The sequence below is a fragment of the Pyrgilauda ruficollis genome, unplaced genomic scaffold (genome assembly GCF_017590135.1).
Source record: "Pyrgilauda ruficollis isolate IOZ18807 unplaced genomic scaffold, ASM1759013v1 scaffold247, whole genome shotgun sequence".
NCBI classification, from domain to species: domain Eukaryota; kingdom Metazoa; phylum Chordata; class Aves; order Passeriformes; family Passeridae; genus Pyrgilauda; species Pyrgilauda ruficollis.
The window spans coordinates 541,746-608,765 of NW_024523789.1; the positions used below are offsets into that span (position 1 = coordinate 541,746).

At 63.0% G+C, this 67,020-nt stretch overlaps 4 protein-coding genes across 11 annotated transcripts in view; all 4 read left to right on the forward strand.

Moving 5' to 3' along the window:
• The first annotated feature begins 12,288 nt into the window (after positions 1-12,288).
• Positions 12,289-45,263, forward strand: PLEKHA6 (pleckstrin homology domain containing A6). 8 transcript variants are annotated; one of them, XM_041470492.1, is made up of 26 exons: positions 12,289-12,333; positions 22,657-22,737; positions 22,989-23,103; positions 23,202-23,306; positions 23,387-23,459; positions 23,779-23,879; positions 26,060-26,235; positions 28,265-28,762; positions 29,638-30,127; positions 30,784-30,870; positions 33,759-33,839; positions 35,300-35,368; positions 35,643-35,723; positions 36,401-36,550; positions 36,813-36,908; positions 37,704-37,815; positions 37,916-38,055; positions 38,601-38,747; positions 40,076-40,202; positions 40,300-40,388; positions 40,820-40,999; positions 41,095-41,259; positions 41,401-41,534; positions 41,789-41,931; positions 42,808-42,929; positions 43,201-45,263. In XM_041470492.1, exons 3-25 carry the CDS (start codon positions 23,002-23,004, stop codon positions 42,918-42,920), a joined length of 3,459 nt encoding a protein of 1,152 aa, XP_041326426.1. In that variant the 5' UTR covers positions 12,289-12,333; positions 22,657-22,737; positions 22,989-23,001; the 3' UTR covers positions 42,921-42,929; positions 43,201-45,263. The 8 variants fall into 8 exon arrangements, with proteins under 8 accessions (XP_041326426.1, XP_041326419.1, XP_041326421.1 ...); XM_041470485.1 differs by lacking the exon at positions 12,289-12,333 and adding an exon at positions 15,176-15,349; XM_041470487.1 differs by lacking the exon at positions 12,289-12,333 and adding an exon at positions 15,176-15,349 and having other exon boundaries at positions 26,120-26,235.
• A 1,822-nt stretch (positions 45,264-47,085) lies between these two features.
• Positions 47,086-48,875, forward strand: GOLT1A (golgi transport 1A). Its single transcript, XM_041470516.1, has 5 exons — positions 47,086-47,110; positions 47,590-47,681; positions 47,758-47,936; positions 48,626-48,689; positions 48,837-48,875. Exons 1-5 carry the CDS (start codon positions 47,086-47,088, stop codon positions 48,873-48,875), a joined length of 399 nt encoding a protein of 132 aa, XP_041326450.1.
• A 4,639-nt stretch (positions 48,876-53,514) lies between these two features.
• On the forward strand, positions 53,515-59,049 carry REN (renin). Its single transcript, XM_041470527.1, has 9 exons — positions 53,515-53,615; positions 54,053-54,209; positions 54,309-54,432; positions 54,675-54,793; positions 55,610-55,618; positions 56,417-56,523; positions 57,668-57,812; positions 57,888-57,986; positions 58,888-59,049. The coding sequence occupies exons 1-9, from the start codon at positions 53,515-53,517 to the stop codon at positions 59,047-59,049; spliced, it is 1,023 nt and encodes a 340-aa protein (XP_041326461.1).
• Positions 59,050-62,183: 3,134 nt separating this feature from the next.
• Positions 62,184-67,020, forward strand: part of ETNK2 (ethanolamine kinase 2) — a 13,286-nt gene continuing 8,449 nt past the window's right edge. Inside the window, exons 1-2 of the mRNA XM_041470528.1 lie at positions 62,184-62,213; positions 62,285-62,677. Of these exons, the coding sequence (XP_041326462.1) occupies positions 62,184-62,213; positions 62,285-62,677 (423 nt within the window). The remainder of the gene's footprint in view (positions 62,214-62,284; positions 62,678-67,020) is intronic.

Genomic DNA, 67,020 nt, shown 5'->3' on the forward strand with positions numbered 1-67,020 from the left:
TCCTGCCTTGAATCCCTCTGTGATCCCTCCATGAATCCCACCATGAATCCCATCATGATCCCTCCATGAATCCCATTCTGAATCCCTGCGTGAATCCCGCTCTGCATCCCCAGCACCGAGCTCGTCCCGGGGTGCCCAGCCCTGCACACGCCGGGCTCGGTGTGCACGTGTGGCTGCTCCAGATCCTTCCTCTGGGTCCTGCTGGTATCTCCTCATGGGAAAGGAGATCTCCTGCAGCTCCTGTCCCACTCAGACCTGCACCTGTCCCTCTTGTCCCCGGGACACGCTTCCCAAGCCAGCTCCTTCCCTCCTGGTCTGGCAGAGCCGTGGCTGGGGGACACCTGGGCCTGTCACCCACCCCAAGCCACCCCCGTGGGGACGCAGAGCCAGGATTAGGATCCCAGAGAGAGAGTGGCTGAGGAATTACAGTTCCTGAGCTAAAAAATCCCATGGGAAGCACAAAATCCAGCCTTTATGGACATCGGTGTTTGTGGGGAGCCCCCAGCCCACAATGGAGACCCCCTGGCACCCATCCTGCTGGCCACCAGGGACATCCCACAGGGACAGGGGCTGTGGCGAGGGGTCCCCAGGTGCCCAGAGGTGCCCCCGGCAGAGGCAGTGACAGGGTGACAACGGCTGGCACGGGGCTGGCGCTGCAAGCCGCGTTTTCCTGCCGAGTTCCCATAGAAACAGGCGGGAGCAGCCGCGGGGCTGGCGAGGACGAGGCAGAGGAGGGACGGGCGGGAGGGTGAGGGACACGGCTGGCACTGCCTGGGTGAGGCCACAGTGCCAGGCAGGAGGGTGAGGGACACGGCTGGCACTGCCTGGGTGACGCCACAGTGCCAACACCTCGAGGGCACCGCTGACCAGTGGCTGCTCTCCGCCGTGGGGAAGGGACAAGTGACAACAGCGTGGCCCTGGCAGTGTGTCACCGTGACACGGCTGAGTGTGTGAGTCGTGGTGCCCACACCCCCCACGCCGCTGCCAGGCCTGGCCTCGGGCACAAAACCCACCCCAGATGGGCACTGAGGGGTTTTTAATCCCCCCGAGGCCTCCTGAGCCAGGCAGGCAGGGCCGGGCTTGTTTTCTGCTCCATCTGAAATCCCCGGGCTGGGATTTCTCCCAGAGCTGGGCTGGAAGGGGCCACGCGGCTCCGGCTCCGTCGCTGCTCCTCTCTCTCTCTCTCTCCCAGGATTTGGTAGTAGCATCCCCCACTCCTGTTTTCCTCGGAAAACACGCTCATCCGCAGGAGCAGCGCCTCGAGGAGCGCGCTCCCTCCTCTCCAGCCTCCTTCCTCCGCAGCGTTCGCGGCTCTCCGCCCACCCAGGGAAGTCCTGCCCCGCCGGCAGCCCCTTCCCACTGCCCCGCGGGGAGGGATAATCCAAAACATCCCTGCTTCTCCTGGCACGGCTGAGGAGCGCAGGGCACGGGCAGATGGAAACCTGCGGGCAGAGGGAGGGAGGGGGCACGTGTGGACCCCCCCTTCCACCCTGCCTGCTCCTTCCACCATCCCAAGCTGGAAAATCCCTCGGGATTGGGATGTTCTGTGCGGGCAGTGCTGCTTTTCCGCGTGGATTTGGTTTGATTCTGGTTTTTACCCCTCGGTAGCAGCACAGGGAGCTCTTCCAGGGCCTGTCCAGAGCTCGTGCAGAGCTCCAGAGCCAGGATGGAGCAGGGAAAAGGCTCTGGAGCAGCGGCTGTGGGGCTGGATGGTGACAGTGAGGCTGGATGGTGGCAAGGAGTGACACTGGATGGTGACAGGAACAAGGCTGGATGGTGGCAAGGAGTGACACTGGATGGTGGCAGGAATGAGGCTGGATGGTGGCAGGGAATGAGGCTGGATGGTGACAGTGACACTGGATGGTGGCAGGAATGAGGCTGGATGGTGGCAGGGAATGAGGCTGGATGGTGACAGTGAGGCTGGATGGTGGCAAGGAGTGACACTGGATGGTGACAGGAACAAGGCTGGATGGTGGCAGTGGCAGCGGCCGGTTGTGCCCTTAATCTGCGAATTCACTAAAGCTCTTTAATAATGATTCAAAGTCACCAAGTTCTCAATTAAGGGATGAGGCAGCTCTTGATCCGCGTTTCTGGGTCAGCCGGAGAAAGGCCATTTAAGACCTTTGATGTTTCCAGGGAATAAACACCTGGCTGTGCAGGAGGACGGGCAGGAGCCGCAGCCCCGAGTCCAAGCCCGGCTGCTCCTGACTCATGGGCTCCTTTTGGGAGAAAGTGGAGCTGCTGGAGCGGGTCCAGAGGTCACGGAGGTGCTCCGAGGCCTGGAGCATCTCTGCTTGGAGCCAGGCTGGGAGAGGAGAAGCTCCAGGGAGAGCTCAGAGCCCCTCCCAGGGCCTGAAGGGGCTCCAGGAGAGCTGGAGAAGGATTTGGGACAAGGGTGGAGGGACAGGACACAGGGAACGGCTCCCACTGCCAGAGGGCGGGGTGGATGGGATTTTGGGAAGGAATTCCTGCCTGTGAGGATGAGGAGGCCCTGGGATGGATTTCCCAGAGAAGCTGTGGCTGTCCCGTCCCTGGAAATGTCCAAGGCCGGGTTTATGGGGTTGGGAGCCGCCGGGGACAGGGGAAGGTGTCCCTGTTCCCTGCCCAGCTCTCCCGGAGGCACTGCGGGGCTCTGGAGTTCAGCGGGACCCTCTGGACTCACGGGTGGTCCCCACCCCGCCAGGGCCCCCGGCTCTCCAGGGCTCTTCAAACCCTCTGTTTACCTCAACAGCAGCCGCCTGCACGGGTGTTAATTGCAGGAGCCGGCAAGGCACTAATTAGGGGATAATGAGACGCCTTTGTGTGTGTTTGGCAGCCCGGCGACAGACGCCCTGCTCCGAACACCCGGGGGCCGGGGATGGGCCGGGGCGCTGGGGAAGGGCCGAGCCCGTGATCCTGAGCTGTGTCCGTGATCCCTCCGTGCCGTGATCCCCCCACACCGTGTCCCAGGATCGTATCCCTGATCCTGGATCGTGTCCGTGATCCCCCCACACTGTTTCCACAATCCCCCCACGCCGTGTCCGTGACCCTGGATCGTGTCCGTGATCCTGGGTGGTGCCCGTGATCCCCTCCCCACGTTGTTTCCATAATTCCCACGCCGTGTCCGTGATCCTGGGCCGTGTCCCTGATTCCCTCTCTCCGTGACCCCTGTCCGTGTCCGTGACCCCCCACACCGTGTCCCTACTCCCCTCTCTCCGTGACCCCTCTCCGTGTCCGTGACCCCCCTCTCCGTGTCCCCCCCGCCCCTCTCCCGGCTCTGTCCAAACCCCAGCCCCGCTCCCACCCGCGGTGGCCCCGCAGCTGCTCCCGAGCATCCCTTTGTTCTCGGAGCGGGAGGCAGGACCCGCTGGGGCCATCCCGGTGCCCTCCGCCAGCCCGGGGACCGTCCCTCCCCTCCTCGGCACCTCCCCATTCCTGGGGGGCTGGAGCCGGGGGGGCTGGGGCTTGTCCTGGCGAACACCCCGCATCTTCCCGGTGAACACCCCGCGTCCTCCCGGTGAGCACCCCGCATCTTCCCGGTGAACACAAACCCCGCATCCTCCCGGTGAAAACCCCGCATCCTCCCGGTGAACACCCCGCGTCCTCCCGGTGAGCACCCCGCATCTTCCCGGTGAACACCCCAAGTCCTCCCGGTGAAAACCCCAAGTCCTCCCGGTGAACACCCCGCATCCTCCCGGTGAACACCCCACATCCTCCCGGTGAACACCCCGCGTTCTCCCGGTGAACACCCCACATCTTCCCGCCGCTTCCCGCATCCTCCCGCTGCTCCTGCCCCCGCGTTCCCGCCGCTCCCGCCGCTGCCGTTCCTCCCCTCCCGCCGCAGCCACCGGCAGCCGCCGTTCTCCCCCTCCGAGCTTTCCTTACGTAACACCGGCAGCGGCTCCGGCAGCTCCTCCGAGGCCTGGGCGCCGCATCCAGGTGGAAAAAGCCGGGATGTGGCTGCTGGATTTCTCCAGGGTGGGGTGGGAGATCCCTCTCCATGGACAGGGGGGGTGGGAGAAGCGCTGGGAGGGGTTTGGAGGTCCTGGAGCTTTTGGAGAGACCCCCCAGGAGGATTTGAAGAGACCCCCAGGAGGGTTTTGAAGGTCTAGGAGGATTTTTAGGAACCCCCAGGAGGGTTTTGGACATGCAGGAGCTTTTGGAGGGACCCCCAGAAGAGTTTTGGAGGTCCAAAACGTTTTGGAGAGACCCCCTAGGAGGGATTTTAAGCTCCAGGAACATTTGGAGAGACCCCCAGGAGGATTTTGGAGGTCTAGGAGGATTTTTAGGAACTCCCAGGAGGGTTTTGGAGGTCCAGGAGGGCTTGGGGAATCCTCCAGGACTGTTTGAAGAGACCCCCAGGAGGGATTTTGAGATCCAGGAGCATTTGGAGGGACACCCCAGGAGGTTTTTGGAGGTCCAAGAGGGTTTGGAGAGACCCCCACGAGGGACTTTGAGATCCAGAAGCATTTAAAGGGACCACCAGAAAGGTTTTGAAAGTCCAGGAGTATTTTTAGGAACCCCCAGGAGGGATTTTGGAGGTCCAGGAGGGTTTGGAGAGACCCTCAGGAGGGATTTTGAGATCCAGGAGTATTTTAGAGACCCCCAGGAGGGATTTTGAGATCCAGGAGTATTTTAGAGACCCCCAGGAGGGATTTTGAGATCCAAGAGTATTTTTAGGAACCCCCAGGAGGGATTTTGGAGGTACAGGAGGGTTTGGAGGGACCCCCAGGAGGGATTTTGAGATCCAGGAGTATTTTTAGGAACCCCCAGGAGGGATTTTGGAGGTCCAGGACCCTTGGTGGTGGGTGCTGAGCTGGGGGATGAGATGCTGACGATCCATGGGGACAGGGCTGGGGACAGCCAGGACCGAGCAGCCCCCACGGGCTCGGGTGGCTCTGTGGGGCTGTCCCGGAGCCCCGGGGATGCCGTGCCGTGCCTGGGGCTCCGGTGGAACAGCCGGGACCGGTCCGGCAGCCCCGGCCGCCTCCCCGCCCTGCCCGGCCGGTCCCGCGGGGCCGAGCCCGGAGCTCCCGGAGCTCCCGAACGCGGAGCTGCCGCACGCCCGGGGGGGCTGCGGGCCACGGGGGAGGCTGGGGAGGGGCTGTGCCCATGGCAGAGCCCTGGCACAACATCCCAGCCTGGCAGGGAACGGCTGGAAAATTCCATCCCACTGGCACTGCCCCCCCGCAGCCTCGTACCCACCTCCCGGGCGGGGCACTGGGGCGGGGGTGGAGGGACCCCCAGGAGGATTTTGGGTGTTCAGGACTGTTCAGAGGGACCCCCAGGAGGATTTTGGATGTCCAGGAGGGTTTGGAGATACTCCCAGGAGGATTTTGGAGGTCCAGAAGGATTTAGAGGACCCACAGGGGGGTTTTGGAGGTCTTGGAGGGACCCTCAGAAGAGTTGTGGAAGTTCAGGACTTTAGATGTTAGGAAGTTTAGATGGATCCCCAGGAGGATTTTGGAGGTCTAGAAGTGTTTGGAGAGACTCCCAGGACTGTTTAGAAGGACCCCCAGGAGAGTTTTGGAGGTCCAGAGGATTTAGAGGGACCCAAGGAGAGTTTTGGAGGAACCCTCAGAAGCATTTTGGAAGTTCAGGACTGTTTAGACGGATCCTCAGGAGGACTTAGGATGTCCAGGAGGGTCTGGAGAGACCCCCAGGAAGGTTTTGGAGGTCTCGGAAAAATATCCAGGAGGATTTTGAGGTCCAAGAGGGTTTGTAGGGACCTCCAGGAGGATTTTGGATGTCCAAGAGGGTTCGGAGTGAGCCCTCCCGGCGGGCTGTCCCCTGCCCGGTGTCCTGCTGGCTGTGGCCAGGCACACCCAGATAAGCGGGATCCCGCAGGAATGTCACTTACGGGGCCAAAGTTCACCTGCCCTGGGCAGCCACGGCCCCTGGGACCGGGGATGGCCGCGAGCGGGGCTGCGGGGACAGGGTCACCCCATCCCGGGTGCCACCAAGCGCTGGCGCTGGTGGCAGGAGGGGCAGAGGGGCAGCACAAAGCCCATTCCCGATCCCATGGGATCATCCCGGTGCGATGGGAGGGGGCGCGCGGGTTTGGGGCGCTCTGGGGGCTGTGGGATGCCTCAGGGGCGAGGCTGGGAGCAGAACGCGAGCCCTTCACCAGGGAAACTGAGGCACGGAGCCGCGCAGCGTGCCGTGTCCCACCCCCGCTCCAGAGGGGTTTTTTGGGAGGGGTGGGATGCGCACCCGCGGGCACCCAGCAGCCCCATTTCCCATTTCCCGATCGGCTTTGGGTGTTGCCATCCCGTAATTAGCGGTAATTGCTCTCTAATGAGGCAGCAATCCTGCGGCGGGCCCGCGCTCCAAGGCGCTTCCCCCGCCCCGGGCCGTGCCCCCGGCGGGCGCTGGGCCGGGGTCGCGGGGCTCCCGGGGACATTTTGGGACATCCGGAGAGAGGGCTCGCTCCCCGGTGGCGCTGGGGACGGCGGGCGGTGGCGTGTCCCCGCGGTGCCCGTGCCAGGCTGGCAGCGCGCCCCGGCTGGCACCGCCCGCGACCTCCGGGGCGCTCTGGGCGCTTCCTCCGCCTCGCCCCCGCTTGTCCCCGCTGGCGGTGCCACCCCTGGGGCTGGGCCACCCCTCTGGCGGTGCCACCCCGCTGTGGCAGTGTCACCCCGCTGTGGCAAGGTCACCGTGCTGTGGCAGCGTCACCCCGCTGGCGGTGTCACCCCGCTGTGGCAGGGTCACCCCACTGGTGGTGCCACCCCTTTGGCGGTGCCACCTCGCTGTGGTAGGGTCACCTCATTGTGGCAGCATCACCCTGCTGACAGTGTCACCCCGCTGTAGCAGTGTGACCTCGCTGACGGTGCCACCCCACTGTGGCCCTGTCACCTCGCTGGTGGTGCCACCCCACTGTGGCAGTGCCACCCCACTGTGGCAGGGTCACCCTGCTGGTGGTGTCACCCCACTGTGGCCCTGTCACCCCTCTGGCAATGCCACCCCTTTCCCTGACCCACCCTGCCCCAGAGGAAAAGCCACCCCACGCCAGCCCGGTGTCCCCGCCATGCCACCAAGCGTGTCCCCCCTCCTGTCCCTTCGTGCCGCCCTCCAGCGGTGCCGGCTGTTGGAGCCTGGCACGGATGCCAGGGAGGGGTGCCACCCGCGGGGGGCACTTTGGGGTTTTTTCCCCTTAATTCTCCGATTTAACGCCAGGCTGGCCCCGCCGGGGGGGGCGTCCCCAGGCGCAGGCACATCCCGGGAATGGCACCGAGGGTCCCACCGGGGCTTGGCGCAGCTTTGGGGTGACCCCTGGAGCCGCTCCCTCCCCGGGCTGTGTTTCCCTCCTCTTTTCCCTCGGGGGATGCTCAGCCCGCCGTGCCCCCGAGGAGCAGGGGAGGGTGCTCCCAGCGAGGAGGAGGAGGATGAAGGCTCAGGTGCGTGCCAGCCCAGGTGAGGTCGGCGTGCGGGTTTGTTTTCCTCGGCTCTCCTTTCAGCTCGGCTGAGCAGCGATGATTTGCAATTCCAGTTTTCGCGGCGGCACCTAATGCGGCCGGGCTGGGTGTGCCCCCCCGGCGCTGTCAGGGGAGCCCTGACACGTTATTTGCTCCGCTTTGTGATTTATTTGTTATTTTGGTTGCGTGGTTGTTTTTTTTTTTTTATTATTATTTTTAATTCAGTTTTTCCCCTTTCCCCTGAACCAACGCTTTGCCTGATTGGGAAACAACGACCACAGGGGAGCGGGGTGGGAGTTTGAAAGCTCGTCCAAGCGAGAGGTTGATGGGGGAGATGTTTGGGGGGTGCTGGACCCCTCAGCCTTGGGGCTCAGGGCTGGAGGAAGGGCTGCTGATAGCGCCGAGGCTGCCGGGCCTTATCTCATCCCCGGCTTATCAGCAGACAAGCCTGAGCTGCAGATAAGCGGGACCTTGGGTTCAGGCTCGGGTTGCTGGAGCAGGGGAGGGGGGGATGCTCCGTGTCCCGCTGCTGGGGCAGGGTGGGTGGCAGGGAGGTGTTGGGGGGCTGAACACCCCGTTTGGGAGTGGGAGATCCCCCCAAAAGCTCGGTGTGGGGTTGGGGTCACAGAGCAGCCCCTGGGCGAGTGGAGGCTGCGCCTTTCCGTGAGTGGATGGGGCAGGAATTGGGGCTGGGAACGGCCTGGGGGGTTGGCTCTGCTCCTTCTTCTCTTGAAGGGAAAGAAACTGAAGAGAAATATTCATATTTGGGGCCAATTTGATGATTGTGCATTCAAAACACCCATGCAAAGGCTCCCAATTTCTCCTCCATCTCCCCCAAATCTCTCTCTGTGCTGGCAGGAGCCCCAGCCCGTGCTGGAGGTTCTCTGCTCCATCCCCAGGGATTTTTGGGCATGCTGGAAGGGGATTTTGGGTGCTGCCAGGCCTTGTGGGAGCTGCTGAGGGGGGATTTTTATACCAGCGGTACGGTGGGCGCCATCCCCAGGAGCCAAAACCCTCGGGGTGGCCCTGGGGAGAAAATCCTCACCCCACTCCACCCAAATTTGCTTTTCCAAAACACCTTTGGGGGATGCTGAGGCTCAGGGCGCTGCGCCCCCCTGCACTGGGGAGTGTCCCCACGCCCCGTGCGTGTCCCTGGGGACTCTGGGGACAGCTGGTGGCCCTGTCAGGCCATCCGGGGGTGGATCCAGGAGCTCCAGCTCTTCCTGCCGGGCTCGGGCAGGGCGCTGGGAGCCGGGCGAGCAGCAGGTGGCGGCTGCTCGTAAACAGGCTGGGATTGTCCCCAGGGCCGCTTGAGCAACCGGGGCGGGGAGCTGGCTCCCAGCTCCGCGCGGCTCCCCGCACCCCCCCGGAGAATTCCAGCCTGGATCCAGCTCTGGGAGCGCAGGGAATACGAGCAGCCCCTTCCCAAACTCAGAGCTGAGGTGTCCCCACAGATGTGCCACCGGGAGGCTTCACCCGCGGCTGGCAGAGCTCCCGGGATTCCCTTTTTGGATAATTCCCAGGATGATCCCGGTGGCTCTGAGCAGGACACCCTGCCCGGCCCAGCCTCGCCCGTGGTATGTGACCGTCCCAGTCTGGGGCTGAGCCTGAAAAATTGGGAAAAACAGGGCAGGGTTTTGTCCTCCGGAGGGTTTTGTCCCTCTGCAGGAAGGGCGGGAATTCCTCACACACGAGGAAGTCCCGCGCTGGCACAAGGAAGTCTGCGGTGGCACGGTGTGGCCACGTCCTGGCCACCACCCACCGTGTCCCCAGCGAGCCGAGCGTCCCCCCAGGGTGGCACCGGCCACGCTGTGCCCTCGTCACGCCCGTGGTGTCACCGCTGGGGCAGGGGACATTTCCCACGGCGGCCACAGGTGCCCCAGCGCCGCGCTCAGCCCCTCCCACCCGCACTTTTAAGGCTAAACCCGCGTTATTCGCTTCTCCCGCACGTTTTATTCCCCCATTCCCAGGAGGGCGCTGCCCACCCGGTGCCCACCGGGGGTCCCGTCCCCTTCCCAAACCCAAATCCCGCTCGCAGCGCCCGCGGAGCCCGAGCGCACCTGAAGCACCACCCCGAGCAGCGAGAGGCTCCACCTTGGGCTGGCACCAGCTCGGGGGAGGGCAGGGCTGGCGACAAGGGGCTCGGGCAGCGTGGCTGTCGCTGTCGCTGTCGCTGGGAGCAATCCTAGTGGCAGCGCGGCCGGGGGTGTGCGCGGTGTTTATATAGCAAGGAGCCGAGCCGCGGGTTTGGGTTTCAGCCCTCGCTTATCAGCCGGGCTGTTCCTGCCGCGCTCGGAGCTGGCGGCTCCCGGAGGCCACCGAGGCTTCTCCCGTCCCTTCCCCGCCAGCCCGGGGCTCCGGGGCTCTGCCCTGCCGCGCCTGGAGCAGGTAACCGAGGCGGCTGCGGGTGCTCCGTGCTCGCTGCCCGGCTTTGCGGGGGTTAAAAACGGGATGGGGGCGATGGAGGGATGGAGGGGGAGCCGAGGATGGGGTTTGGAGCAGCCCGTGGGGAGGGGACGCGGCCCCGATGTCACACGGGGAGAGTGGGACATGCAGGCTCCCAGGGGGCACGGCGGGCACGGGCCTGGCCGTGCCGTGCCGTGCCGTGCCAGGGGTTAATTCCGTGCCGGAGCTGCGGGAAGGTGTGGCAGCAGGATAAGGCTGGCACGGCCGGGAGCGGGGCAGGGGCAGCCGGTGCCTGCACAGGGCTCTGCTTCCAGCGGGACTGGCGGGATCCTGCCCGGCTTTGGGGAGAGCCTGCCCGGCTTTGGGGGCTCCTGGGGGATCCTGCCCGGCTTTGGGGGGATCCTGCCCAGTTTTGGGGGGATCCTGCATCCTGCCCGGCTTTGGGGGGGATCCTGCCTGGCTTTGAGGGATCCTATGGGATTCTGCCTGGCTTTGAGGGATCCTACCCGGCTTTGGGGGGATTCTGTCCGATTTTGGGGGGATCCTGCCCTGTTGGAAGGGGATCCTGCTTGTCTGGGATGGATTCTGTCTGATTTTAGGGGATCCTGCCCAGCTTTGGGGGGGGGGGGGGGGGGGATGCTGTCGGGCTGGGAGGGAATCCTGCCCGGCTTTGGGGGGTCTCTCCCTGTGCCATGGGCCGGGCTTGAAGCCTGGGGGAGCAGCCCTGGGGGAGCTGGCTGGGATTCTGGTGGAGATTCCAGCTAAAATCGCCTGGAAATTCTGCTTCAAATTCCCTGGGAGAGACCCTGCTGTGACTCCTGCTTTGTTCTCTTTAAAGGGATGTTTTAAGAAAGGCTCTTTTAAATTGACCCTTCCCTGTGGGCCCTGTCAGGCTTCCCAGAGTTTTCATGGAGCCTGGAAAAGCCCTTTGCTCCCCAAATCCCAGTGCCAGGTGCCCCAGCCCCTGTTTGGCAGCACCGTGTGGGTGTGCTGGGATTCCCTGGCTTGATGTGGGATGTGGGCTGGCTGTGGTGGATCATTCCTGGCCTGCTGTGGGATTTGGAATGGCTGTGGTGGGATTTCCCTGTCCTGCTGTGGGCTGTGGGATTTGGGATGTGGAATTTGGGATGTCTGTGGTGGGATTTCCCTGTCCTGCTGTGGGATTTGGACTGGCTGTGGTTGATCATTCCTGCCCTGCTGTGGGATTTTCCTGTCCTGCTGTAGGATTTGGGATGTGGAATTTGGGATTTCTGTGGTGGGATTTCCCTGCCCTGCTGTGAGATTTGGGATTTGGGCTGGCTGTGGTGGATCATTCCTGCCCTGCTGTGGGCTGTGGGCTGGCTGTGGTGTCCATGCCATGGCTCCCAGCCATCCCTGGGATGCCCGGGAGCTGGGAATGAGCTCTCCAGCACTGCCGGGGGCGGGTTTGGAGCTGAGCTCAGTCCCGGCTCCATCCTGCTCCATCCTTCCCCGGGCTCGCCCCGTCCTGCTGGGACAGGAAAAGGCGAGGGGGGGAAGGCACCGGGGCAGGCTGAGGGCACGGATGGATCTGCCTGCTTCCCCAAGGAGTGAGCTTTGGGATCACATTCCCTCTGTTCCCGGGGGCTCCTGGGCTGGGGGACACCAGTCGCATGGAACAGCATCCCTGAGCCAAACCCACGGGAAACGGGAGCCACGGGCACCTGGGGAGTGATCCCCCCTGGATCCACCCCTGGATCCACCTGAGATCCACCTGGATCCACCTGTGATCCACCTGTGATCCCTGCTCTGGATCCACCCCTGGATCCACCTGTGATCCCCCAGCTCCCTCCTTTCCCATGCTTTTATCCCGGTTGTGCCCTCCGGGAATGCAGGACGGCCTCGGGTTCTTCCCAGGGCTGGGCAAACCCATCCCAACTCCTCGGGGCAGCCCCTCAGTCCCAGCCCGTGAGGACCCTTGGAGGGATCCTGAAGGACCCTTGGAGGGATCCTGTGACATTTTTGGAGGGATTCAGTGTTCAGTGAGCATCCCAAGAGGGAATCCCGTGGGCATTCCAAGAGGGGATCCTGTGACACCCTTGGAGAAATCCTGTGGCAGTTTTGGGAGAGATCCTGTGATTATTCCAAGGTGGGGATCCTGTGACATTTTCGGAGAGACCCAGTGAGCATTCCAAGGGGGAATCCTCTCCATCGCCAGGGGCTCATCCCGAGCTGCTCCCCCGCCTCCGAAGGCCCCTCCGAGGGCTGTCCCCAGGCGGGGCTGGCCCGGCTCCAGCCCGGCTCAGCCATCCCGTCCTTCCAGCTCCGCTCCCCGGCCGCTCCTCCCCGCGGGGCGGAGGAAGGGCCGGGGCCGCGCTTATTTGTGTGGGAGAAGGAAGGGGGAACCGGCACGGATGGGATTTCTGGGAAGCGGCGCTCTGCCGCTGGAACTGTCCCGATTTCCGACTGGAAGCATCCCACGGTGACCGAACTTCACTCGCCCGCCCGTGGCGCTGCGGAGGTGGCGCTGGGAGGGGGACAAGCGACACGGCCTGGGCTGTTTGGTGACACAGAGGTGTGTCCCTGTCCCCGCGCCGCCTGGGAGGCTCCCAGGGTTTGGTTTTTGGCTCTGTTTTTCCCCCAGCAGATTCCTGGCTTTTCCCCCGCAGCTGCTCCCCGGGGCTTGGGGCGCTAATGAGGACGCGGTTGGGAAGCTGGGAATGAGCTGTGATTCACCGGGAAGCCGTTCCCGGGCACACCAGGGTGTGGTGGGCTGGAGGTGACACTAAATCAGCGCTGTCACATCCGAGGACAGCGAGGGAAAGGCTGCGGTTCCCCCCGGGGACGTCCCAAGGGAATTTCCAGAGGAAATCCTGGCAAAGGCTGCAAATCCTGAGCCTGACCCTGGGATTTGGGGAGCCCCGAGTGTGTTTTTTTAGACCATTTTTCTTAGGACAAACCCGATTTGAGGGACTTTTGGTTCTTTTGTACACGGAGGTTGGTGAGGTTGGCACGTGCCCGGTTTTTGGAGCGGCTGGAGCTGCCGTGCCATCCACGTGTGCCAGCCTTGGCTCCACAGTGGCTCTTCCCAGGCACTCAGGAATGCTTTCGGCCGCTCCACACATTTCCTGGCACCCACGCCGCGATCCCAGGCCGTTCCCAGGGCCGTGGGATGTGCCCCAGATGGGTTTGGGGCCGGAGAGCCACCGTGGCCAGCCCGGAGCCACCCGGAGCCGGCGCTACCCCGTCCTTGGGAGCCGTTTGGTGCAAAGCCCTTGCACAACCGGCACGGTTGTGTCACCGCCGGTGACAGGCTGTTCCCAGGCCCGCCAAGGTGTGGGATCAGATCTAAAAAAGGAGAATTTCCCCATTCACACCCAGCCCGACGCAAGGGACGTGTGGCACCGCACCAGCAAAACAACCGGGACGCTCGGCGAGGTGACAAGTTTGCTGTGTCACCGGAACACTCCCGGCCTTGGGACCGTGCCTGGGATCCATAAATCTCCTGGCAGGGCCTGGATGGTGCCGCTGGCACCTTCCCAGCCTCCCGCTCCGGCAGGTGTGGGGCTCCGGGTGCCGGCTATGCCAGGAATGTGCCGAATGTGTCGGGGCTTGACTGCAGGAGGTCGGGGCGCGGGGTTGGGATGAATCAGCGGAGCCTGGCAGCGCTGCAGCTCCCGGCCTGGGGCAGAGCCAGCGCTGCCCAAACCCCCGATCCAGAGGCTCCAAACAGCGCCGGGAAATGGGATCCCGTGGTGGCAGCTTCCACGTCGCCGCTGTCTCGTGACCCTGAGGTGCCGCGTTTGTGGCTTTGTTGTTTTTTTTTTTCTGAGCGCGGGAGATCCTGGAGTGGAAAATTGGGGGATTTATCCAAAAAGCATCAAGAGGCTCCACAGGGAGTGGCACAGACTGATGGAGCCAAGGGGGGGCTCACCCTGAGCCCCATCCCGGTGGACCGGAGAGGGAATTGCAGCTGCTGGATTTGCAGAGCCTCAGGAATCACTGCTGCGAGCAGGGGGATGCTTCACTTCACCCCCTGCACCCCCTGAGCGCTCGCAATTTGGGGTGTTCATAAGAAGATTGTGGCTTTATATCCTGGGTGGGTGTGGGGAGTGGGAATTCCCAAAGCTGTTCCCGTTCCACGGCTTCTCATGGACTCGGGGAGCCAAACCGAGCCCCACATCTGCAGGGCCTTATCAGCTGCCGCGCCTGCCTCGCTGCCCCGGGCGCTTTTGTGGCTGTTTGGTGGGATTTGACCGTGATTGAAAGCAGCCCTTGGCCGCCCCGGCTGCAGCCCGGGGGTGGTGCCGTGCAGATGTTTGTCCAAGGCTGTTTGTGATCATTCCAGCCCCGACGCCCCCGGCGCTGCAGCTGCGGCTGGACAAGGGCGAAATTCCCGCGGTGGTCCGGCCGGGAAGGCGGTGCCGGTGCTGTGAGTGCTCCAGGGACGGGGGACAGGGGTGAGGGACAGGGTGGAGACCCTCTGTGTGCTGGTGGGGACAAGCTGAGGGGACCTGGCGTGGGATGCTCCTGGGAGCTGGCGGCAGAAGCGCAGGGTCCCCAGGTGCCACCGCGCCGCGGGGCTGTGCAGGGACACGGCGGGGAACCGGCAGCCCGAGGTTAATCATTCAACCCCTCGGCAGGTTGGGTAACGCAGCCAACGGCGCGGCGGGGGCGGGGGGAGGTGACAGGGACATCTGTCCACCCGCTCCGCAGGGCTCCGGCACGGGGACAGCGCTGTTCTCCTCCTCCTCCTCCTCCTCCAGCCCCTCTCCGTGGGGATGCAGGTGCTGATCCCGGTGGTCCCGTGGGGACCGCAGCGTGCGGGGGGCGGGGGGGGACAGGGACGCTGTGACAGCGCCGTGTGGCGGCTGAGCGGGAGCCGAGCTGGCCCCCGGCACGGCTGAGGGAGCCAAGAGCCGCAGCTGGGTTGTAAACACGCCGGGGTAAAGTTACAGCCATTGATGATCCTTGGAAAAGCTGCGGGGAAAGGGAGAGGGAGCTCCGAGAGCCCCGAGCTGCGGTCCCGGCGTGCGGGGAGCCGTCCTGGGGTGCGGGGAGCAGCCCCGAGCTGCGGTCCCGGCTTGCGGGGAGCAGCCCCTGCCCCTCGGGATCAGCCCCTGCCCCCCGGACCAGCCTGAGCGTGGGGACAGCGGCGGCTCCAGCAGCTCCCTCCGGGTTGTGGCAATTGGGGCAGCTCGGGGACACGCGCGGCTCCCAGCGCTCCTGTCCCGGGGACAGGGACAAGGGAGGGGGACACGCAGCCAGGACGCCGCAGGAGCGCACGCGGGTCCGTGCGGGTGCGGAGCCCCTTGGAAACACTTTTTCCTGCCGGGCCAGTTGTCCTGCGGTGCCTTTGCCGTGTCACGGTGCCATTGAAGGCGCTTCCAGCGGGAGCAGGGGGTGGCTCCCGGCGCTCCGCCCGGAGCCGAGGGGGTTAAAGCTGGCGGCAGCTGCGGCGGCTGTTAATGATTGATACCAATGACGGTCTCCATGGGCTTGGAAGGGAAATCATCCGCCCCGGCCGGCTGCGGGAGAGCCACCGGCACGGCGGGTGGCGCGGCAGGCGGAGGGGACGCGCGGTGGCACCGGTGAGTGTGAGCGCGTGTGTCTGTGTGTGTGCAGCCGTGTCACAGAGCCTGGCCTGTCACACGGACCCCGGCCGTGTCACACGGACCCCCGTCGTGTTACACGGAGCCTGGCCGTGTCACGCAGACCCTGGATGTGTCACACGGGGCCTGGTTGTGTCACACAGACCCCCGTCGTGTCACACGGAGCCGGGCCACGGCACCCGTGGGCCATTGTCTGCGGCCAGCGGCACGGCGAGCAGCGGGTGGCCCGAGGGTGGTGACAAGCAGAGCTGGCAGGAGCAGCGCGCCAGGCACGGCCCCGTCACACCTGGCTGTGATTGTGGAGCCCACGGCTCGGGAAGGTGCTGGGGATTTGTCCCTGCAGGATTTTCCCAGCGCCGCTGCCGCAATCCCCTGAGCTGACCCGGCCGGGGAGGGGTCGGGGCCCAGCTCGTTTGATGGCGGGGATTGTTCGGGACAGGAATTCCCGGCAGTGGAAGCGGCTTGCTAAAGAGCTCAGGGAGAGTTTGAACCCTCCAGGTGGCGGCTTGGAGGTTGTGGTGGAAATGGTGGCACTGGGTGGGGATGGTGACTCCTGGTAGGAATGGTGGCACTGGGTGGGAATGATGGCACTGGGTGGGGATGGTGACTCCTGCTGGGAATGGTGGCACTGGGGGGGGGAAATGGTGGCACTGGGTGGGAATGGTGGCTCCATGTGGGAATGGTGGCTCTGCAATCCCAGTGATCCCATGCCCAAGGAACTGGGACTCTGTCCCCACCAGAGGACAATGGAGTGACATCAGAGCTGCCAGGGCACGGGCTGTCACCCTCTCCGCCCTGATCCAGGGCTGTCACCCTCCCCAGATGTCCCCCATGTGCTCAGGACGCTGCTCCAAACCCCCGGCAGCAGCGGCGGCGCTTTTTGGCCGGCAGCCCCGTGGGCCGTGCCTGGGCTGGAGCCGGGGTTTCCAGGGAGATAAAACACAAACTCCCGGTGCTTTTTTTGTGCTTTTTGTGCTTCTCCCCGACCCCAGCTGGCGCGGCAGCAGGGGACTCGCCCTCCCCGCCGCCGCCGGCCGCGCTGGCTGCCAGCAGCCGCTTTGTTCTCTGGAAATCCCCGGCCTTCCCCCCTCCGTCCCCCGGGAGCTTCCCCCCCTGTCCCTCCCCGCGCCCCCCAACCCCGGGATGTCCCCGAGTGACGCTGCTGATGTCGCACACGGCCCGCGGGTGTGCGGGAGCTGCCGGCCGCCCTTCCCGAGGACTTTGCCCGGCTTGGCGAGGCTGGCACCGCAGCCCGGCCGCTTCCCAGGGCACCCAGCTCGGCCTCGGCCTCCGCTTCCCTCCCTGCGCCGCTCCCGCGGGAGCCACGGCACGAGGGGGAGCCGGTGGCCAGCGTGGCCTGCAGGAGAGGGTGGCCCTGGGATGGTTTTTGTGGCCTGGGTGGCTCTGGGATGGTGTTGGGTCTAGGTGGCCCTGGTTTCTGGGGTCTGGGTAGCCCTGGGATGGTTTTTGGGGTCTAGGTAGCCCTGGGATGGTTTTCAAGGTCTAGGTAGCCCTGGTTTCTGGGTCTGGGTGGCCATGGGATGGTTTTTGGGGTCTGGGTGGCCATAGGATGGTTTTTGGAGTCTAGGTAGCCCTGGTTTCTGGGTCTGGGTGGCCATGGGATGGTTTTTGTGGCCTGGGTGGCCATGGGATGGTTTTGGAGACCTGGGAGGTCCTGGGCTGGAGTGACCTGGGATGGTGTTTGGGTCTAGGTAGCCCTGGGCTGGTTTCTGGTGTCTGGGAGGTCCTGGGCTGGCATTTGGGGTCTGGGTGGCCATGGGATGGTGTTTGAGGTCCAAGGGTTCCTGGGATGGTGTTTGGGGTCTGGGGGTTCCCAGCCCCCGTGCCCAGGTGACCCCACTCAAAGCCTGGAGGTGCTTTGGAAGTGGCTCCGAGGGCAGCCAGGGCAGGAGGTGACACTGGGGACATCGCTGCGGGCACAGCCCTGGAGGGGCCACGGCTGCTGCTGTCACCTTTCCTGCCCTCTCCCAGGGCTGCCGTGGCATTCCTACAACTCCAGCAGGCCGAGGTCTCGCTGGCCAGGGCAGGAGCTGGGATGAGCCCGTGTGGAGATGGAAAATTTAATTCCATTTATTTTTTCAATCCCTGTGGTCCCTGCAGGATGGACCCAGCGTGCAGAGAATCCCTGGGTTTTTGTGCCTTATAATCAGTTTTTCTCCCTGTTTTTTGTGTCTTATAATCTGGTTTTTCCCTGATTTTTTTGCCCTCTGGGGTTTTTTGTGCCTTACAATCCATTTTTTCCCACCCTGGGCTCCTCTGCAAAGCGGGGCTCAGCACTTTGTCCCTGCTGCCCCAAGGGTGGATTGTCCCTCATGGGGACCGTGGGGGACAGGGTGACCCTGAGTGGCCTCCCCTGGGTGCTGAGCACTGCAGTTCCTGGGGAGAACAGAAGGGGATTTCTGAGGGATGAGAGGTGAAGAAAAGGTTGGAAAAACACGGGAAGGGAAGGGAAGGGAAGGGAAGGGAAGGGAAGGGAAGGGAACTTTGGGTGAAGGGGTTTTATGGCCACTGAGGGGGAATTTTGGCTGCCTTCACCCCCCTGTCCTGTCCCACCCCTATCCCAGTGTGGGGACCCCTCCATCCCTGCCCTCCCCAAGCCAGGGGTGGCACTCACAGTGTGACAGTGGCTCTGGGGGTCTTTGGGGACAGGAGGTGGCACCCACAGTGTGACAGTGGCTCTGGGGGTCTTTGGGGACAGGAGGTGGCACCCACAGTGTGACAGTGGCTCTGGGGGTCTTTGGGAACCTGCCCTGGCTTGTGGATTGAAGAGCTGGAAATCCACAGCCCCGCTGGGCTGAGGGAGGGGACAGGGGGACAGGGAATTGTCACTCTGCTCCCAGCAGACTCCAGCTCTGGGGACAAACAGCAGCGTTGGAAGTTTTATTCCTCAGTTATGGCATTCATCCCCTGCTCCTGCTCCGTGTCCTTCTGGGAAAGCTCCAGGAGGTTCCAGGGATTCCTCTGATGCTCATCCCGAGGGGAAGCAGCGACGTTTCCCCCTCAGCTGCCCCGGGAGGTCGGGGGGAGCTGTTGGCACCCCCAGAGCGTGCCCACGGCTCGGGCACGGATCATGGACCAGCCATGGCTGTGCCGTGTCCCTGCCCACCCCCAGGCACCGCTGACTGTGACAGAGCCCAGCTGGTGCCAGGACCGTGGTGCCAGCTCCAGGCTGGCAAACCCGGCCTGAACCCGGCTCAAAGCCCCCGAGCCTGGCACAGCCCCTGTGACACCGAGCTGGGGTGGCAGAGGGTGACACCCCAACATGGAGCCCTCCCTGCTCCTGCCACACTGTCCCCAGACTGCTGTCCCCAAAAGTGTCCCCACAGCCTCCCCTGGCACGTCCCATCCCGCCGTGGTGGCAGCGCCACCGGGTGAGCCCTGGCAGTGTCACCAAGGAGGGTGGCACGGCCCGCAGCCGTTGGGGGACCTTGTCCCCGGATCCTTGGCTGGTGACGATGGAGGAGCGGGTGAGCCACTGAGATGGGGACATGGGGACATGGGGACGGGGGGGACAGGCACTGGTTCGTACACCGGCATGAGGCAGTGCTGCCCGTGGGCAGTGTGGTGCCCGGTGCCTTAAAAAGGTGAATTTGGTGGGTTTGGCTTTGGCTTGGTTTGGATTTGTTTTGGATTGGATTTGGTTCAGTTTGGGCTCGGTTTGGGTTCGGTTCAGTTTGGATTTGGTTCAGTCTGAATTTGGTTCGGTTTGGGTTCAGTTTGGGTTTGGTTTAATTTGGGTTCAGATTAGTTTGGATTTGGTTTGGTTCAGATTTGGTTTGAGTTTAGATTTGGTTCCGTTTGGATTTGGTTCAGTTTGTATTTGTTTAGGTTTGGATTTGGTTCCGTTTGGATCTGGTTTGCGTCTGGATTTTATTCAGTTTGGATTTGGTTCAGCTTGGATTTGGTTCAGTTTGGATTTAGTTTAGTTTGGATTTAGCTCAGTCTGGATTTGGTTTGGTTTGTGTTTAGCTCAGTTTGTGTTTAGCTCAGTTTGTGTTTCATTTATTTTGTGTTTAGTTCAGTTTGGATTCAGTTCCGTGGCTGCCGCAGCGTTGGCACATTCTGGGATGGGCTGGGACCACTGGTGCCACCCCTGGGCTGGTCCCTGGCACTGAGCTCACCCCAGAGGGGCACAATTCGCAATTTTGGGAGGAAGACGCGGTGCTGGGCAGTGTCCCACGGTGCTCCCGGGATTTTCGGGAGCAGGGCCGTGGCGGGAGGGAGCCCAGCCGCCTCCCCGTGCTGCGCTTCCTTCTTTGGAGCTTTCCTGGCCGTGCCAGCCCTTCCCTCCCTCCCTCCTGCCCAAGGATTCTCCTGCCCGCCCTCAGGGCTTTGCATTCTCTTCCCAAAGTCCAGGCGGAGCGTGGCTCACCCCAAATCCCGCTCCTGCCCGTTCCCAAGGGCTCCCCGGGGTTTTTTTGGGGGTGCTGATACCCTGCGGGGTCTGTGCCCCCCCCCCCCCCCCCCCGTTTGGTGCTTGTCCCCATCCTGGTCCCCGAGATTTCCTCCCGGTGTCCCCTGGGGAAGGAACAGCCGCGAGGAGGAGGGTGACACAGCCGGGGATGCTTTGGGGACACCCGAGGATGCTTTGGGGACACACGAGGATGCTTTGGGGACACAAGCAGGGGGAAGGGACGCAGCCACTGAATCCAGGGCAGCGACAGAGCTCGGCTCAGCGCGGCTGCTTCCCTCGCTGTGACACCCGCCCTTCCCGCTGCCCTGCCGGGCTGGGGGGACCCGGGAGCCCCTCACCAGCCCTTCTGAGCCCCCCTGAACCCCCCCGAGCTGCCCGTGTCGCCCTTCCCCTGCCACCAGCAGCTCCCCGGCTCCGCACCTGGGCTGGGGGAGGCGGCTGTGCCGCGCTGCCCTTCGCCTCTCCTCTGCGGGGACGCGAGCGGGAGCTGTTTGTCCCCGCTGTCGCCTTCCCCGCCGGCTGCCGCACACCGGGGCTGCCCAACCCCGCCGCTACCGGAGCCCACCGGAGCCCCCCGGAGCCCCCCGAGCTCCGCCACCGCCGCCAGCGGCACCGCCAATGCCACCGGCGCGGGGCGCGGGGGACTGGCACGGCTGGCAGAGCACGGGCACAGCCCTCGCCCACCGCCCGCGTCCCCCGGCCCCGCGGGGCCGCCCCGGTGGCCCCGCCGTGCCCCGGCAGCGCGGTGGTGGCAGCGGGCACCGGAGCGGTGCCATGCCGGGAGCCGGGAGCGGGCGCTGAGCCGCGCGGGCCCCCGGGACCATGCTGAAGTTCCGGGCGGACCGGAGGGTGAGGTAGGAGCCCGCAGGGGTCTGGGGGGACCCGCGGGGAGCCGGCGGGGCGGGACCCCCGGGCCGGGCAGTGGATCCGGGCAGTGGCTGCTGCATTGCAGTGCTGGGAGGCGATGGGCACTGGCGAGGCTCCGGAGCGGGGTCAGCCCCGGCAGCGGCTGCCGGGCGCTGCTTTCCGCAGCTTTCGGCTCCCCCCGGGGGCTGGGGGCGCGGGCAGGTTTGGGGTGGGGGGAGGCAGCGCGGTGGGTGCCAGGAGGAGCCGAGGGGGCTGCGAAATGGAGGTGTCCTGCCCGCAGGGAGAGTTCAGGGACCTGCAGGGATGGGGGGGGGGGACGACACCCAGCGTGGGGTTCAGGGAGGTGGGCAGGGATGGGGGCACCCCCGGCGTGGGGTCCAGACGGGCTGGTGGGTGCTGGCAGCGCCCACTTCCCACGCCTGGCGCTTTCGGGGTGCTGCTCTCCCAGCACTGCACCCTCCCCGCGCGGCAGCGTCACTGCGGGGACGGCACCTGCCCCAATTCCCGGGATTTGAACACCCCCGGAGGCAAAAACCGCTCCGGGAGCAGCTCCAGCCTTGTGGCAGAGCCGCCCCGGCTGTGCTGGAGCGCGGGCCGGGCACTGAGGGCGGCTCTGGTCAGACCACGCCGGCACTGGGGGGGTCTGGACAGTGAACCCCTCGAATTGTGGGGTGCACGCTCGTCCCCCGGGTTTTTAAGGTGCCCCCGAGCACTGCTGGAGCCTGGCAGGGGGCGGCAGCTCGGCAGGAGCAGCACTTTTTGGGGTGAATAGCTCCAGAGCCTGGCATGGCATGGCATGGTCTTGGCAGCGGCGTTTTTTTGCTCAAACTTCCCCCATTTTGCTGACTGGCAGGAGGAGTTGGTGGCATGCTGGGGCTGCTGGCACCGGGGTGACTCCGTGTCCCAGTGCCTGGCGGGTTTGGGAAGGAGGGGATGGGATCCGGTGTGAAATTCCTGGCATGGAGCTCTGAACCTCGCCCTTTCCCCCTGGGCACCCCAGGAAGCGGCGTGGGAGGGGGGTCTGGGGTGTCTGGCAGTGCCACCTCCTGGGATGGGGCAGGGACGTGGCACAAGGTGCCAGCTGAGCCTGGGACAGCCCTGGGACAGACTGGTGTCTGGGGTCTGAGAGGTCCTGAAGTGGTGTTTGGGGTCTGAGGGGTCCTGGGGTGGTTTTTTGGGGTCTGAAGAATACTGGGGTGGTGTTTGGGGTCTGAGAGGTCCTGGGGTGGTGTTTGGGGTCTGAGGGATTCTGGGGTGGTGTTTGGGGCCCAGCCCCCGTGCCCCAGCCCCTGTGCCCAGGTGACCCCACTCAAAGCTTCGAGGTGCTCTGGAAATGGCTCCGTGAGCAGCCAGGGGAGGAGGTGACATTGGGGACATTGCTGCGGGCACAGCCCTGGATGGGCCATGGCTGCTGCTGCTGCTGCAGCGCCTTGTGAGTGTGGCCAGTGGTGACAGCCGGGGTGTGACAGCAGCAGGGGGGGCGGCTCTGCCACCACAGCCCTGATTTTGGCACTTGAATGAAAACCATGAATGCCCAGGGAAGGGCTGGAGTGGCCGAGGGAGCTGGGAAGGGGCTCAGCCTGGAGAAAAGGAGGCTCAGGGGGGACCCTCTGGCTCTCCCTGGCAGGAGGGGCAGCCAGGGGGGCTCGGGCTCCGCTCGCCACGCCTGGGGGTGTCCCATGCAGTGGATGTGGCACTTGGGGACATGTTTGGTGCTGGGTTAACAGCTGGGCTCGGTGATCTTGGAGGCCTTTCCAAACTAAACGATTCCATGATGCCGTGAAGGATCCCAAGTCTGGGATTAGCAGCGTGCTCGGGGCAGGGCAGGGATGCCAGCCCTGGTGCCAACCCCGGTGTTGGCGTGGAACCAACAGAGCAGCAAACGTGATGCCAAAGGGACTCCGTGGGTGACACAGGGACAATGTGAGGGACTTTGTGGGGGACATGGGGACTCCTAACACCCACCCCATGGCTGTCCCCACAGCCACAATGAAAGGCGGAACACCTTCCTGCACCCAGTGACGGGACAGGTCCCCGAGGACACCTCAAGGCTTGACTTGCCAAAGTAGGTCTGCTCCCAATCCCTTTGGGCTGGGGGAGCCGGGGAGGGCTGGGAACACTGAGGGAGCCAGGGTGGGCTGGGAACACTGGGGGAGCTGGGCTGGGCTGGGCTGGGGGAGCCAGGGAGGGCTGGGAACACTGGGGGAGCTGGGCTGGGCTGGGCTGGGGGAGCCAGGGAGGGCTGGGAAGGCTGTGGGATGACCCCAGCGGGCTGCAGGAGCACAGACCCGCTGATTCCCCTCTCCCGTGTCACAGACACAGCTCGGACATGTCCAGCAAGGCGGGCAGCAAGCGGCCGGCCACCGTCCCCAGCGAGCCCCCCAACCACGCCATGGTGGCCGAGGTGCCCCCGGAGCGCCCCGGAGGCCGGGTGAGTGCCCGGGGCGGTGTGGCACGGCTGTCACCAGCCCGGACAGGGACTCAGAGAGCCCAGCCCGGGCACTGAGCATCTCCTCTCGCTCCGCGCAGGCTCCGCGCTCATCCCGCAAGGGCATCGCCTTCGGGAAGCGCTCCAACTCCATGAAGAGGAACCCCAACGCCGCCGTCACCAAGAGCGGGTGGCTCTACAAGCAGGTACCCCCCCCGTGCCACCCCTCCCGGCCCCGCAGAGCCCCGGGAGCCCCCGGCACGCTCTGAGCGCCCCTCTCCCGCAGGCCAGCTCTGGGGTGAAGCAGTGGAACAAGCGCTGGTTCGTGCTGGTGGATCGCTGCCTCTTCTACTACAAAGGTACGGCCACCCCCGGAGCCCGTGGCCACCTCCAGCGTGCCCCGGGGCCACCGGCACAAAGTCCCCGGCGCTTTCGGCGCTCCGCCCTGTTTTTCGCGGTGTTTGCCGCGCCCAGGGGTTAATCCCGAGGTTTCCCCGCCTCCCTGGCAGCTCCCGGGCTCGCATCAATAATTGAGGAGGTTGTTTGTGAGCCTGGCACAGCTGCGGGAGCAGCAACAGGCAGGGAGCCGATCCCACAGGTGGGACGGAGCCGGGGCGTGGCGGGGGGCTGTTCCGGGGGTCCCTCCGTGGGTGTAACCCCAGGATTCACCCCCCCCAGACGAGAAGGAGGAGAACATCCTGGGCAGCATCCCCCTGCTCAGCTTCCGCGTGGCCGCCGTGCAGCCCTCGGACAACATCAGCAGGAAGCACACGTTCAAGGTCAGTGTCCCTGCCGGGGCTCGCAGGGGACAGCGTGGCACTGGCGTGGCACTGGGGTGGCACTGGTGATGCTGGCAGGGTCCCCACTGCTCTTGTGGCTTTCTTGGTGACGGGGCATGGAGCGCGCTGCGGTGACCGCCGTGGGTTGGACCTGCGACACAGCAGTGTCCCCAAGGTCCCCACCCCCTCTGCAGGGCCCTGCTGGGTGCTGCCGCCCCTCTCCCTGCCCTGCTTTCCCCTCTCCACGGCCGCTGTCCCCAGCGGAGCCGGGCTCGGAGCTGTCCCCAGTTCCAGCCCCGTTTGAGCCGCTTGCCTGGCAAGTGTCACCGGCCAGGGGGAGCTGCCACCAGCGCCCGCTGTGCGGCTGGAGAGGGGAGCAGGGAGAGGTGATGGCGGCTGCTGCTCCCCCACGTCCGTCCCTGGCAGGCTCTGAGCTTCCCTGGCGCTTTTTGGCACCGCTGGGCACCTTTGGCATCGCCGGGCACCGTCCCCAGCCCAGCTGCTCGCGGTCAGGGGTCACTGTGACACTGCCTTGTTGGCCCCAGTGTGCCCTCCCCGTGTCCAGAGCCGGGGCCGGGCTCCCCACAGGGCACTCCCGAGTTTTCCCAGTCTAAGGGAGGGATTTGTGGAGCTGCCCCACCTTAAACCTGAATTTAGGCTCAGCTGGGCGGGGTTTAGAGGGGAGGGATGGCATGGGGTCTGCCCTGTGCCCGTGCCCACACTGGTGTCACCTTCTGTGACCTGGGAGTGTCCAGGGAAGGGTCTGGAGAATCCTGAGGGAGCTGGGAAGGGTTTGGAGAGTCCTGAGGGAGCTGGGAAGGGGCTCAGCCTGGAGCAAAGGAGGCTCAGGGGGAATTTGTGGCTCTGCACAACTCCCTGCCAGGAGGGGACAGCCGGGGGGGATTTGGGATCTTGTCCCAGGGAACAGGGACAGGAGGAGAGGGAACGGCCTCAGGCTGGGCTGGGGAGGCTCAGGTTGGACATCAGCAGGAATTCCTCCTGGAAAGGGCTGGAAGGGGCTGCCCAGGGGGGTTTGGAGTGCCCATCCCTGGAGGTGGCACTGAGTGCTCAGGGTGGGGATTGGGCAGAGCCTGAACTCGATGATCCCACAGGGATTTTCCAGCCTCAGTAAATCCATGATTCTCTGAAATCCCTGTTCCCTGACACTGATGAGGGAAACCCTCTCAAAGCTGCTGCCCACACCCCGAGCTCTGCAGCTTCTGGGTTTGGGAGAACAATTTTGTCCAGGGAAGGGCAGAGGGGTTCCCACCCCACACCCACTGACCCCGTGTCTGTGTTTCCTCCTCCTCCTCCTCCTCCCTCGGCGGGCGAGGATGCCAGGACAGGAGGGGTTTCTTGGTGCCACCACCACGCCAGCACTCAGCCAGCACCACCTAGGTAGTGTTCCACCTTCTCGTGTTCCTGGTGCATGCAGAGGCTGGGGGACCCCCGGGCTCGCTCTGCTCCCCGCTCCCGCTAATCCCAGGGATGGATCCTTCCATTTCCCCTCTTCCTCTGCCTGCAGAGCTTCCAGAAGTGCATGGGGGGGCTCAGGAGGTGACCCCAGCTGGGCACAGTGGCTGCATGCTCTGGGTAGGATGGAAACTCAAGGGAGGGGTTTAATCAAACCTAATTTTTCTGTTTTAGTTAATTTTTTTTTTTTTTAAGAGATTGAACCATTGAAATTCTTTCAGGAGGAGAACTCTGCTTCCTCCCTTCTCTTCCTCCTCTCTTTCCCCCATCCCTTTCCACAGGGGGAAGGTGGAAGCTTCAAAAAAGCTCTCAAATAAAGGCTCCTTCCAGCACGTTCTGGGCGGAGAACAGGCACCAACGTCTTGGATCAAAACTGAACCTTTTCTTCCCAAAATATTTCCTGGGCCGAGAAACCACCTTCCCCCTCCCCCTGCATGGACGATGCTGCTCTGGTGCTGCCGCTCTTGCCGGGCCCCTTTGCCACCCCAATACTGGGCTGCTGCTCCTCTCAGGGTGGGGGCTGGACCCAAAAATCCCCTGGGAGTGACTCCAAGGGGGATAAAACCCTGCCTGCAGAGCTTTCCCCCCGCACACGGAGGGGAAGGAGCGCTGCTGGCAGCCCCAGGGGCAGCGGGATGCAGTGCCAGGCTGGAAGCGGAGCGCTCACCCCCTGTCTGTGTCTCCCTCCCCGTTCTGTGCCCCCACAGGTGACGGTGTGCTGGGTGGAGGAGCTGCCGGCGGGTAACGGGCAGTCCCTGTCTCCCCAGGCCGAGCACGCCGGCATCCGCACCTACTTCTTCAGCGCCGAGAACACGGAGGAGCAGGAGTCCTGGATCCAGGCCATGGGCGAGGCCGCCCGCGTGCAGATCCCGCCGAGCCAGAGGTGAGCGCCACAGCCCGGCCCGGCCCTCCTGGGGACACGGCGCTGTCCTTGCCCAGCGCCACAGCCCGGCCCGGCCCTCCTGGGGACACGGCGCTGTCCTTGCCCAGCGCCACAGCCCGGCCCGGCCCTCCTGGGGACACGGCGCTGTCCTTGCCCAGCGCCACAGCCCGGCCCGGCCCTCCTGGGGACACGGCGCTGTCCTTGCCCAGCGCCACAGCCCGGCCCGGCCCTCCTGGGGACACGGCGCTGTCCTTGCCCAGCGCCACAGCCCGGCCCGGCCCTCCTGGGGACACGGCGCTGTCCTTGCCCAGCGCCACAGCCCGGCCCGGCCCTCCTGGGGACACGGCGCTGTCCTTGCCCAGCGCCACAGCCCGGCCCGGCCCTCCTGGGGACACGGCGCTGTCCTTGCCCAGCGCCACAGCCCGGCCCGGCCCTCCTGGGGACACGGCGCTGTCCTTGCCCAGCGCCACAGCCCGGCCCGGCCCTCCTGGGGACACGGCGCTGTCCTTGCCCAGCGCCACAGCCCGGCCCGGCCCTCCTGGGGACACGGCGCTGTCCTTGCCCAGCGCCACAGCCCGGCCCGGCCCTCCTGGGGACACGGCGCTGTCCTTGCCCAGCGCCACAGCCCGGCCCGGCCCTCCTGGGGACACGGCGCTGTCCTTGCCCAGCGCCACAGCCCGGCCCGGCCCTCCTGGGGACACGGCGCTGTCCTTGCCCAGCGCCACAGCCCGGCCCGGCCCTCCTGGGGACACGGCGCTGTCCTTGCCCAGCGCCACAGCCCGGCCCGGCCCTCCTGGGGACACGGCGCTGTCCTTGCCCAGCGCCACAGCCCGGCCCGGCCCTCCTGGGGACACGGCGCTGTCCTTGCCCAGCGCCACAGCCCGGCCCGGCCCTCCTGGGGACACGGCGCTGTCCTTGCCCAGCGCCACAGCCCGGCCCGGCCCTCCTGGGGACACGGCGCTGTCCTTGCCCAGCGCCACAGCCCGGCCCGGCCCTCCTGGGGACACGGCGCTGTCCTTGCCCAGCGCCACAGCCCGGCCCGGCCCTCCTGGGGACACGGCGCTGTCCTTGCCCAGCGCCACAGCCCGGCCCGGCCCTCCTGGGGACACGGCGCTGTCCTTGCCCAGCGCCACAGCCCGGCCCGGCCCTCCTGGGGACACGGCGCTGTCCTTGCCCAGCGCCACAGCCCGGCCCGGCCCTCCTGGGGACACGGCGCTGTCCTTGCCCAGCGCCACAGCCCGGCCCGGCCCTCCTGGGGACACGGCGCTGTCCTTGCCCAGCGCCACAGCCCGGCCCGGCCCTCCTGGGGACACGGCGCTGTCCTTGCCCAGCGCCACAGCCCGGCCCGGCCCTCCTGGGGACACGGCGCTGTCCTTGCCCAGCGCCACAGCCCGGCCCGGCCCTCCTGGGGACACACTGCTGTCCTTGCCCAGTGTCACTGCCCTGCCCTGCTGGGGACACGGTGCTGTCCTTGCCCAGTGCCACCACACTGCCCAGCCCTCCTGGGGATACACTGCTGTCCTTGCCCAGTGCCACCGTAATGCCCGACCCTCCTGGGGACACGGGGCTGTCCTTGCCCAGTGTCACTGCCCAGCCCTACTGGGGACACGGGGCTGTCCTTGCCCAGTGCCACCACCCAGCCCTCCTGGGGACACACTGCTGTCCTTGCCCAGTGCCACCACACTGCCCGACCCTCCTGGGGACACGATGCCCTCCATGCCTGGGGACATTTTGGGGTGTAAGAAACACTCTGGAGAAGGGAGCTGGGGGAGTGGTGACCCCACAAGGCTCAGGGGGGGACAAGACATCACCAGCCACTCCTCAACCCAGGTCAGTGCCCACCACACTGCCTGGCCCTCCTGGGGACGTGGTGCCCTCCATGCCTGGGGACATTTTGGGATGTAAGAAACACTCTTGAGAAGAGAGCTAGAGAAACGGTTCAGGCTCGGGGAGGGACAGGGCATTGCCAGCCACCCCCGGGGCACTGCCAGGCCTTGCTGACCCCCCTGTGGTGTCTCGGCACCCCCAGGCACGAGAAGCCAGACTCGGAGAACATCCCCCCCAGCAAACACCACCACCACCACCACTGCAACGCCGCCCACCGCGAGCACCCCAAGGCCGAGCCCGACGCCAAGACCCGCGGGGAGGGCGACGGCCGCGGCTCGGAGAAGATGGAGCGGAAGCCGTCGGAGCGGGCGGACGGCAAGAAGGAGCCTCTGGCCAAAGCCAACGGCCTCGGCGGGCAGGAGCCGCCCTCAGAGCCGGGCAGTCCCTACCCCGAGGGGCCGCGGGCGCCGGCGAGCGCCGAGCGGCCGGCACAGCCCAACGGGTGGCCGTACCCCTCGCCCAGCCGGCCCAGCAGCACCGCCTTCCCCCCGGCGGGTGACGGCGAGAGCGGGGCCCAGCGCCGGGGCGTCACCCCCAGGTCCCACCCCGAGAAGGTGGCCCAGCGCAAGAGCTCCATGACGCAGCTGCAGCAGTGGGTGAACTCGCGCCGCGCCACCGCGGCCCCCGAGGAGCTGCGCAGGTGAGGGTGCGCCGGGATGTTCCTTTGCTCCGGGGTTGGCCCCTCTGGGAATGTTCTGCCCCGTCTTTTCTGCTTTGTGGCCTCCTGGGGGTCAGAAATCTCGTTTTTCTCTCATTTTTTCTTTGTCTTGTGCCAGCTCAGAGCTGGGTGTGGGACATCCCAAAAAGGGATGGGTTGTAGAGGGGCATCCCTGAGAGGAGGGAGGCCAGGATGGGGAAGCCACCACAGGATCCTTTGGAGGAGGGATACAAGGGCAGGAAGCCACCAGGAGACCTCTGGGATGAGGGGTGCCAGGACAGAAAACCACCTCAGTGTCCCTGCAGGAAGGATATGAGGAGAGGAGGGCACCATGAGACCCCAGAGAGGAGGAATTCCATGAGGGGAAGCTCCTGTGGCATCCCTAGGATGAGAGATGCCAAGAGAGGAGGCCACCACAGGGTCCCTAGGAGGAGGAATGCCAGGACAGGAAGCCTCCTTGGTGTCCCTGCAGAAGGGAGATGAGGAGAGGAGGCCACCCTGAGATCCCAGGGAGGAATTCCATGAGGGGAACCTCCCATGGAGTCCCTGGGAGGCAGGATACCAGGACAGGAAGCCACCTCAGTGTCCCTGCAGGAGGGCGACAAGGAGAGGAGACCACCAGGAGACCCTAGAGAGGAGGCATTCCATGAGGGCAAGCTCCCTCAGAGCCCCTGGCAGGAGGAATTCCACAAGCACAGAACCCCTGGCAGGAGGAATTCCATGGGGGGAAGATCCCATGGAACCCCTGGCAGGAGAAATTCCACCCATCCAGCTTTCCCACTGTCCAAGCCACCTCCTTTCAGGGCTGTCCTTGCCCACCGCCAGCCCGGCTCTCACCTCCCTCTCCCCCTCTCCAGCCCCAGCAGGTTTTACCCCGTATCCCGCCGGGTGCCCGATTATTACTCGCCCTACTCGCCGCAGTACCCCGAGGAGTACCAGTACTACCCGCCGGGCGTGCGCCCCGACAGCATCTGCTCCATGCCCGCCTTCGACCGCGTCAGCCCGCCGTGGGCGCTGGAGGACAAACGCCACTCCTTCCGCAACGGGGGTCCCTTCCACCCCGCCTTCGGCCGCCAGGACGTCCCGCTGTGGCTGCCGGCGCCCGCCAGGCCGCCGAGCTACCTGGACGAGGTGGACGCGGCCTCGGGCTCGCTGCGGAGGATGTCGCTGCAGCCGCGCTCGCGCTCGGTGCCGCGCTCGCCCAGCCAGGGTTCCTACGGCCACGCCAGGGTTTACTCGCCCGTGCGCTCGCCCAGCGCCCGCTTCGAGCGGCTGCCGCCCCGCGGGGACGAGATTTACGCCGACCCCGCCACCTTCGTGATGCGCAGATCCATCAGCTCGCCCAAGGTGGGCACGGACGGGGAGGTGGGGCAGGGGTGTGGCAGTGTCCCGGCCGTGTCCCCTCTGTGTGCGCGGCCTGGCTGCAAAGTGACGCCAAGCCCTGCGGCACAGGGGGGATTGGGAGCCTTGTTGCTGTCCTGCAAAAGTTCCCTGGTTGTGTTTGTTGGATGGGATGGGATCCATGGCATGGGAACCGTGGGATGGGATCCGTGGGACGGGATGGGATCCATGGGATAGGATACATGGGATAGAATGGGATCCATGGGATGGGATCCATGGGATGGAAGGGGATCCAATGGATGGGATACATGGGATGGAATCGGATCCATTGGATGGGATGCATGGGATGGGATGGGATCTGTGGGATGGGATGCATGGGATGGGAACCATGGGATGTGATGCTTTTAGAGGAAATGGTGTGGAGTATTTAGAGGAAAACCAAGATTTTGCCCATGGCTTTTGGAGGAAAACCCTGATTTTGCGAGGGGGTTTTGGAGGAAAATCCTGGATTTGCCAGTAGTTTTTGAAGGAAAACTTTTGGGAGCCCAAGATGTGCTCCCAAGCAGGGAACGCTGATGCCCCATCCCTCTCCTGCCCTCTCCTGTGCTTTCTCCTCCTGTGCCGTGTCTCTGATTTTGGGGTGGGGTCCCCTCTCTCCACAGTACGATTACCTGGGTGACCGGCGGCCCGTCCCGGCTGGGGTGTACCCGTACCCCTTCCCGGCGTCCCCCACCATCCACGACAAAATGGTATGTACCTGCTGTCCCCTGGGGGTGACCCTGTGACGGGGGGCACAGACCCCACCCCGGGGACGTGGGGCAGTCTGGGGGGTCCTCACTCAGGTGGCCATGGAGGAACCAGTGCGCTCCAGGGGCAGAGCTGGGCCTTTCGTTGGTGTCTCCGCTCCCTCCTGGCCATTCCCGAAGGAATCCACGTGGGAAGGCCCCTCTGTAGCAGTGGGACACCCTCGGACCCCCAGGGTGGTCCCTGGCTGAGTCCAGCCCTCCCCAAACCCCGCTCTGCTTCCTCACATCTGGCCACAGCTGCTTTGTTCTCCTGCCTCGTGTCCCCTCCCGGAGCTGGGGGGTGACACCAGGAGGTCCCCGCAGATCCCAAATCCCTGGGACGGGACCGCCAGAGGAGGGAGAAGCCTGAATTTCACCACAGCCCACCCATGCCGCCCATCCATCCCCGCAGCTGGAGGCAGGGTCTCCCTAGAAATAAAAAGATAAATGAGAAATCAGCTGCCCAAGGTTCCACGGGGCATGTTCCCATTCCCAGCAGCATTCCCAGCAGCATTCCCGGCCCGGGGGCCATTCCACAGGCTCCCCCCTAACTGCTTTGCTTCTTCTTTTATGTGTTTTGCTGCTCGTTTCTTGCCTGCTGGCTCCTGGTAGGATGAACTTTTAGACCTTCAGTTGCAAAGAAACCTAGAATATTTGGACCAGCAGGTAGGCGGAGCTGGCTGCCAGCCTCACCTCACCGACTGCTTCTCGTCCCCTGCCGTGTGCCCCGTGTCCCTGTCCCCTCCTGCCATCCATCCTCACCCCTCCTGGCATCCCAGCAGCATCCCAGCAGCACCAGTTGTCTTTTTTTTTTTATTATTTCTGGTTTGGCTTCTTCCATCCTCTGCATCCGTAGGGCCGCTCATCGCTCGGCAGAAAAGTCACCCTCCCCAACCTCTGGCAGTGCCTCTGTGTGGATTTTTGGGGGTTTTTGGGTATGTTCCAGCATTTCTGAGGGTTGTCCTGGAGCTCAGCGGGTGCAGCAGCTCTGGAAACCCCCAGGGCAGTGCTGGGCACCTGCACGGTGCCAGCGTGGCCGTGCTGTCCCCAAGGCCCTTTGCCCAGGGTGTCCCCCATGCCGGGGGTGGCAGGTGACCTGTGGGGACCGTGGCCGTGGTGATGTGGTGGCCCCTCAGGGGTGAAAGGTTTGGTGAAGGTGGGCACCAAAAGCTGAAAAGCCAGCAGAGTGCAGGTGGTTCTGGAGAGGTTTCTGGAGGAAAATCTTGGTTTTGCCGGTGGTTTTGGAGGAAAACCTTGATTTTGAATGGGGTTTATCAAGGAAAATCTTGGTTTTGCCAGGGTTTTGGAGGAAAACCTTGGTTTTGCATGGAGTTTTTGGAGGAAAACCTTGATTTTGAAAGGAGTTTTTGGAGGAAAACCTTGATTTTGCCAGTGTTTTTTTGGAGGAAAACCTTGGTTTTGAATGGAGTTTTTGAGGAAAATCTTGATTTTGCCAGTGTTTTTTTGGAGGAAAACCTTGGAGGAAAACTGTGATTTTGCCAGGAGGTTTGGAGGAAAATCCTGGATTTGCCAGTAGTTTTTGGAGGAATCCTTAATTTTCACAGGGTTTTTGGAGGAAAACCTTAATTTTGCCAGTGGTTTTTGGAGGAAGCCTTAATACTGACAGGGTTTTTGGAGGAAACCTTAATACTGACAGGGTTTTTGCAGGAAAACCCCAATTTTACCAGGGTTTTTTTGAAGGAAAACCCTGGAAGGAAACCCATGATTTTGTGTGGTGTTTTTGGAGGAAAACCCTGATTCTGCCAGCAATTTTTGAAGGAAATCTGCGCTGACTCCATCCCAGGAGCGTGGGGAGGGGGATCCGGCCGGGAGTGACGCATCCAGGCAGCATCCGGAGCTTCAGCCGGGCACAGGAGCTGCAGCCAGGCTGGCACGGAGGGAGCTGCTCCCTGCACGATCCCGTTTGGCTGCAAACCTCCCGTGGCCGGGATCTGTGTCCGCCTTGGAGCGGGGCCAGGAGCTCCCGCTGCAATAAAAGCTCCCCGCGCTCTCTCGCAGCCGCCGGCAGCGCCGCAGCCTCTCCGCGGCTCTTTAAAACGCTGCCTAAAAAGGTTTGGCATCTCCTCCTCCTCCTCCTCCTCCTCTCGCAGCGGCCTCTGGAGAGGTTAATTCGGAGTGACGCTGTCAGGGGCCTCTTTTCAAACATCCTCCTGCTCTGTTCGCTCTCCCCTCCCTCGCCTGCTGCAGCCCCAGCAGGGTTTGGGCCCCGCTTTGGTGACAAAGTGTTGTCACCTTGCTGTCCCAGGGCTTCCCTGGAGTGTCCTGCTCAGGGCTGGGGGCTCTGCATGAGCTGGGTGAAGCTGCAGTGCTGGTGACTTGAGTGGCTTTGTCACCTGGCACCTAGGGAGCTCGGCCACCACTGGCTGCTTGGGGACAGTCCTGTCCCCGTGGCGTGGCACAGACCGTGCCCGGCAGCAGGGATGTGCCATTCCCGGTGCCACCTGGAAAAGGGGACGCTGCTGTCCCCAACCCCAGTGTCAGTCACCTCCCCAGCACCCAGCGTTCATTTGCAGGGCCGTGCCAGCCCCAGCTGGGCACTGAGCCACAGGGCAGTGCCAGGGCCTGTCCGTGTGTCCGTCTGTGTGCCAGGCCACGCCGCTGCCGTCCCTGTCCGAGCTCGTGTCCGTCTGTGCCATCTGGCTCTGTTTTACCCGTGTTTTCCCCAAAAAAAGCACACTAAAAGGAGCAACAGCAGCGCCAGGCCACACCCGGAGCCTCTGGGCCATCTCAGGAGGTGGCACTTTGCGTCCTGAGGGCTCCTGGACGGGTCACCGCTGGCACGGGCGCGTGTCCCCGCTGACCTGTGCCCTTTCCTTCCCTGTGTGCCGCAGATGAGCGAGAGCGAGACCCTCATCACTATGGTGAACAGGATGGTGGAGACCTCCTCCCCTAGGGCCCAGCTCTACATGCAAGTAAGGCTCCGGCCACCAGGCCCCGCATGGCTCGTGCCTGGCGGCCGTGCCAGGCCACCCCCGCGCCACCCGGGGTCACCTGCTGCCACCCGGGGTCACCTGCTGCCATCGCCACTCGCCCAGCGGCAGCCGCGGCATCCGGCACATCCCGCTCTCGCTCTCGGGGGAGGCGCTGCTCCATCCCAGGCTTTGCTAATCCATCCATGAGCCATTCCAAGCCGGCAAATCCTCGTGCTGGCAGCGCGAGGTGGGCACGGAGCTGCCCCCGGGGACCCCTGGGGACAAAGCTACCCCTGGGGACTCTCGGACGGAGCTGCCCTCGGGGACTCGCGGGGACACAGCTGTCCTGGGGACTTTTGGGCACAGAGATGCCCCCGGGGACTCTCAGATGGAGAATGCCCCGGGAAGTCTTGGGGACGGAGCTGTCCCGGGGACTCTCGGGGACGGAGCCACCCCTGGGGACTCTCGGATCTGTCTCAGGGATTCTTGGGGACAGAGCCAGCCCTGGGGACTCTCGGATCTGTCTCAGGGATTCTTGGGGACAGAGCCAGCCCCGGGACCCCCGGCCACGCAGGGCTTGACTCGTCCTTGTTTCTCAAGGAGAAGTTGTGGGGTGACAGGAATGCAGCTCTTAAAGCAGCGGAATAATTCCTGAAACAGGGACAGGGAACGGCCTTTCCCGCTCCCCGGAGGCTCCTTCTGTCCCCAGCACTGGGACATCGCCGCAATGTCACATGGCTTGAGCCCCCCCGATGCCACCCACCCCAGGTTGTGCTGGATGGGATTTTCCAACAAAAACGGCGCCTGTTTGCATCTGCTGCCGGCAGGGATGTGCTGGAGGGTGGATCAGGAGCTGCCGGGATGCTCCTGCGGCTGGCCGGGCTCCCTGCCCGGAGGCGCCTCATCCCCATCCGCCCGGCTCTGCCTCCGGCCCCGCGGGCATTTCCCAGATCCGGATCCATTTGCATCACCCCGGAGTTTTCCATGGCTCCAAAGCGCCCTCTTTGCTTTCTAGCAACAACCATCCCCTTCTGCCTATGTGCTGCCTTTCATCTCCGGCTCCGCGAGGCAGTTAATTGCCGAAGGTCCCATTAGTAATTGAGATTTCCAGGAAAGGAAAATGACTCACGGAGGAGCCGTGCGGGGGTAAACAGGCCCTGCTGCTGCTTTCTCGGTGCTCCCACTCCGCCGAGGTGGAATTACAGCTCAATCGCTCTCCCTTTGTTTTCCTCGCCGCTGGAATGGTGGCGGTTAATGATTCACGAGGCTCTCTGGAGCTTTTCCCCGCACCCTTCCCGCTGGGAATGGGCAGGGAGAGGTCGTGGCTTCATCCCAGCGACTCCCGAGCATCCATCGCTCCTTTTTCCCGGCTCGCAGGGAGGGCAGAGGGGGCTGGGGGCTGCCTCCCCTTCCCTGGGCGAACCGCGGAGAGCCGCGCTCACCCCGCGCTCCTCTTGCAGGTGACGCCGTTCCCGGAGCCCTACAGGGACACCCTGCACCCCTACAAGATCAGCGAGCAGGACACCGATGTAAGAGCCAGTCCTGTCCCCTCTGTGTGTCCCCTGTCCCCGCAGCCGGTCACTTTGTGCCCCTCAGGGCTCAATCTTCCCTGAGTTTCAGTCTTGCCCCATCTCCCAGTTTGTCCTGTGTCACCTCAAAGTCCCTGCAATGACAGCAGGAGTTTGGAACCCCCCCAGGGCCATAAATCCCATAAATCCCGTAAATCCCATCCGTCCTGGCTGCATCCCAGTGGGATTCTCATCCTCCTCATCCTCTCCCCGCTTTCTCTTCCCCCTGGCACAGAAGCTGCTGGGGAAGCTCTGCGAGCAGAACAAGGTGCTGCGGGAGCAGGAGAGGCTGGTGCAGCAGCTCCGGGCTGAGAAGGTACCTGGTGGCACCTCAGGTGGCCACGTGGGGACCTGGTGGTGGCACCTGCGTGGTGAGGAAGTGACGTCACCATGGGAGGGTTTGGGTTGAACCTGGACATCCAGGTGTGTGTGTCCCCTGTCACCCTGAACCTGGACATCCAGGGGTGTGTGTCCCTGTCACCCTGAACCTGGACATCCACATGTGTGTGTCCCTGTCACCCTGAACCTGGACACCCAGGTGTGTGTGTCCCCTGCCATCCTTGACCTGGACATCCAGGTCAGAGTGTCCCCTGCCACCCCTGGAACCAGGTGAGAGTGTCCTCTGTCATCCTAAACCTGGACATACAGATGTGTGTGTCCCCTGTCACCTTTAACCTGGACATCCAGGTGTGTGTATCCCTGTCACCCTGAACCTGGACATCCAGGTGTGTGTGTCCCCATCCACACCTGAACTAGGTCAGAGTGTCCCCTGCCACCCCTGAACCAGGTGAGCAGGTCCCCTGTCACCCCTGGCTTGGAGGGACATTACAAACCTCTCGTTCCACCCCTGAGCCGCTACCCCAAGTTCTCTGACCTGGCTTTGGACCCTTCCAGGGATGTGGCAGCCACAGCTTGGGGACATTTCTGAGCTGGGGGTGACTCCTGCTGTGCTATTGAGCAGCCAGGACCTCGTGGCTCCGTCTGTCCCCACAGGAGAGCCTGGAGAGTGCCCTGATGGGGACACACCAGGAGCTGGAGATGTTCGGGAGCCAGCCCGCCTACCCCGAGAAGCTGCTGCACAAGAAGGAATCGCTGCAGAACCAGCTCATCAACATCCGGGTGGAGCTGTCCCAGGCCAGCACGGTAAGGGAGGGATTCGGGTCCCTTTTGTCCCTTCCTGGCTGGGAAACGAGCAGGGAATTCCCCTTGGCTGCCTGGGGACCGAAGTTCCTCACTGGGGACAAAGCGAATTAGGCACCCCCCGGCTGCCACCTCAGCTCCTGGTTCTGTCTCTGCCATGCCCCGGGCACCTCAGAGCTTGTCCGCTCTGCTGCCACCCCCTCCCCAGCTCGGGGGGCTGTGCTGGGTGCCAGAGACCCCCCTGATCCCCCCACTGTCCCCTCAGGCCCTGGCAAACAGCACGGCCGAGTACGAGAGCCTGGAGAGCGAGGTGTCCACCCTGCACGATGACCTCTGGGAGCAGCTCAACCTGGACATCCAGGTGAGTGTCCCCCTGTCACCTTTAACCTGGACATCCAGGTGAGTGTCCCCTGTCACCCTGAACCTGGACATCCAGGTGAGTGTCCCCTGTCACCCTGAACCTGGACATCTAGGTGAGAGGGTCACCTGTCACCTTTAACCTGGACATCCAGGTGTGTGTCCCCCTGTCACCTTTAACCTTTACACTCACGTCCCCTGCCACCCCTGGTGTCCCCAGGGAGATACCCTGAACCTGGACATCTAGGTGAGAGGGTCACCTGTCACCTTTAACCTGGACATCCAGGTGTGTGTGTGTGTCCTCTGTCACATTTAACCTGGACATCCAGGTGTGTGTGTGTGTCCTCTGTCACATTTAACCTGGACATCCAGGTGTGTGGGTGTGTCCTCTGTCACATTTAACCTGGACATCCAGGTGTGTGTGTCCCCTTGTCACCCTGAACCTGGACATCCAGGTGTGTGTCCCCCTGTCACCTTTAACCTTTACACTCACGTCCCCTGCCACCCCTGGTGTCCCCAGGGAGATGAGATCCCCCTGTCTCCCCACCTGTGGGCTCTCCATGCCCAGCCCTCACGTCCAGCTTTGCCCACCTGGGTGCCATCGAGGGGGGCAGCCCAGGGTCCCCACAGCCCCGGTGGCTTCTGGGGAGCAGATCCAGGGATTCCAGCCAGATAAAACAAACCCTGGATGTGGCCAGGGTCAGCTCCTGTGGCTGGGTTTGGGGCTGGGCCCTGCCTGGTTTGGGGTTGGCACCGATGCCCTCGGGACCTCTCTGAGTGTTGCCTGTCCCCCGTCCAGAACGAGATGCTGAACCGGCAGATCCAGAGGGAGATCTGGCGGATCCAGGACGTGATGGAGGGGCTGAGGAAGAACAACCCCTCCCGAGGCACCGACACGGCCAAGCACAGAGGTGAGGGGGGCTGTCCCTGCGGGGGGGGTGTCCCTGCTTGGCAGGGTGAAACCCCTCATTATTATCTTTAATTATCTTTAATTATCTTGTTCCTCCGCAGTGGCCCTGGGCCCCTCGGGCACGTACAGCTCCAACAGCCCTGCCAGCCCCCTGAGCTCTGCCAGCCTCACCAGCCCCCTGAGCCCCTTCTCCCTCATCTCTGGCTCCCAGGGATCGCCCACCAAGCCCGGCCCTGGCGAGGTCAGTGACCCTGGTGTCCCCTCTTTGTCACCAGAGGGGTGGCAGGCTGCTGGGCATGGGCATGGACCTGCCTGCCCTCGTGGCTCTGCCTGGGGGCACCGTTCTGGTGACACGGATGGCCCCTGGTGTCTCCTGGTGACTTCGGGGTGTGTGGTCCTTGCAGGGCTGTGTGTCTGGAGGGACAGGAGTTGCTCAGCTCCAGGAGCAGCTCCTGGTGCCACCAGAGCCACTCTGAGTGCCCTCACCCTGGGCTGGTGCCACCTTCACACACAGCACATTAATTTAGGACACAATTTGGGGACTCCCCACCCCTCCTGGCTGCACAGGGGCGACACCAGTGCCCCCAGAGCTGCCAAGAACCCTTCACTCGCACAGCCCCGAGCCCTGCCTGGCGCTGGGGACAAGCAGCAGGATGTGGCACCCCGAGAGCCACTCCCTCTCCTCCATCCCTTCCTCCAGGACGCTCCCGCCGTGTTTCTGTCTCTCTTTTTTCTAACTCTCTCTTCCTTCTCTGCTCTCACGCCTCCCGCTCCTGCCCGCCCCAGGAACCGGGCCCGCCTCGACCTCCCCTCCCCAAGTCCTACGTGCCCCTGGAGGCTCCTCCGGCCGTTCCTCCGCTCCCCAGCGAGAGCCGCCTCTGGCCCTACCCCGCCTCCCCTTCCTGGCACCAAGGAGAGGCCAAGCGGGGACAGGTACCGACCCCTGCCTCCCCTTCCTCCTCCTCCTCCTCCTCCTCGTGGCATGGAAGGCGCTGGGATGAGGCGGGAGCCGGAGCTGCCCGCCCCGGATCTGCAGCAACAGCGTGGAGGTGGCACCTGGCACGGGGACAGTGTGGAGGTGGCACATGGTGCAGGGACAGTGTGGAGGTGGCACTTGGTGCGGGGACAGCGTGGAGGTGGCACCTGGCGTGGGGACAGCTCTGCGTCCTGCCCTGCCACACCCCTGGTGTCCCCAGCAGGTCGCCACAGTCAGGACAGGGACTGTCCCCTCCTCCTCCTCCTCCTCGTCCTCCTCCTGGCGAGGTTGTCCCCGGTTGTCCCCTCTGCTTTGCTCTGCCTCTGTCGCTGTCCTTCTGTGTCTCCCTGTGGAGGGGCACCGTGCCAGCGCAGGTGGCACAGAGGTGGCTGTGTCATCCAGGGGTGTCAGGGTGAATTTAGGGGGACACACCGGGCTGCTGGCCTGTTGTCACACCCCTCTGTCACCCCAGCAGTTCTCGTGGGATGCAAGAGGGGGAGGACCCCAAAACTGTCCCTTTTCTGGCTCTGCTGCCCTGTGTGACCCCATGGGCACGGGGTGCATCGGGAGCCCAGCACAGAGCCAGGATGTCCCTATGTCCCTGTCCCCAGTTCCTGGAGGCTGTGGAGGGATTGTCACCCTGTCCCTCATTGTGGGGACAGCGGTGGGTGCCCAGCCCTGACAGGATGGGACAGAGCAGGGGCAGGAGCAGAACTCCCTCAGCCCCTCTCCCCACAATTTTGGGGGACTCTGGTCCCACCTGGCCACTGTCCGTGTGTCCATGGAGTGTGACCATGTCTGTCCCCCTCAGAGCAGCGGGTGTCCCCTGTCTGTGTGTCCCTGGTCTGTCACTCCAAGAGCAGCAGGTGTCCCCTGTCTGTGTGTCCCTGGTCTGTTTGTCACCCTAAGAGCAGAGCGTATCCCCTGTCTGTGTGTCCCTTGCCTGTCACCCCACGAGCAGTGGGTGTCCCTGTGTGTCCCTGATCTGTCCCCCACGAGCAGCAGGTGGTGTCCCTTGTCTGTCACCCCAAGAACAGCGGGTGTCCCCTGCGTGCCCCTTGCTTGTCACCCCACGAGCAGCAGGTGTCCTCTGGTCTGTGTGTCCTGATCTGTCACCCCAAGAGCAGCGGGTGTCCCCTGACACACAGGGGATCTGTCACTCCAAGAGCAGCGGGTGTCCCCTGTGTGTCCCCTGCCTGTCACCCCACGTGCAGCGGGTGTCCCCAGGCAGAGCGTGTCCCCAGGCCGGACCGGGGCTCACTGGGGACCTTTCCCCCTTGCACAGCCCAAACCAGGCTTGGAGCCGAGCAAGAAGGAGCCGCCCCGGCCCAGTCCCCCCGGCCCCGCGCCCGAGGGGCTCCCGCAGAGCCGGCCGGAGCACGACGGCGACAAACAAGCGGCTCTCAACAAAGGTACAGCACTGGGGACACTCGCCAGCACCCGGGGGTGGCACCGGGACCCTGCCCCGGGTCCCCGAGGGCTCATCCCGGTGTCGTGGTGTCCCCGCAGTGGGAATCGTCCCCCCCAGGACCAAATCTCCGGCGGAGGAGGAGGCGGTGCCCAGGAGGAACGGGCTGGCCAACGGGCTCGGCTCCCGGGTACGGCTGGGCTGGGGGGCTCGGCTGGGGGGGCTGGGTGAGCCCAGGGGGGCTCTGCTGCAGCCTGGGGACAGGAGCGTGGCTCCATGTGTCTCCATGCACCTCCTGGAGACCACCAGGGTGAATTCAGCACCTTCCCTGCTGCTGGGAGTGGCACCCCGGGAATGACATCCCGGGGAGTGACATTCCAGGAGTGACATCCAGGAGTGACATCCCCGGGAGTGACATCCAGGAGTGACAAACTGGGAGTTGTGGCCACAGCTCTCTTCACAGAGAGCAGCAGGCACAGGGAGTGACATCCCGGGAGTGACATCCTCAGAGTGGCATCCCGGGAGTCACAGACATCCCAGCGGCTCTCGGCAGAGGGGGGTGGCACTGGGAGGATGTCACCGGCCACCAGCGGGTGACCGTGAGGCTGGACTGGTCCCCAGGAGAGACCCAAGAGCGCCGTGTTCGCCACCGAGACCAAGGTGAAGATGAGCGTGGAGGAGCAGATCGACCGCATGAAGCGCCACCAGAGCGGCTCCATGAAGGAGAAGCGGCGCAGCCTGCAGCTCCCCGGCCCCCAGCCCGACCCCCCCGGCACCAAAACCCCCTCCTCCTACAAGGTGGTGAGTCCCTGAGCCCGGCGGGGACACCGCGGGGTGGCACAGGCGACAAAGCGCCACCCCGTGGGGGACGCTGAGCGGGACGCGGTCCCCCGCAGGTGCGGCGACACCGCAGCATCCACGAGGTGGACATCTCGGACCTGGAGGCCGCGCTGCGCTCCGACGAGCCCGGCAAGGTGTACGAGACGCCGCAGGAGGAGATCGCCCGGCTGCGCAAGATGGAGCTGGAGCCGCAGCACTACGACGTGGACATCAACAAGGAGGTGAGCACGCCGTGTCCCCGAGTGTCCCCAGGGTGGCAGCAGCTTGGAGCTGTATCCGGGCGGGGTTGGGGGTGAGCAGTGGGGGCTGGAGTCCCCAGTGTCCGGCACGGGCACCCCCTCAGCTCGTGCCACTGTCCCCAGCTGTCCACGCCGGACAAAGTCCTGATCCCCGAGCGCTACGTGGAGCTGGAGCCGGAATCGCCCCTCAGCCCCGAGGAGATGAAGGAGAAGCAGAAGAAGGTGGAAAGGATCAAGACTCTCATTGCCAAGTCCAGGTGAGGCTGCAGTGCCCACGCTGGCCGTGCCAGGGGTCATCCTGAGGGGCACTGACCACCCACCTGCAACCTGCACCCCTTCCCTGGGCACCCTGAGGGGCACTGACCACCCATCTCCATCCCTTCCCTGGCCATTCCAAGACCACCCACCCACCTGCCCCCCTTCCCCACCCATCCCAGGGGACCCTACCACCCCTCTCCCATCCCATCCCGGGGGTCCTGGCGGGGGTGCTGACCCCAGGTGCCGTTCCCAGCCTGCAGAACGTCATCCCCCTGGGCGAGGGGGAGGTGGACACCCCCCAGGACCCTGAGGTGCAGCTGCAGGAGCAGGAGAAGAGGATCGAGATCTCCTGTGCCCTGGCTGCCGAGGCCTCGCGGCGTGGCCGGATGCTCTCGGGTGAGGAACGGGGGCTTGGAGGGTCAGACCCTGCAGATCCCTGGCACAGCGAGGTGCCAGGAGGGCAGGGGGGTGAGGGCAGGTGTGGATTTGGCAGCAGAGTGGGCAGAAGAGGTGTCAGCCTTGGGACAGGGGGACAGGGGATGCCAACAGCTCCTGGGGCTGCCCGCCCCGAGATCCTGGGGTGGAGCAGCTGTTCCAGCCGGGCACAGCTTCAGCACGAGGGTGGGAGTGCCTGCCTGGGTGGCATGAAGTGGCATGAGGTGGCATGAGATGGCTGAGAAAGCACGGTGGCACTCCATGCAGGGAGGTTGTGGTGTCACCCCAAGCCCAGGGAATTGTGGTGTCACCCCGTGCCAGAGGGATTGAGGTGGCACGTGCTGGCACCTTGTGGCTGTGCATGGTGGCGCTTCATGCTGGGGGAGGATTGTGGTGGCACGCTGTGCCCAGGTGAGCATGGTGACATCCTGTACGTGGCTGACCACGGTGCCACACCGTGCCTGGGTGCCCACGGTGCCACACCGTGCCTGGGTGCTCACAATGTCACACCATGCCTTGTCCATGAGGAGCCCTGCCGGGAGCTCACGTGTGCGTGCTGTGCCCAGCTGTCACTCTCTGTCCTTCCTGCCAGCTGCGGCTGTTTGTCCTGCCAGCTGTGACTCTGTCCTGCCCAGCTGCGGCTGTTTGTCCTGCCAGCCATGGCTCTCTGCTCTGCCATCTGTGGCTCTGCCCTGCCAGCTGTGATTCTGCCCAACCCGCGCTTGCTTCCCCCTTTTCATTTCTCTTTCCTCCCCGCTGTCCCCTCTGCTCTGTCCCCTCTGCGCTGTCCCCTCCCTGTCCCTCGTGCTCAGCCCCTGTCCCGTTTCTCGTTTCCAGCTCAGTGCGCTACCCCCAGCCCTCCCACCTCCCCAGCCTCCCCGACTCCACCGACCAACCCCCTCTCGTCCGAGCCGCCCCGGGCCGACAGCAGCCACCTCATGCGGGTGTGAGCCTGTGACGTAAGCACCTCTTCTCTCTGACGTCATCCCCTCCATCCCCTCGCTGCCACGTCAGCCCCGGCTCCTCCATGGACCGAGTGTCCCCCCAAAGCCGAGCCCCCAAGGCCGAGGGGCGGTGCAGGGGGGAAAAGGGGGGGCCCAGCATGAAAACCGGGGGATCCCAACCTCCCCCGGCTCCTCGGAGCCAAATCCCGGCCGCGTTTCCCACAGGGGGGTGGGCGCGGGGTGGAGCCCCCCGGCTCAGCCCCTCTGTCCTGTCCCACCCCCCCAGCTCAAGCCCTGGCTGCTGCCGGCGCCATCAAGTTCCACGGGGCCACGTTTTAGTCCCCTCCTGAGGTGACACCGAACCTCTCGCCACCGTCCTCGGTTCTCCCGGACTCCCTTCCCTCCCTCCGGCGGCGACACCAGCGGGAGAGGCGGCACCGACGGGAGCCCTGTCCCAAAGAGGCGGGCGGGGGCTGGGATTGTCCCCAAGGAGTCCCCAGGGCTGTCTGCGGCCACCGGGACAGCCCCGGACAGCCGTGACAGCGGCCACCAGGACACACCTGGACAGTTGTGACAGTGGCCACCGGGACAGCCGTGACAGTGGCCACTGGGGCACACCCGGACAGCCATGATAGTGGCCACCAGGACACAGCTGTGACAGCGGCCACACTCAGACAGCTGTGACAGCAGCCACCAGGACAGCCATGATAGTGGCCACCAGGACATAGCTGTGACAGCGGCCACCAGGGCACACTCAGCTGTGACAGTGGCTACCAGGGCACACCCGGACAGCTGTGACAGCAGCCACCAGGACAGCCATGATAGTGGCCACCAGGACACAGCTGTGACAGCGGCCACACTCAAGACAGCTGTGACAGCGGGCCACCAGGACAGCTGTGACAGTGGCCACCGGCCCAGTGGCGAGCACAGCACTCCTGGGATGGCCCCCAAGGTCTGTGAAGGGGCTCTTGGGGTGGGGACCTGCCTGTCCCCACCACGGATGGTGCTGCCACCTCCCAGCGGACGCGGATCCTCCCCCTCGGCTCCTCGGGCGCCGTTTCCCCTCCCTGAGCTCTGACCCTGATTTTGGAACACGTCTGTGTCACCACCGGTGGCCCAGCCGGAGGAAGAGGGGACAGGACGGACGGAGGTGGCACTGGGGGCACACGGAGGTGCCCAGGGCGCTCCAGGGCTCTCCAAGCACGGAGCTCTGGGCAGGGATAGGGCAGAGCAGGGAACTGGGATGCCAGGTGGGAAAACGCAGCTGTGGGGTGGGCAGGGACCCCCTCTGGAGGGTGGGGATGGTGCTGAGGAGGGGTTTGGGGACAGAGGTGTCACCTGGGGACCTGCTGTTGCCCTCCAAAAAATCCCTTCCCGCTGCTCTCCAGCCCCTTCCAGCGGTTCGGATTTCCTGTAGCAAATTCCCCCTTTTCTTTATCATCCCGGAGGATGGGAAAAAAAAGCAGAATCCTTGGAAGGATGCGAGCGTGGCAGGGGCCAGGAGCTGGATCCCAAATCCCAAATCTCCAACCCCAAATGCCATCCATCCCTCCTGGCCCCTTCCCAAACCCCCAGGATCTCCCTGCATCCCAATCCCAACTTAGCAATACTTGTAGGATCCCTGGAGCCCTGAACCCCGCTGCCCTCTGAGCCTCCCTCAGCCCCTTTAGCTCATAAAGCTGGCCCTTTATTTTGCTATTTACATGCCTTAATATATGTTTGATGGAAATTCTACATTTATAATATATATCTATATTTGGTTTTCCTCTTCTCTTCCCGGGAAAAAAGCTCGTGCCGAGCTCTCTCTTCTCCGCAGGATTTGTTGGTGCCAGCCCCGCCAACAAAAAAAAAAATTAAGATTCTTTGGCAATTTATCAGAGGGGGAAGGAAATTAAAAAAAAAAAAAAAAAAAAAAAAAAAAAAAAAAATATATATCTATTTTTTCTGCTTTTATTAAAAGCAAATTTATTTAAAATAAAATATACAGAGACTGTAAGTTTGAAGAGAGGATGAGTTTATTTCCCTGTGTCCCCTCTCGGGTCACTGGGGCAGACCCCCCCTTACTTTGGGGACACCTTGGGGACATCCTGGGGTGGCTGTGGGGCAGCAATTCCCATCTCAGGGAGCCATCCTGCCCTTCCCAAAGCCACCAGCTGCTGTCCCCAAGGTGTGACCCGGCCGCGGTTTTATTTTATTTTAAAAAAACCCCAATAATAAAAAAAAAGGAAACCAAACCTTAATCAATTAATTTTATTTTGGTTATTATTTTTCATAAACACTTCATAAAGCAGTGACTTGTTAACCCGGAAAGGATTTGCATCGGGAGGAAGTAAATAAATAAATCTATTTATGCATTTGGAGAGGGTGGGACGGGAGGGCTTTGGTTTTCTGGGATATTTTCCTAGCGGTAGAGAAATAAAAATATCTATGAAACAACAATATTTTCCTGTCTTTTTTTGACAGGGGTGGGCTTGGATGTGGATTTTAATCTGGGTTGGGGAAGCAGGGGGTGATGGGGCTCCAGGGGCCGCTGCTCCTCCCTCTCCCTGATTTTTTGGGATTTATGTTCTCGCTAGGGTTAGGTTTGGTTCTTGTGGAGGGATGGAATTCCCGTCCCTGGGCAGTTTTTGGGATAAATGTTGGGAGTAGCTGGGTTTGGGTGGCTCTGGGTGACAGAGGTGACACAGGGGCCCTGTGCTGGGTCTGCAGGAGGCGATATTCCCGCACCAACCAGCAAATCCCGGGAGGTGGGAGATTCCCAAAACTCTCCTTTCTCACCGAGCAGCCTGGGTTCCACGGGATCCATGAGATCCATGGGAATCCAAACGAGCTGCGACTCCTGGAGACACTGCAGGGACCTCTGCTGTCCCCTCGGTGCCACTCAGCCACCACAAGGAAGCCACAGTCTCCCTGGTTTTCCTATTTTAGGGATCCATCCCATCCCATCCCAGGGAACCCATTCCAGTGGGACAGGGAGGACGGGACCAGCAAGGTCTGGTGGCCACAAGCCACTGTGTCTGCCTTGGAGCCACCATGTCCCTGCGGGGCCACTGTGTCCCCCGGGGCCACCCTGTCCTCTCTGAAGCCACCATGTCCACCTGGAGCCACCACATCTTCCCTGGGACCACCAAGTCCCTCAGGAGCCACCATGTCCCTTTGGAGTCACTGTGTCCCTCAGGAGCTGCTATGTCTGTCTGGGGCTACCACATCCCCCCTGGAGCCACCGTGTCCCTTCTGGATGCCACCAAGTACCCCTGGAGCACTATGTCTGTCTGGGGCCACCACATCCCCCTTGGAACCACCGTGTCCCTTCTGGATGCCACCAAGTACCCCTGGAGCCGCAATGTCCCCCTGGAGCCACCATGACCCTTCTGGAGTCCCCGTGCCCCTTCTGGAGCCACCTTGTCCCTCAGGAGCCACCATGTCCCCCTGGGGACACCACATCTTCCTTGAGGCCATCATGTCCCTTCTGGAGCCACCGTGTCCCCCTGGAGCCACTGTGTTCTCTCTAGATCCACTGTGTCCCCCCTGGAGCCACCGTGTTCCCCTGGAATTACCATGACCCCTGGAGCCACCGTGTCCCTTCTGGAGCCACCATGTCCCCGTAGGAGCCACTGTGTCCCTTCTGGAGCCACCACATCCCCCCTGGAGCCACCGTGTCCTCCCTGGAGCCACCATGTCCCTCTGGGGACACTACATCTTCCTTGGAGCCACCATGTCTCCCCGGAGTGACCATGACCCCTGAAGCCACCGTGTCCCTTCTGGAGCCCCCATGTCCCCCTGGAGCCACCATGTCCCTTCTGGAGCCACCATGTCCCTCTAGGAAATACCGTGTCACTCAGGAGCCTCTTGCCCCTTCTGGAGGCACCATGTCCCTTCTGGAGCCACCGTGTCCCTTCTGGAGCCCCCATGTCCCTTCTGGAGCCACCGTGTCCCTTCTGGAGCCCCCATGTCCCTTCTGGAGCCCCCATGTCCCTTCTGGAGCCACCGTGTCCCTTCTGGAGCCCTGTGTCCCATCTGGAGCCACTGTGTCCTGCGGCGGTGGCACCGTGGGCGTTCCCGGGCCGTTAATGATTCCCAGGATGACGTGGGGACTAAAGGGCTTTTCCAAGGGTCACTCTGCGAGTGGGGCCACCCTCGCCCGGCCTCGCCCAGCCCCGCCACCACCAAGATGGTGTCCCTGAGCGACTTCCAGCGTAAGCAGGCGCGGGGTGGTCGTGTCCCGGCGGGAATTCCCGTCCCGGCTGGAATTCGGGATCCGGGAGCTCCGTGGGGACCTTTGGCAGATCCCAGTCCCGGCCGGGATCCCCCTGGATGGGGTGGTTGGGACAGGGAGGGGTGAGGTGGAAAAGGGGATGGGCTGGGGGTGGGGAGATTCTCCAGGATCATCCAGGGATCGTCTCCAGCTTTTCCTGGAGGGAAAGGGGAAAGGGAAAGGCTCGGGGAAAGGCTGGGCACGGATTTCCCGGGGAGTTTTCCTTTGTGGTTCCTGATTTATCCGGTGCCCTCGGGGGTTTCTGGGGCACCAACAGCCTCCTCCAGGCCTGGCCTGGGCATAAAGGCTGGTCCTGAGGTTTGGGAAAAGCCCAAAGGGTATTTTTGGGAAGGAGTGGGACAGGGAGATGCTGGGACCCCAGGTGTGGAGCCTTTGCCTCTGCCTGCCCGTTTTCCACAGGGATCGGAGTGGGCCTGGTTGGCTTCGGCCTCTTCTTCCTCCTCTTTGGGATCCTCCTGTACTTCGACTCGGTGCTCCTGGCTTTTGGGAATGTGAGTAGGGCCGGCCTGGGGGTCCCCACAGTGGGATCAAGGAGCAGCCCTGACCCTCTCCCCTCCCTCCTCCCAGCTCCTCTTCCTCTCCGGCTTGGTCTTCATCATCGGCTTCCGGAGGACCTTCACCTTCTTCTTCCAGCGGCCCAAGCTGAAGGGCACCAGCTTCTTCTTCGGGGGGCTCATCGTGGTCCTCATGCGGTGGCCGATCCTGGGCATGCTGCTGGAGGCCTACGGCTTCATCTCCCTCTTCAGGTGCCGGATGGGATCCCTGGGATGGGATCCTCAGGATGGGATCCTAGGGATGGGATCCTCAGGATGGGATCCTAGGGATGGGATCCTCAGGATGGGATTCTGGGGAGGAGATCCTCGGGATGGGATCCTGGGGATGGGATCCTCAGGATGGTATCCTCAGGATGGGATTCTCGGGAGGGGATCCTGGGGATGGCATCCTTGGGATGGGATCCTGGGGATGGGAGATTCTGGGGAGGAGATCCTCGGGGATGGGATTCTGGGGAGGAGATCCTCGGGATGGGATCCTGGGGATGGGATCCTCAGGATGGTATCCTCAGGATGGGATTCTCGGGAGGGGATCCTGGGGATGGCATCCTTGGGATGGGATCCTGGGGATGGGATCCTCAGGATGGGATTCTGGGGAGGGGATCCTGGGGATGGGATCCTCATGATGGGATCCTCAGGATGGCATCCTCAGAATGGGGTCCTCATGATGGGATCCTCAGGATGAGATCCTTGAGACAGGATCCTTGGTATGGGATCTTCATGATAGGATCCTCAGGATGGGCTCCTTGGGATGAGATCCTTGGGATGGAGCCTGTCCTCAGGATGGGATCCTGGGGATGGGATCCTGGGCATGGGATCCTCGGGATGGAGCCTGGGCTCAGGGGATGCTCCCCAGTGCTCACCGGGGCCTTTTGTCCACACAGGAGCTTCTTCCCGGTGGCGTTTGGGTTTTTGGGCTCGCTGGCAAACATCCCCCTGCTGAGCCAGGTGAGAGGGGGCTGGGGACCCTTGGGGTGGGCAGTCCCCGGGTGGGATCCACCCCCACGGATGGGATTGCACAGGAAACGTCACCGTGGTGTCCCCAGGGCTGGCCAGGTGGATGTTCCCGCTAATCCTGGTCTGTCCCTGTCACAGCTCCTGCAGAAAATGGGGGACAGCGGCTCCATGGTGTGACCTGACCAGTTCTGGGCCGAGCGGCTGTGATGGGACAGGGTGAGAGAGCCCCAGGTCTGGCTGTCCCCAAGAGTGACTCTTTTGTCCCCAGGACCCTCAGTGCTGGCCAGAGCCACCCCCCAGCAGGGACGGTGTCCCCTCACTGTCCCACAGAGCTCCTGAGCCAGGCTCCGGGGTCCAAGGGCTGTACCAGGCTGGATTCTGGAATTCTCGCTGTTATTTAATTCTTTTCTGTGAAAGATTTAATTTAATAAAAAAAATGTTTGAGAGTGAGCTCAGACTCGGCTCCTTTCCCATGGCTCAGGGCTTGTCCCAGCGCTGGCACCTCCCGATGTCACCAGGAGGCATTGTGGCCATGGCTGGAGGTGGCACAGGGACATTCCCATGGCTGAAGGTGGCACAAGGACATTCCAGAGGCTGGAGATGACACAGGGACATTTCCATGGCTCTTCCTGGAGGTGGCACAGGGACCTCCCCATGGCTGGAAGTGGCACAGGAACCTTCTCCTGGCCATGGCTGGAGAGGGCACAGGGACATTCCCATGGCTGGAGATGGCATGGGGACATTCCCATGGCTGGCACAGGGACATTCCCATGGCTGGAGATGGCATGGGGACATTCCCATGGCCAGCACTGGGGGTGGCACAGGGCCCTTCCCGTGGCAGGAGCTCCCCCAGGGTCGCCCCAGGTGACTTTAAGGAGATTTTCGGCCCGGCTGCCAAGGTTCCTGTCCCCAGGAGAGCAGGTTGGATCCTCGGCATCTCCAGGGCTGAGGTGGAGCCCAGCCAGGCTCTGGGGAAACTGGAGTTTAATTAAACCCAAAAGCAATCTCATCAAAGAGAGGAATTCCTCCTTAACGAGCAGGAATTAATTAACGAGTTTGAGCTGAACCTGTTCCCTCTGGAGCGTGATGGGAGATGGTGGCTCTGTGTCTGTTGTCACCTGTTGCCACCTGTTGTCACCCAGCAATGCCTGTTGTCACCCGGCTGTGCCCGTTGTCACCTGGCTGTGCCCATTGTCACCTGGCTGTGCCTGGATGGCATTGAGGGATCCAGGAATTATGGAATGATTTGGGTTTTTAGGGATCTTAACACCTATCTCATCCCACTACCTGCCACGGGACACCTTCCCTTACCCCAGGTCACTCCAAACCCCACCCAGACACTTCCTCCATTCCATCTCTCCCCATCTCCTCCAGGATCCTCTATTCCCTCCCACCCCATCTCCTCCAGGATCCTCCATTCTTCCCCATCTCATCCAGGATCCCCCATCTCCCTCCCTCCCCATCTCCTCCAGGATCCTCCACTATTTTCCTTCCTCTCATTCCATCCCATCCCATCCCATCCCATCCCATCCCATCCCCATCTCTCCAACCCACAAACCCATCCCTGCCGTGCCTGTGACCCCCAAACCCAACCTCCCAGAGACGTTCCCATCTCCCGCAGCTTTTCCAGGCTGGGAAGATCCTCAGGGCAGGGCTGGGAGCTCCCTCAGCCAGAGCTCCTCTCGGGAAGGATTTTCCCGGGAATGTTTTTCCCCCCAGCTCTGTAAATCCTCTCTCTGGCAGGGTTTTGGTTTCAAGCACCAGCTCTGGGTTTGCCCTGACGTCAATCCCCAAATTCCCCTGGTGCCATCCAGAGCCTCCTCTAAGCCCTTCCCAAAAATTGTTTTTACCCCGGAGCTTTTCGGAATGAGGATCCTCATGAGCCTCGTGTACTTTCACCAGTAGCAAAATCCTGGATTAGAAAAGTGTGGAAAATGCCAGGGAAGAGCAGAAATTCACCTCTTTTTCAGTGCTGCTCCAAAAAAATCCCCCAGGAAATCAAAGCTGTTCGGCCAAACTTCCAAATGATTTTGTTTGGAGCAGGAAGAGCTAAAAAATTTGGATTTTATTTTAAGGAAAGCACCCACACAGCCTGGCAGGAGAAAGGAAGGAATTTATCCATGGGGAAGGTGATTTTTCCTCTCTGGGAAATGTTTTCCTTCCATTCTCCCTGAAAAACAGGCAGGAAAATAACAGGAAAATTCCCTGCTATTTCCAGAGGAGCTGCTCCTGATGTGATCTGTAATTGGGTAAAACCCCAGGATTTTGGAGCAAGGTTCCCCACATGGATCCAGTGAGGGATTCCTGCCTTTCCCTGGAACCTCCTGTGCTTGAAATTCCACTTAAGGGATGTTTTGGGGCCGCATGGGAAGAGTTCAGGATCTTCCCTGCGGATCTGAAGGGCTGGGAATGAATCCAGTGCCAACCCAGAGCTGCCTGATGTCCCTGTCCCCTTCCCTCCCATGTCCTTGTCCCTCTGAGCCCCCCCAAAACCACTTTTCCAGTTTTTTTTTTTTTTTTTTTTTGAGCTTTTTCCATCACAGCAGAGGGAACTGGGAAATTCCTTGGGGGTGTTTTCCCAGCACTGGGAAAGTGTCCCATGCTGGGCACATCCCAGAGCCCTGGGGCTGGACATCCACCCCAGTGGCCACCCCAGAGCAGCAGCCCTTGGCTCTCTGATGGATTTGGGGAAGTCTCTTTTCCGTTTTCCTTCCATTTCCCATCCAAGGGGGTTTTGGGGCCACCCCAGTGGCAGGGAAGGGTCGTGCCCCTCTGTTCCCCCATCCCACTGCCCTTCCCAGCTCATCCCACCCTGGATCCCCCACAGGAGAGGGCTCCAGCTGCGCCTGCCGGGACAAAGCCATGTCCAGAACACCCCAAATCCTCAGGAATCCTACAGACGTGGCTGCCCTGGATCAGAAGGGGCTGGAAATTCAGATCCCCACGAATGAGAACCCCTTTTTCTTTGAAGTCCTGCTGCACCCGCAGCTTTTCCTGTGGGGAACGGAGCTTGGCAGAGCCCGCGGGATGCCCGGGCAGGGATTTACGGCCGCGGGCTCCCTGCCAGGCGCTCTCACGTCGCTGCAGCTCCTGACCCCGCTCCCTGCCCGCAACCTGCGCCGGCCACGAGGCTCCCCGGAGTGACGCAGGGACACGGGTCCTGCGTGGGAAAAGACGTCAGGGATGGGGCAGAGCCCCGTGGGGCTGAGCCCTGGGGCCTGCCGGGGTCAGCAGTGCCCTGGCAGCCAAAATCCCGCAGGGAATGAGGCGGTGAAACTCCGGTTTTGGGGGAGAGTTGTTTGGAGTTTGTGGGGTGGAATGGGGTGAGAGCAGCGCCCTGAGCAAATCCCATAAATGGGAGGGGGACTGTGGGGTTGAGGTGGGGGGATGTGTCCTCGGGGCTCATCCATGAACAAATCCTATAAACGGGAGGGGTATTGTGAGGCTGGGGTGGGGGGATGTGTCCTCGGGGTTCATCCAAGTACAAATCCCATAAAGAGGAGGGGGATTGTGGGGCTGGGGTGGGGGGTTGTGTCCTCAGGGTTCATCCATGAGCAAATCCCATAAACGGGAAGGGAATTGTGGTGTTGGGGTGGGAGGGGATGTGTCCTCAGGGTTCATCCAAGAACATTTTTATTGCCTTTGGAGTAATTTCCCACCGAGATTCCCGAGGTCAGTAGACCCTGGGAGCCACGGGGCTGATGCAGCACGCCCCACCCTGGGCTGGGCACTGCCAGGGGGGCACAGCAGCCTGGAGGGGGGCCAGGGGTGCAGCTGGAAGCTCCCGAGGGTTTTGAGCTCCATCTCCCATCCCAAACACCAGGATCTGACCCCACATGGAGCAGCTGGGATGAGTTTGGGCGTTCCCTGCTCCGAGCTCCAGGCCTGGTTTAACAGAGCTGGGGCTGGGGGGTCACCCAGAGCATCCCCCAAAGGGCAGAGGGGGCTGGGGGGTCCTCACTCGGTGTCTCCATGGCCAACAGGGCTGAGTGCCCTTTGCCATTCCCATTCCCTTGGGGAAAATCCCATCTGCAGCTGCAGTTTGGGGACATCTTGGCTGGGATGTCACCCAGACCTGTGCCACCACCCAGCAGCTCTCCCAGGTGGCACCAGCAGGGATTTGCTGTGGGGATTCAGTGGAGGAATTTGGGAGCAATTAACCCCAAGGAATGTGGGATCCATCTCCCAGATATCCACAGCTCCCCTTGGCACATTCCTATGGGGCACGGGGGGCATCCTGGCCCTGCCACCCCCCTTGGGGACTATCCCAGCCACCTGCCTGATGTTCTCCATGCCATTCCCACCCTGCTGAGCATTAGCCAGTCTGATGGCACTATCCATGGCATTCCCAGCCTGCCCAGTGCCATCCATACCATTCTCAGTTTGCCCAGTTCCATCCACGCCATTCCCAGTGCCATCCATGCCATTCCCACCCTGCCCAGTTTGATCCATGGCATTTCCAGTCCTGCTCAGTGCCATCCATGCCATTCCCAGTCTGCCCAGTCCTATCCATGGCATTGCCGTTGCCCTCCATGCCATTCCCACCCTGTCCAGTTTGATCCATGCCATTCCCAGCCTGCCCAGTGCCCTCCATGCCATTCCCGCCTGCCCAGTTTGATCCATGCCATTCCCAGCTCTCCCAGTGCCCTCCATGCCATTCCCAGCCTGCCCAGTGCCCTCCATGCCATTCCCAGCCCTGCCCCTACCAGGGGAGGAGAATCCCGCAGGGATGGAGGATCCCGGGCTATAAAAGCTTCCTCCCCTCCGGGAGGGGACGGGACGGAGCCTCCGGCCGGGAGGGGACAGCGGGGACACGATGGCGGTGGCACCCAGCAGGAGGCTGCAGCGCTGCCTGCTGCTCCTGGCTGTCACCTGGGGCGCCACTTTTGTCCCCTCGCCAGCCCAGGCTTTGCAGAGGTAGCCGGAGCTCGTGTGGCCCTCATGGGGCTGTTCCCCCTTTCATTCCCGGGGTCTGGCGAGGAGGGTGAGGGGCTTTGCTGCTTCACCCCCTTCCTCCTCCTTCTCTCTGCTCTTCCTCACTCCTCTTCCTCGAGCACCGCCTGCTCACGGTGGGACTCCACGAGCGCGGGGGTCTTTCCTAACTTAAACCATTTGGGAGCACCCCGAATCCCAAATAACCGAGTTTGGGGCCGGCCTCGGGGTCTGCGGCTGTCCCCAACCCAGCTGGGGGTCCCCACCCTGCGCTGGGAGCGGGACCCACCGGGGGAGCGGCGTGGAGCTGCTGCCATCTAGAGCCACCGGGCTGGAGCTCCCGAGGCCGGGAATGCCGCTGGAAGCTGCCGGGGGGCTGGGGGGGATCCCCCGGTGCCCCCCAGCTCTGCCCTGCCCTCCAGGATCGCCCTGCGGAGGATGCCCTCCATCCGCCAGACGCTGCAGGAGATGGGGGTGAAGGTGCGGGAGGTGTTCCCGGAGCTGCGCCGGGCCACCCGCGGAGGAGGGGACGGTCCCCGCAACGGGACAGCCCCCACCCTGCTCACCAACTACCTGGATGTGAGTGTGGCCCTGCCCGGGGGTGGGGGGGTTTGTCACCGCGATGTCCCGCAGCTGGGCTCGGTGTGAGCTCAGGGGGGCTCCCCGTGCCCCCCCCAGACCCAATATTTCGGCGAGATCAGCATCGGGACCCCCGCACAGACCTTCAAGGTGGTCTTTGACACGGGCTCGGCCAACCTGTGGGTGCCATCCTACAAGTGCTCCCCACTCTACAGCGCCTGTGGTGAGTTGGGGGGGCACGGCCGGGGCTGGGGGTGACCCCCCAAAACCTCAGCGACCCCCAGGGCTGCTCAGAGGGGGCTGGGGGTGGTCTCGTTTTTGATGATTTTTTCATGGGGAGGTCTCTCTGTTGGTATCCAGACCTCTGGCATTGAGGTGGGGTGGGTCCATTACCTGCCCCTCAGGGGTTTTGGGGGGACAGAGATGCTCTGTGTCCCTTTGGGATGTCCTTCTCCCTGTCCCCAGTGTCCCACAGCCGCTACGACTCCTCCAAGTCGCGCACGTACATCGCCAACGGCACCGGCTTCGCCATCCGCTACGGCACCGGCAGCGTCAAAGGCATCCTCAGCCAGGACATCGTCATGGTGAGCACTGGAAGCCACAGAGCCCCCAAATCCACACCTGGGATCCACAGAGCCCCCAAATTCCACACATCTGGGATCCACAGAATCTCCAACTTCCACACACCTAAAACCCACAAAATCCTCAAATTCCACACACCTGGAACACACAGAACCCCAAATTCCACACCCCTAAAACCCACAGAATCCCCAAATTCCACACACCTGGAACCCACCAAATCCCCAAAATTCACACACTGGAACCCACAGAATGCCCAAAATCAACACACCTGGAACCTACAGAATCCCCAAAACCCACGGAACCCCCAAATTCCACACACTGGAACCCACAGAACCCCCAAATTCCACACGGATCCTGGAGGAGATGGGGTGAAATGGGATGGAGAATCCTGGAGAAGCTGGACTGGGAGAGTGGGAAGAAGATGGAGGATCCTGGAGAAACTGGGATGGGAAGGAATGGAGGATCCTGGAGAAGCTGGGATGGGAAGGAATGGAGAATCCTGGAGAAGCTGGGATGGGAAGGAATGGAGGATCCTGGAGGAGATGGGGATGGGAAGGAATGGAGGATCCTGAAGGAGATGGGATGGGAAGGAATGGAGAATCCTGGAGAAGCTGGGATGGGAAGAAATGGAGGATCCTGGAGGAGATGGGATGGGAAGGAATGGAGGATCCTGGAGGAGATGGGAGGGATGGAATGGAGGATCCTGGAGGAGATGGGCAGATATGAAATGGAAGATCCCCCAGGTCTCTGGGGTCTCCGGGTGCCACCTGTGTCCCCTGGGCCCCTGGGTGTCTCACGGATCATCCCTCTCCTTGCAGCGCTTCCAAGTAAGAAGACCCAAAGCATGAGCGCCCTTGAGGCCACCCGCTGCCAGCCCCCCATGTCCCCAGTGTCCCTGGTCCCTCTGCCAGCCCCAGGATGTCCTGCCCGGGTTCTGTCCCCCCTCAGGGGCCACCACAGCCACCTGCAGCATGTGTCACCTTGCTGTCCCTGCTGCTGACAGGGCCAGCAGAGCCTCAAGGCTGTGGGAATTTTGGGAAAAGGGGAATCGATCCCTGCCTGGCTGGGATTTTTGGGAAGAGGGGAATTGCTCCCTGCCTGGCTGGGATTTTTGGGAAAAGGGGAATCATTATCTCCAGGCTGGGATTTTTGGGAAAAGGGGAATCACTCTCTCTGGGCTGGGATTTTTGGGGAAAGGGGAATCACTCTCTCAGGGCTGGGATTTTTGGGAAAAAGGGGAATTGTTCCCGCAGGGCTGGGATTTTTGGGAAAGAGGAATTGCTCCTTGCTGGGATGAGATTTTTGGGAAAAGGGAATCACTCTCTCTGGGTTGGGATTTTTGGGAAAAGGGGAATCACTCTCTCTGGGCTGGGATTTTTGGGGAAAGGGAAATCGATCCCTGGCTGGGTGGGATTTTTGGGAAAGGGGGAATTCATCCCTGCCTGGCTGGGATTTTTGGGAAAGGGGGAATTCATCCCTGCCTGGCTGGGATTTTTGGGGAAAGGGGAAATGCTCCTGTCGGGCTGGGAATTTTGGGAAAAGGGGAATCGCTCCCTCAGGGCCGGGATTTTTGGGAAAAGGGGAATCCTTCCCGCTGTGTTTGGCACAGGAATTCTCCCCCGAAGGCCGGCGGGGAAATCATCCTGGGCGGCAGCGACCCAGCCCATTACACCGGCGACTTCCACTACCTGAACGTGAGCAGGAGCGGCTTCTGGCAGATCCGCATGAAGGGGTGAGCGCGGGGCCAGCCCCGCACGGCCCGGGAACCCCAAATCCCGGGATGATTATGTGGGAAAAGCCCTTGGGATCATCGAATCCAGTATTAGCCCAGCGCCGGCAGGGCCGGAGCTGCATCCAGCGGCTCTGTGAGGGTGGGATTTCCGGGAGTTCGGGAATTTCAGGGATTTCAGGGGTCTTTTCCCCGTCTGGAGAGGAGCGGGGTGGGCTCCTCCAGCTCCTGCAGGCTCAGCAAGGAGCCAGGAGCAGCTGGGAATGCAGAGGGGGTGGCACCGTGGGCTGAGATTCCACTCGGGAGCTGCAGTTGGAAGAGTTTAACCCCCGTCAGTCCTGCGGGAGGAGCTGAAACAATCCCGCTTTGTTTCGCCAAAAAAAAAAACCAAAAACAAACCACCCAAAAAAATCAGCCTGCAAATGATGGAGCTCAGATCCCACACTGGAAAAGCTGGGAGCAGCACGTGCCTGGCTGGGGAGGGATGTGACATTCCTGGAGTCACCAGGGGACACTCAGGATGGGTGTGACACTCCCAGGGTGTCACCATGGGAGATATGGGATGGACATGTCACTCCTGGGAGCACCCTTGGTGTCACCAGGGGACATTTGGGATGGATGTGACATTCCTGGTACCACCAGGGAACACTTAGGATGGAAGTGACACTCCTGGGAGCACCCTTGGTGACACCAGGGGACACTCAGGATGGACTTTTCCCTCCCAGGAGCACCTTTGGTGTCACCACAGGAGATTTGGGATGGATGTGGCATTCCTGGTGTCACCAGGGAACACTCAGGATGGATGTGACACTCCCAGGGTGTCACCAGAGGACATTTGGGTGGGATGTGACACTCCCGGGAGCACCCTTGGTGTCACTAGGGGACAGTCAGGATGGACATTTCCCTCCCAGGAGCACCCTTGGTGTCACCAGGGGAGATTTGGGTTGGATATGTCACTCCCAGGAGCACCAGGGACATTTGGATTGGATGTGTCACTCCCAGGAGCACTCTTGGTGTCACCAGGGACATTTGGGTTGGATGAGTCACTCCCAGGGTGACACCAGGGGACATTTGTGCCGGAAGTGACATTCCCAGGAGCACCCTGGGTGTCACCAGGGGACACTCAGGGCCACCCCTCCCGCTCCAGGGTGTCCGTAGGGGCCGAGACCCTGTTCTGCAGGGAAGGCTGCTCGGTTGCCGTGGACACGGGCGCCTCCTACATCACCGGCCCCGCCGGCCCCGTGTCCGTGCTCATGAAAGCCATCGGGGCCACCGAGGCGGCCGAAGGCGAGGTGAGTGACAGCCCGCCCCTCCGCGTGTCCCCCTGGCTGCCCGGCCCTGTCCCAGCGCTGTCCCCTCCCCTGCAGTACGTGGTGGACTGCGAGCAGGTGCCTCAGCTGCCCAACATCTCCTTCCACCTGGGAGGGAAGGTGTACGGCCTCAGCGGCCCGGCCTACGTGCTGCGGGTGAGTGACCAAAACCAGCCACAATCGGCCCCAAAATGACGCTCCTTGTTTGTCCTGAACCCTTCTCTTGGGTGGAGGTGCCCACCCGAGCCAGGGCGAGCTGTCCCTGCATCCTTGGGTGGTTTGGGGGGGATTTGGGGTCAGCCAAGGATGGTTTTTGCTGGGATTTGAATATCAGGACAGGTTTTTCACCCTGGGACAGCAGGAAGTGCTCACCAGGAGTTCACGGTGGGCAAATCCACATTTCCCTGTGCTCAGCACGAGCGGAGCTGCAGATCACCATTGTTTGTCTGTCCACACCCTGAGGAGCTGCTTATTCACCCAGGACAGAGCCCAGCCTACCTCAAACCTAAATCTGGGGAATTTGGGATAGCGAGCTCCTCCCGGGCAGCAGGGACCCACCAGCAGGAGGCTGAGGCTGCTGCTGCTTCCCGGCTCCAGCTCACCTGCGATTCCCACGGGAAGGAATTCCTGTGCCAAGGGCCACCCGCTCCGTGTGAGCCCTGCTGTGGTTCTGTTCTACGCCGGAGCTGCTGCCCGGCCCTCGGCACGGGACCATCCCATCCTGACCAAACCTTCAGGGCTCCTCGCGCTGCTTTTGCCGCTGCTGCTCCTGCTCGGGGCTCTGTCCCACGGTGGGATCCTCCCCACAGCGCCCAGCACCTCTGCGGGGCTTTGCCGAACCCAAAGGACGGCAGGGAGCTCACCCCCAGGCACAGGGTGGGGATTTTGGGGCCGGCTGCGCCGGGGAAGGAGCTGGTTCGGGGATCCTGGTTCAGGATATTCCACGATCCCCGAGGAAGGAACGCCGTGGCCAAGCGGGGGTTGTGGATGGGGGGCACGGTGACACCGGGACCCTGCCCCTGTCCCCTCCATCACCCCGCGGGTCTCCTTGTCGCAGCAATCGCAGTACGGCGAGGACGTGTGCGTGGTGGCTTTCTCCGGGCTGGACATCCCCCCTCCGGCCGGTCCCCTCTGGATCCTGGGCGCCACCTTCATCGGTCACTACTACACCAAATTCGACCGGCGCCACAACCGCATCGGCTTCGCCACCGCCCGCTGAGGGCCGGGGGCCGCGGGGGCCGGGCTGGGCGCGGAGAACCAGCCCGGAGGCTGCAGCAGCCCCGGGAAGCAGCGAGAGAACAGCAGCTCCCTTGCAGCTCTGCCGCCTCCTCCTCTCCGAAGCTTCCCAAACCCCCGCGCTGCTCCCCGGGAGCCGAGCCTGGAGCGGGGCTGGCCATCCCAGCGGGATCGGAGCGGCCCTTCCGGGGGGTTTTAGGGCGATGTGCGATGGATGGCAGGAGCAGCGCACGGGGATTTGCTGCTGGTGCGGCTGAGGGGCGCTCTGGGACTGTTCGTGTTGTTCCTAAATTGGGGGCAATAATCGGTGTTTAAGGAGAGTTTTGGCCGGTGTCAGCCCTGCCCCTCTTCGTGAGTTTGATATTAAACAATTTCAAGCACCAGGAGGATGAGTGGATGGTTGGTCTTGCAGAGGGGAGGGTCAGACACCTTTATTTAGGGAACTGGGCCACAAATGTCCCTGTGCCAGGAGCCACCTCTTCATTCCACCCCATAAGGGTGCAACGCCCTCCCCAGCTCCGGCAGGCAAATCGAGGGCTCTGCAAAGCTCTTCCTGCAGCTGGGATGGTGCCAGGAGCCCTGGTGTCCCCTTGGGAACAGGGCCACCCTGAGTGTCCCCCTGGGGACAGGGACACGGCTGTGCCTCAGATCTGCTGTGGCACCCAGGGAGGGGACAGTGCCAGCGGGTCTGTGTCACACAGGACGGTGGCTCCTGCCCCAGGGTCTGTTTTCAGGAAAAAGCAGAGGTTTTTCTCTGCCCTGGGTGTGGGGATGCCCCTGGAGGTGCCCCCTGTGCCAGCTGGCCTGGAGGGAGGGACAGGGCAGTGCTCCCAGCTGGGGGGACTTGCCCAGTTCCAGCCCTGGATCCCCATGCCAGGGGAACGCGGGCTGGCCTCCAGTTTGACCAGTTCAGGTGGCTGGGAGTGGGAAAGCTGCTCCTGGGGCAGGGCCTGGAGCGAATCAGGATCTCACCGTGGAGGAGCAGCCGCTGGCAGGAGCTCCTCACCCTCAGAGCTGCAGAGCTGAGCAATTCCCAGCACTCAGGAACCCCAGAGGTGACAATTCCAGTGCTCAGGAACTCCACATGTGACAATTCCAGCACTCAGGAACCCCAGAGCTGACAATTCCAGCGCTGACAAATTCCCAGAGCTGACAATTCCAGCGCTGACAAATTCCCAGAGCTGCCAAATTCCCTCTCAGCTGCAGGGATATTTGGGAAGGGGAGCCAGTGGCTGCTGCGTGACCCTTCCAGCACCTCCCCCTAAGCTCCCAGCCCTTTATCCACCCCTCCCCGCCCGGATCCTCATCCCTGCCCTGCCCCGGCAGCCGCAGAGCAGAGAGGATATGCCTGGGGCGGATGTTTGTCCCTCCTGGGAGCTTCTCCGCAGCCTCTCCGTGCTGGGATGCACAGCCCCGGGGGCTCCGGGGATGGGAAAATTCCGGCTCCTGTGGGTGGGATGTGGTTTTTTTTTCTGTCACCTCCAGCGCCGGGGTGGTGGCAGTGGCTCTGTGCTGCCGGGGGGTGGAGGGAAGGGATGAATTTCTGCTCTCATCCAGCGTTTCCTGAGCTGCTCACAGGAAAGCCCGGGAGCAGGGAAGCAGCGGCAGGGAGGGATGGGACCATCAGAAAAGAGGGAATCTGCCGAGGTCAGGGCACCCACAACCTTCTGAATGGCCAGAGATGCTTGGCGAGAGTCTCCTCTTCCTACAGGAGGGAAATCCCACTTGGAAATATCCCAACCTCCTCTGCCCTGTTCTCCACAGCCTGGAGAAGACTCGAGTGGGTGCAAAAGGTGCCTTCAGCCCCCGCCGCGGCTCCTACCAGATCCCTCAGCTAGAAAAGGCCCGGCCTGGCCTAAACCGGGATGGTTTTGGCGGAGCCGCTTCTGTTCCAACTCCGCGCACTCATTTCAAGCAGCAGGAGTTAAAATCCGCCCGAGCTGCTGCCGGGCCCCTTAAGCCGGGCTATTAACACCTCTAATCGCTGCTCCGGGGGCAATTTCCCGCTGGAAGCCTCGGCCCTGCCCGCGGGGCTCCGCCAGCCCGGATTAGATCGTTCCGGCCGAGCAATTAGGCCGCGCTCAGCGCAGCCAAGCGCGGCAGCAATTATGCCCATCCCATTAACACCAGCAGGGCTGGCGCTATTTTTAGCAACACGGGAAACTGCCCGGCGGGGTTTTTGTCCCCCGGCTCCTTTTCCTTAAATGATTTTTCCCCAGGTCTCCAGGGTGCGTTGGGCTGGTTCCGGGCACGGCAGGCTGGCACTTTTGGAGGGGGCACTCTGCGGAGCCGCCCATGTGACGCTGTTATTTCCTCTGATAATGAAGCCGCGTCCGGGAGCTGCGGGGGCTCTGCCAGCGGGAAAATCCCGCTCTGTCTTCACCCCCAAATCCTCTTCCCAGCCCGGCTGTGAATCGCTACGGAAGTCAGCGAGCGGAGGGTGCAATGGGAAAGGTTATCCCGAGCGGAGCCGTGGGGGCTGGAGCGCATCCCGTGCGTGGCTCCTCATCCTTTGTGACCCCAAAGGAGGGAGCGGGGGCTGCGCGGAGCCCCCCGGGACGGCGGAGGGGTTCAGCTGATGGATGGGTGGGCATTGGGCCGCAGGGTGTGGCGGGGGCGGTGCCGGTCCCGATCCTCTGGGGTGGTTTTGGGGTTCCAGGAATGGATGGGGAAGGCTCCGGCAGCAGGTGCGGAGGGAGGATCTCGGTGCGGGGCGGCTGCCGGGGGAGCTGAGAGGCTCCAGGAATGGGTGCGGGAGGCACCGACAGCAGCTGCGGCAGAGCGGGGTCCCGGTCCCGGTCCCGGTGCCGGCCGGACGGGACTCGGTTGCCCAGGACGCCGTGGATGGGATGCCCCATCCCGGTGCGGATCCCCTGCCCGGGATGCGGTACCGGTGCGGGTGGGATGTCGGTCCGCTGGTGCCGGTGCGGGTCGGGGGCGGGTGCGACGCCCAGGTCTCGGTGTGCGGGGGTGCGGATCCCTGACAGGGATGCCGGTCCCGGTAGGATGCGGGTCCTTGCCCGCGGTACCGGTGCCGGTAGGATGCGGATCCCCTGCCCGGGATGCCGGTCCCCGTAGGATGTGGGTCCCTGCCCGCGGTACCGGTCCCGGTAGGATATGGACCCGCTGCCGGCGGCGCCGGTGCCGGTAGGATGCGGGTCCCTGCCCCCGGTCTCGGTCCCGGTAGGATGCTGATCCCTTGTCCCCGGTCCCGGTAGGATGCGGATCCCCTGCCCTCGGTGCCGGTAGGATGCGCGTCCCCTGCCCCCGGTGCCGGTGCCGGTGCGGGCGCTGCCGCCGCTGCCGGGGAGGCGGGCGGGAGGCGGGCCGGTGACTCATGGCTTCCCAACGGCGGCGGCTCCTCCCCGCGGCCGCCGGCCCCGCGCAGCCCCCGGCACATGGGCCGCGGCTCCGGCAGCGCGGAGCTGGCCATGGCCGCACCGCCCGCCCGCTGCCCCGACTGCCCGGGGCCGGAGCGGGGGGGCGGCGGCGGGACCCCCGCCGTGCCACACCTCGGCATTGCGGTGGACGAGGGGGACGTGCTGCCCGGGGCGCTGCGGATCGTGCGGCGGCTGAGACCCGCCTGGGATCCGGCCGCGGTGAAGACCAAGGTACGGCGGGGACCCTGCGCCGGCACCCCGCGAACCGGCGGCCGCTCTCACCGGGGATCGCCCGCCGGGGCTGCGGAGCCCGCCTGGGGGGCGGTTGTGGGGTTCTGGGGTCTGTCTGAGCGGGCTGGGGTGCTCACCCCGGCGGGGTGTGGGGGCAGCTCAAGGGGGGCTGAGGGGCTCAGCCTGGGAGCTGTGGGGTCTGTCCTAGGGGGGCTGTGGGGCTCAGCCGGGGGGCTATAGGGGGGCTGTAGGGTTTAACCCGGGGGGCTACCGGATCTGTCCGAGGGGGAATGTGGGGGTCACCCAAGGGGCGCCGTGGGGTTCACTGTGGGGGGCTGTAGGACCAGCCCCAGAGGATGTGACACCCCGTACCCCCACCCCGGGTCTCCCTTCCGTGCCTAGAGCGTAACCGGGGGTTCATCAGCTGTGCAAAGGTGTGACACCCCCATCGCACACCCGCCCCACGAGGTTTAGGGACCCCTGGGGTGGTCACCGAGCGGTGGCTGTGGGTACAAAAGTGTCCCCAGGCTGGCAGCCGAGGCGCGCCCGCAGGAGCGGCCGCTCCCGGGAGCCGCTCTTGTTTGGGATATTTGTCGGCTCCTGCATTTCCCAGGCTGCGTGGGCTGAGCCCCAGTTCAGGTGGGAGCTGGACACCAGTCCCGGGTCCTGGCATGGGACAGGGCTCGGCTGTGCGGGGCTGCCAGGGCTGTGCTGGGAGAGCTGGGCTGGCGTGGGAATCGCTCTGGCCGGGGCTGGGGTGACACAGGCTGGTGGCGCCGGTGCCCTCGGCTGTGCCCTGGCTCTGGGCACCGGAGCGTGGAGGGGCTGGGACTGCGTGCCCTTAAATGTCTGCACGTGAGCCAGTGTCCCCTCCGAAGGCACACGCTTCCCGTCATTAAAAATGTATTAATAGCCAAGTGTAATTAAATACAAGAAGCTGCAGGAAAAGCCATCTGAAAGGGCAGATGGCAGCGGGCAGGAAGCTGGGAGTTGGAGTTTGCCGGGGCAGGAAATGTCTCGCTCCGCTCGCTGAGCTCGGTGGTTGTGGAGGGACCCCGGCTCTGCGGTATCCAGGCTCCGCAGGGGTCAGTGTTCCACAGCAGCTCGGGTGTGCGGGCGTGTGTTTTTAATTTAAAAAAAGAAAGGGGAAAAAAAAAAGAAAGAAAAAGATAAAAAAAAAAAAACCAAAACCACGCAGGAGTTGAGGGAAAACTCTCCCGTTGCGTTTCCCTCGGTTGCTTTCCCTCCTCCCGCGTTTCCCCTCGCAGGAGCCGCTCGGGATGGGATGGAGCGGGCCAGGGCCCTCAGCTGGTTCCCATTAGCGATCCCATTCCCTGCCCGGTGCCCTGGAGCACTGCCCCGTTCCCAGCACCTCGCGGGGGCTGTACCAGGCTGTGCTGGTGGCTTGGGAAAATCTCCCGGAGCTCAGGAACGCGGCAAGAAGGGTCTGGGAGCTCGGGCTGCCCTGCCATGCCTGCTTCCCAGAGCTCCTGCTCCTCATCCCTGAGGAATGTCTGTGACGCTGAGTCAGCTCCCCCTGCTCCCAGGGAAGCACAAATGCCTCCATCCATGGATTCCATCCATCCATCCATCCCTCATCCCTCCATCCCTCATCCATCCATCCACCATCCATCCAATCCATCATCCATCCATCCATCATCCATCCATCCATCCATCCATCCACCCATCCTTCCCTTCATCCATCCATCATCCATCCGTCCATCCATCATCCATCCATCCATCCATCCCTCATCCCTCCATCCCTCATCCTCCATCCATCATACATCCATCCGTCCATCATCCATCCATCCATCCATCCATCATCCATCCATCCATCATCCATCCATCCATCCATCCATCCATCATACATCCATCCGTCCATCATCCATCCATCCATCCATCCATCATCCATCCATCCATCATCCATCCATCCATCCATCCATCCATCTCTCAGCCAGAGATAACAGCAGCAGCGCCGCAGAGCCGAAGCCACGTGAGGTTGCCTTGCAGGGTTGGATGTTTTTAGCCCAGATTTGGTAACAAGTTGCCCTGCTGGTGGCCAGCTCCAGGCTGGGGGTGCCAAGGCAGCCAGCACGGCGGCGTTTTGGGAATGCTGAGGGATTCTCCCAGCAGGCGAAGCACCAGCAGTTGGATTTTGCTGCCTCACCCCAGCGCTTTGGCACAGGTCTCTCTTTGCGTTTAATCCCTGCAAAGTTCACGGAGTGTCACTCCTCCCCTCTGTCCCCGCTGCCACCCGGCTGCAGGAGGGAAGGATCTGGGGTGGCAGCAGGGTGGCTGCAGCCTGGATCCACAGGGAACAGCACCGGGCATCCCCCAGGCAGCCACCACCACCCTCGGGAGCCACCCCCAAACCCAGCGAGTCCCTGCAGGTCACGTGTGCATCTCCAGAGTTGGTGGCCTGGAATTCAGGGGGGATAAGGCTCAGTAATCCCCTTAAACCTGCTGGAAAGGGCTGGCCAGGCTGTGGGACAGCAAAACAAAGCAGCACCGAGGATTTCACTCCATGAGGAGCCGCTCACCTGCAGGTGACCCACGTGTGGCTCGTGGTGACACCTGCATGGATGGCATGTGTCACCTCTGCTGCCTGAATTTCCAGCCTCTGGGGCCTGGCAGGACAAGAGGAGGAAAGAGCTGAGCCCCGTGGTAAAACCCAGATTATCAACTCGGGGAAAAGCAGCTTGAGAAGGCTCAGCTGCAGCTGAGGGGCAGCACCCCTGAGGATGGGGCAGCGGCCTCGCCCTGCTCACCCCAAATCCAGCTGTGGAATGGGGGAATCACCCCTGTCTGGCTTGGAGGATCTCGTTCCAGTGCCTGGAGTCTCCCCTGGGAGGCTGCTTGGGGAGCCCTATATATAGGAACCCTATAGGGGAGCGTGGGTTGCTGAGTGGGATGTCTAAAATTATCCATCCCATCCCTGAGCGCCGTGGCTGCCGGAGCAGGAGCCCTCTCCCCTCTCCTGCTCCGGCTCCCTGATCCCACAGGGGTGAGGGAATCGTTCCCATGGGGAGCCACAGCACCCCAGAGTGCCCAGGTTGGAGCTGGCACGCTGGGGGTCAGTGGGACAGGGGTTTGCTGTGGGGTGACAGAACCCCAAACCCCCTCAGTGCCCTGGAAGTGCCCAAATCCCGGTGGGATGAAGGAATCATTCCCAGGAGAGCCACAGAGTGCCCAGCTTTGAGTTGAGCATCCCACGGTGTGGGGGGCAATGGGGCAAGGAATTCCTGTGGGGTGACAGAACCCCAAATCCCCTCAGTGCCCTGGAAGTGCCCAAATCCTGGCGGGATGAAGGAATCATTCCCATGGGGAGGCGCAGCACCCTGGAGTGCCCAGCTTGGAGCTGGCACGGGGGACAATTGGGGTGATTTCCCGTGGGGTGACAAGTCCCTAAATCCCCTTGGGTGCCTCAGAGGTGCCCAAAATCCCAGTGGGATGAAGGAATTCTGCGCAGGAGGAGCCACAGCACCCCAAAACTGGCACGGGGACAACAGGACAGGGATTTCTTGTGGGGTGACAGATCCCCAAACCCCCTCAATGCCCTGGAAGTTCCCAAAATCCCGGTGGGATGAGGGAATCATTCCCAGGGGAATCACAGCACCCCAAAACTGGCACAGGGACAACAGGACAGGGGTTTCTTGTGGGGTGACACGTCCCCAAACCCCGCCGGGAGCCCCGGAGGTGCCTAAATCCCGGCGGGATGGGGCACGGAGCCCGGCACGGGCGGCAGCAGCCCCGGCATGTGCGCGGGCAGGCGGCCAAGGCGGAGCTCCGGGAGAACAAAACTCCCTTTCCATCTGCGAGGAGCCGTCAGAGCGGTGACACGAGATGTCCCCAGCAGCGACGTCCCCGCCTATCAGCGCCCCGGCCCGCGGGGAGGGTCGGAGGAGGGGATGGGGGGTGGTGTTTGCTCCGACCTTGTTTTCAGCCTCGTTGGCTGGTTTATTTATTTATTACTTTTTTAATTTCGTGCCAATTTACACTGATTTTTTTTTTTCTTTCCTCCCCTGGGGAGACATTCCCGGGGCTGCTCCCGTGCCAAGCGTGCTGGTGGCACATCTGGCCTGAGCTGTTCCTGAGCTATCCCTGAGCTGTTCCAGGTGAAATCAGCAGGATTTCCACCCAAACCACCACCTCTGCCTGCAGAGGTGTTCCTGAGATATCCCTGAGCTGTTCCAGGTGAAAAATAATAGGATTTCTACCCAAACCACCACCTCTGCCTGCAGAGGTGTTCTTGAGCTGTTCCAGGTGAAAAATAACAGGATTTCCACCCAAGCCACCCCTTCTACCTGCAGAGGTGTTCCTGAGATATCCCTGAGCTGTTCCAG

Bases quoted from the DNA above. Each gene is read 5' to 3' on its own strand.
- GOLT1A (XM_041470516.1), top strand. From the start codon at position 47,086: ATGGTGTCCCTGAGCGACTTCCAGC. The intron at 47,111-47,589 runs GTAAGCAGGCGC...CGTTTTCCACAG, and splicing joins GTCCCTGAGCGACTTCCAGC to GGATCGGAGTGGGCCTGGTT. The intron at 47,682-47,757 runs GTGAGTAGGGCC...CCCTCCTCCCAG, and splicing joins TGCTCCTGGCTTTTGGGAAT to CTCCTCTTCCTCTCCGGCTT.
- PLEKHA6 (XM_041470485.1), top strand. From the start codon at position 15,240: ATGACGGTCTCCATGGGCTTGGAAGGGAAATCATCCGCCCCGGCCGGC. The intron at 15,350-22,656 runs GTGAGTGTGAGC...CTGTCCCCACAG, and splicing joins GGGGACGCGCGGTGGCACCG to CCACAATGAAAGGCGGAACA. The intron at 38,748-40,075 runs GTACCGACCCCT...CCCCTTGCACAG, and splicing joins GAGAGGCCAAGCGGGGACAG to CCCAAACCAGGCTTGGAGCC.
- REN (XM_041470527.1), top strand. From the start codon at position 53,515: ATGGCGGTGGCACCCAGCAGGAGGCTGCAGCGCTGCCTGCTGCTCCTG. The intron at 53,616-54,052 runs GTAGCCGGAGCT...CCTGCCCTCCAG, and splicing joins CCAGCCCAGGCTTTGCAGAG to GATCGCCCTGCGGAGGATGC. The intron at 54,210-54,308 runs GTGAGTGTGGCC...TGCCCCCCCCAG, and splicing joins TGCTCACCAACTACCTGGAT to ACCCAATATTTCGGCGAGAT.